The 72,089-nt window shown below is 37.6% G+C and overlaps 2 protein-coding genes across 2 annotated transcripts; one reads left to right on the top strand and one right to left on the bottom strand.

Moving 5' to 3' along the window:
* The first annotated feature begins 1,758 nt into the window (after positions 1 to 1,758).
* ptprb (protein tyrosine phosphatase receptor type b) lies at positions 1,759 to 33,918 on the top strand. The gene is made up of 39 exons (XM_074698386.1): positions 1,759 to 2,234; positions 4,184 to 4,622; positions 8,289 to 8,408; positions 8,549 to 8,689; positions 8,769 to 9,029; positions 9,798 to 10,067; positions 10,150 to 10,266; positions 10,353 to 10,499; positions 10,602 to 10,719; positions 11,481 to 11,626; positions 13,576 to 13,842; positions 13,973 to 14,031; positions 14,118 to 14,322; positions 14,402 to 14,499; positions 14,783 to 14,948; positions 15,030 to 15,142; positions 16,060 to 16,207; positions 16,289 to 16,558; positions 16,650 to 16,825; positions 16,925 to 17,075; positions 17,276 to 17,376; positions 18,695 to 18,860; positions 18,941 to 19,222; positions 21,314 to 21,592; positions 23,006 to 23,155; positions 23,367 to 23,506; positions 24,294 to 24,537; positions 25,094 to 25,199; positions 25,426 to 25,506; positions 25,829 to 25,846; positions 25,991 to 26,072; positions 26,511 to 26,601; positions 30,117 to 30,193; positions 30,304 to 30,438; positions 30,567 to 30,689; positions 30,783 to 30,946; positions 31,055 to 31,190; positions 32,581 to 32,701; positions 33,080 to 33,918. Exons 1-39 carry the CDS (start codon positions 2,169 to 2,171, stop codon positions 33,100 to 33,102), a joined length of 5,997 nt encoding a protein of 1,998 aa, XP_074554487.1. The 5' UTR covers positions 1,759 to 2,168; the 3' UTR covers positions 33,103 to 33,918.
* Positions 33,919 to 45,101: 11,183 nt separating this feature from the next.
* Positions 45,102 to 69,657, bottom strand: LOC141810747 (calcium-activated potassium channel subunit beta-4-like). The gene is made up of 4 exons (XM_074698540.1): positions 69,394 to 69,657; positions 64,376 to 64,546; positions 47,767 to 47,894; positions 45,102 to 47,197 (listed from the first exon to the last, which is right to left on the bottom strand). The coding sequence occupies exons 1-4, from the start codon at positions 69,556 to 69,558 to the stop codon at positions 46,867 to 46,869; spliced, it is 795 nt and encodes a 264-aa protein (XP_074554641.1). The 5' UTR covers positions 69,559 to 69,657; the 3' UTR covers positions 45,102 to 46,866.
* Between the last annotated feature and the right edge of the window lie 2,432 nt (positions 69,658 to 72,089).

The raw sequence follows: 72,089 nt of genomic DNA, 5'->3' as shown, positions 1-72,089 counted from the left end.
GCAAAAGTTGATATAGGTCTTGCAAAAGTTTCTTGGTATCTTGTAAAAGTTTCTCAAAAGGTCTTTTTGGGATCCTACAAAAATTCTCAGGGTTTTAGAAAGGTCTGGAGATTTTGCAACATTTTCACAACATCTTGCAAAAGTTTGTAAGGTCCAGTAATTTTCTCTCCTGATTTTAAAAGAGCATCTTCAAATCTGTCAAAGTGTTATAAGTTCCTTAGGATCTCAGATGATGGAGATTGCAAAAATGTCTGGCTCTTGGCTCATGCACAGGTTTCTATGATCAAGCAAAAGAACATTTTTGCATCTTCCAAAAGTTTCTCAGGAATTTACAAGCATCTAGACCCTGCAGATGTTTATTCAAGGGATCTGGAAAGGATATCTCTAAACCTGCCAAAGTTTTATAGAGATCTCCCAAATCTTGCAAATTTTCTGGGAACAGGTCAAATTTTCCTTGGAACCCCTCAGCTGATTCTTGAGATACTACAAAAGTTTCTCATGGTTTTGCAGATGTTTATCAGGATCTTGCTAAAGTTGCTGGAGATCTGGCAAAAGTCTTTTGGGATCACCCAAAAGTTTTCTGAGATTTTGTACAAACTTTTTGGGATCTTGCAAAAGTTTCTTGGTATCTGGTAAAAGTTGCTTGAATTCTTGAAGATCTTTTTAGGATCCTACAAAAAACTCTCCGTGTTTTAGAAAGGTCTTGAGATTTTGCAACATTTTTTCAACATCTTGCAAAAGTTTGGAATTTTCTCTCTAGATTTTAAAGGAGCATTACAATCTGGAAAAAGGGTTGTAAGCTCAGATGTTAGAGATTTTGCAAACATTTCTAAAGACCTTGCAAAATGTCTCTGGCTTTTGCAAAGGTTTCAATGATCAAGCAAAAGGAATTTTTTGGATCCCCTAAAAATTTCTCGGGAATTTACAAGCATCAAGATCCTGCAAAAGGATATCTCACTACCTGACAAAGTTTTATGTGATCTTCAATGTTCCTTGAGATCTCCCAAATCTTGCAAAATTTTCTTAAGATCTTGCAAAAATTTCTGGGAACAGGTCAAATTTTTCTTGGTACCCCTCAGTTAATTCTTTAGATACTGTAAAAGTTTCCCATTGTTTTTCAGGATCTTGCAAAAGTTGCTGGAGATCTGGCAAAAGTTTATCAGGCTATCTGAAACTTTTCTTTTGTTTTTGCAAATGTTTTATGAAGATCTTACAGAAGTTTTGCATCCTGCTGATCATCTTTGTTGAACAATTTGTCTCAAAAACAAACTAAAAACAAAGTTTTAAAGAGGAGCTTTGATTCAGGTCTTTGTGCAGTTGTGGATCCTTTGTTCAGAATAAAATCTATGTGAAGAGGATTTTCTACAACCTTCAAACATCTGACCGCTCTTTCATTTCCAGTGTGCTCTGCTAATTAACGCAGCTCGTTATGAGCAGCACAGAAACAGAAACAGAAACAGGGGCACAGGAAGAGTGAGGACTAAATTTACTCCTCCAAACTGTGAAACCACAGAATGAAGCACATCAGAGGACGACGCTGTCGAACTTCAAACTCCACGTTCAGTCCCGTCTCTGAGGAATAAATCAACGCCGGTCTCTATTTTTACCATCTACCTGTGATGTCGGAGCAGATAGGTGAGCTCTTATTGTCACTGCAGGTTTATTTATATCCAGCATCCAGCCTGGGTTTGTAGCCGAGCCTTTGCAGTGACTCACAGAGCTGTTGGCTTGATTGAGGAAGTCCGTTAGTGACTCCCAACCTCGACACTATAGACTCGGACCAGCAGACAGACAGGCAGGAAGAGAGACAGACAGGTGGTGAGACAGGGAGGGGAAAGCAGGGAAAGGCTGAGTTAGAAGTCTGAGAGGGTTGAGTTCAAGTCTGACGTGAGACGGAGAACATCGCAGGAGCAGAAGAGGACGTTTCTGGAAGAATTGGAAACTATTTTTGTCAAATCAGGGATTAATTCTCGTTATCAGTCTGGAAAAAGGAACATTCTGCAGGTTTTTCCAGTTTATTTAATCCTTAAACTCCATTTTTCTGTCCTGGAGAACTCAAAGATTGTGGGATATTCTCTGGTCGGCCTGAGTCAGTGAAGGTGAACTCATCTCCAGCCTCAGGATTATGTTGGCGCGTGGTCGCTCTGAGGATCTGAAGGAGGATCAAAATGCTGAAATGTAAAGTTCAGAGTTCTCTCTGCTGCCTGTGGTTCACCTGGCTGCTGCTGCTCCAGGTGAGTCTGCTTCATTGGTTATACATTTAAATCAATCATTTACAAAATCAAATACAAAGATTAGATCTACTGTTTGTAGTTTTTGCACCACAATATTTGATCTTATGTTCTTTAGACTCCTACCTTATCTGAGGGTCACTTCAAAGGATTTCAAGTTATTTTCTAAATGACTTTTATTCATTTCTGTCTTTCAAAGCTGAAAATCTGCCATCCATATGTCAACAAACCACCTTACCAGGAAATTTATTTCTGCAAAGTTAGAGCTTCTACTTTGAAAATCCAACCATTACTTTCAAATATTAAATACTGTCTAATGTAATACCAGCATCTTGTAGAGGTTATGGTACCAGAGCAGTATTTTATATTAAATATCTGGTTGATCTGAAAGTTTGATTATCAACTTTGATTCAGAAATCACTGTAAGTTCTATTAACAGGGATGTGTTACACTCTGTGTCCACAGGGGGCGCCAGAATTTGCACAAAATGATGAATTCTCATAGTTTCTTTGAATCAGAGTTTTTTTGGTATTATTATAACAGCTTTAAATGAGATATTAAAATTCAAAAAAATTTTTATATATTTAATGAATATTTAAATTAAATATCATATAAAAATAATTTAGCAATTTAAAGGAAAATATTGCAAAAAAAGTCTGAAAAATTAATTAATATTGTTAAAAAAATATTTATTTATTTGTTATTTTTATTCAGTTTTGGCCTATTGTTACAAGTTTTTATTTATTTACATCTGGCACTGTATCAGGAGTTTTTCTTAGCATTTAGCTTCTTTGAGTGCTTAGAAAAGCGTTCATAAATAAAATGTGCAATAAATAATACAAAATTATAATTATATTTATTAATAATGTAATAATAATAATATTAAAAAAAATAATAGTAGTAATCATAAAATATTATAGTATATTATTTAATTTATACAATAATATATTAATACAATTATTTTATTATTGTTAAAATAATTATAACAATATATATTTTAAATACTATAATAAATACTTTATTTTGAACTTTTCTTAAATTTATGATTTTAATAATGATAATAATAATATTAATAATAGTAATTTGAATAACAATAATTTATTTTATTTTTATTTCAATAATCATTTAATTTAATTTAATTTTTCTTTATCATATCGACTCATTTATTCACTATTTTTTCTGCTATTTCATTTACAGCATGAGGTCTGATTTTCTTGTGTTTGCTGTTGTTCTCCATTGTTGAAGAACTCCATCACATTAGAATTAAACTCTGACTTTTATAGAGTGATGAAAGTTAGGAAAGAGAAGTTGAGATGATTGTAACTTGCTAATGTCATTGAACACCCTCTCTACTTTATGAGAAGATGAGCAGTGTCCCTTTATCTCCAGTGTTTGTGCTAAGCTAGGCTAAGCTTAACCCAGCATTAGCTCTATCTCTGTGTCCGTGGATGGAAAAATAGGTTTACCCCAGTGTTTTCATTCCGCTTTAAACCAGCAGCACTGGACAGGTTGTGTGCTTGTTTTAGTGATCTCTGTGGGCCGGTGTTGGGTTTAAACGGTGTCAGCAGCATTGTTTGTCTCTGCCCTCGCTGAACCTCATTATCAGTGACAAATACTTTCATGTCCTGTTCTGCTTTCCAGGAGAAAAGGTGAAAGAGTTCAGAATAACTGTCGCCAACTGTATTATCACTTTCTGCACATGCATGAACATAAAAAAGGTCAAAGGTCGGGTGAGCAGTTGAACCCAAGAAGTGATAAAAACTCACAAATAGCTGCAGATGATTAAAAACCGCTCAGTCTGTGCGATGGGTATTTGGCAGAGACACAACAGGGTCATTGTTCATGTTTTTTTTTTAGATTCTTTTTGACACTTGATTTAGAAAGTTTTTAGATTATTAGTATTTTTGTTTATTTCTTCATCTCTCTAACTTTTCTGCCTTTTTTCTCTTCAGGATCAGAGCAGAGCAGCCCCGGCAGAGAGCCAGTCCACCCCATGTAACATCTCTGTGTCTGAACCAGAATCCAACCTGGACTCCATCTCTCTAACCATCAGCACACCTGGACACGACTGCTCCTTCACCGTCACGTCTCCAGACACTGGAGCAGACGGCGCTGCGTGTCAGAAAAGACTGAGGCCGAGTGGAAATGAGGAGGTAGAGACCAATGAGATTAAAGTAAAGGAGCAAACAGAGGAGGAGGAGGAGGAGGTGAAGGAGCAGGAAGGAGGGAACTATCTAGGGACAAACCAGCTAGGAGTTGAGGATGGAGGTAACAAGGAGGCAGGAGGTGTTTTCACATGTGTGCTGGATCACCTGGAGCCAGGAACCGTTTACCTGCTGCAGGTTCAGTCTCAGAAAGACAACGAGACGGCGACAATCACCCTGCACACACGTGAGTCCAAACACTCAATACACCACACAACAACAGGACTCTGTGTTTTATGAGGTATTATGTGTACTTTGTTTTATGGGGAATAAATCCACATTCAGCAGTCACAGTAGTTGAATTAAAGATAAAAACACAAACATTAAATCCTTGAGAATATGCAAAAATATGCTTGAAAGGGAAAAACCCAAGAGAAAAATAAACAATACAACAAGATTTGATATGGTATTCAATATAATGCAGTATGATACAGTACGGTACCTAATAATTTGGTACGGTACGATACTGTATGATACAATATGGTTTAATATGTTATGATCTGATATAACAAGGTTGAATGTGGAACAATACAATATGATACAATGCTATTTGTATACTCCATTACAATATGACATGAAACAATTCAACACATCATACTATAGGATTTGCTATGGCACGGTACACTAAGATAGTATAGATAGTACAGTGCCATACAATACAATGGGACATGACTTAAAACGTTACAATATGATTTTATGCAGTACAATATGGTATGGTATGATAAGATATGATATAATACAGAATGATGTGACCCGGTACGGTACATTACGTATGATAAGATACGTCATGATGTAATACAATATAATTTGATATGGTTTGATACAATGCAATATGGTGGAATACAATATAATATGATTTAATATTATTTGTATACTCCATTACAATATGATATAAAATAAATCAATACATCATACTATAGGATTTGATATGGTACGGTACAATAAGATACAGCACAGTACCATACATTGTGATGTGACATGACTTAAAACGGTACAGCATGGTTCTATATGATAGGGTATGGTATGATAAGATATGATACAATACAGAATGATGTGACACGGTACGGTACATTAGGGTACGATAAGATAGGTTATGATGTAATAAAATATAATTTATTAATAAAATAAAAAAAATAATAATACAATACAACACAATATTATACAATACAATATTATATAGTATGATAGGAAACAGCATGCAATGTGATCTGATACAGTTTTGTTTGGATAAGAGACAATATGATACAGTACGGTACAATACAGTACGGTGCAGCATGATGTGATATGAATTAAAACAATAGGATATGATACAATATGATTTCATACAGTACAAAACAGTAGGATACAACACAATACAGTATGATATGTTACAATTCAGTAAGCTTTGATATGATTCAATTTGGTACGGTACAACATGATACAATAGGAAATGGTCGAAAAATCATACAATTTGATTGGCTTCAATACCATCTGTCACAATACATTTTAATGTGGTACAATATCAAACAGTTTGATGTAATTTGACACAATATGGTGTTAAATGATACAAATAACTCAGTTTGATACAAGACTTGGACATGAAATTAGATTTGATGTAAATTTAACAGGAATTCATATTTTTATTGATGACCTGACTTTATTTAATGCTTACTTACTATTTTGAGTTTAAATGTTTTTAGTTTGACTGAAGGAAATTTACAGACCCACCTCAGTGGAGTATTTTCAGGGTGTTATATCAGTACCTCTACCTTGACTACAGAAGTTTTATATCAACAGACTGGATCAGGATTGTTACATGTACGGGAACTTTTGGGGTGTAAAGGTCTGAGCACAATGTTTAGTCAAATATTCGATTGTTTTCAGTTCTGTTCTATTGTTTCCATCTCCTCTGACCTCTCGTCTTTTGAAGTACAAGAACACGACACGACCTCCATGTTGTGTTGAGTCTTAGTGTGTGTGTGTGTGTGTGTGTGTGTGTGTGTGTCTCAGAGTTAATGTCATGTAGCTTCCCCTCTCTGTAGCTCTGTGATTAGCTACAGGAACCCCAGTCCTGCTGAGCGAGAGTGATAGAGTCGAAACAGTACGTGTGTGTTTGTTAGCGTGTGTGTGTGTGTGTTGTGTCTCCGTGCTGGCGGGTGTCCAGAACAGAAGTTGGACCCTCAGTGTGTATTTCCATCGTGGGTAGAGCTCCGGGTTCAGACATTTCCTGCCTCCATTGTGTCTTTGTTCAGTGGGAAGCAGTGGGAAAGGGTGTGAGGGTGTGTGTGTGTGTGTGTGTGTGTGTATGTGTGTGTGTGTAAGTGTGGGTGACGGGATGAAACAGGGTGTTACTGTGCCCAGTGGAGTCCTGAAGGTAACCTTCCCAGCAAACACTTCTTCTTCTTCTGTGGTGTTTGGTGGATTCTTATCTCTCTGGGCACTTTAACCTGTAAGGGTCACATGACCTCTGAGGATTGTTTTTACCTGTTTTCATTGTTCAGCCATCACAGTTTCTTTAAATATACATTGATTACACTGTAACGACATCCTTTTACAAATTATCCCCTCAAAAAGTTGATATACGACCTCAGATTAAGAAAGTCTCTCCCTATTTTTGCTCCACTTTGGTTGCCTCCACCAACCGAGGAGATAATAGCTTTTGCTAACTGCTGTTAGCTGCAGAACAGAGTGTGTAAAGCTGGGTTAAAAAAGCTAGCTTGATGAAAATAGCTTCCTGTAATACACCCATTTTTTAGGTGAAGGGTTATACTTTCAGAAAAAAAACTCCTGTCAACATTAGCTGTTGTTAAGCTAACTATATTCACATCATATTGTTAGCTTTGTAACTAATTGGTGGCTAAAAATGAAAGCTAACACATTTGCACAGTTGTTTTGATTATGAGACCTAGATCTGTGCTTGTATTTGCCTTGATAGTGCCCAAATTTCTATATCAGGTTTGGTATTAGAACATGTCAACACAAAAGTTAGCATCTCGCGCTAGTTGGAATAAGTTTTCTTGAGTCCGAATTTAGCTATTTTCAACTCAGAATTGTAGCGTTGAGCTATTAGCTTCGTTATATGGATCTGTGATGGCAGTTTTGTAACTTAAGCTAGTAACACAGTTTGCAAACAGTTGTGTAGAGCTCCCCCTAGTGAGTGGCTGTGGTATAGGTCATAAATCCAACCTTTTCCATATAAACAGATGAGACATGGGTCAAACTATTAAACTGCTCATTTTTCTTACACGTTTAGTTTTAATTTGTTATTTGATGCTAATGCAGCAGGAGTGATCAGGGTTGTTTATCTGCAGTTAAGCAGAAATAAATTCACTCAGGTCTTGTAAGTTCAGATTTCTTCCTCTCTTGGTTTCATTTCCGTAAAAACTCAGCGAGCGTCGGAGCTTGTGATCGATAAACATCAGCCGCCACTCTGAGAGCTGAGAGCCTCAGCGTTTTTTTGTTTGTCCCACTTTGGCACTTGGAGCTGAGATGTCGCAGCCTGATAATATTGTTTGACCTCAGTTTGAAGCACCAGTGGCGACAGAGAGGCACTAACACTCAGCGAGGCATTGTGGGAAAATAAACTGAAGAGAAGCAGGGGAGTGGGAGTGTTTTTCAAGCCGGAGTGTGTCAACAGGACTCCCACAGAGCTCCGCGTTTGATGACAAGGCCACAACTCGAGGGATGGTTTTCCTGCTGAAACTTTCCTGCTGCTCACGCTAAAAACAGATAAATCATTTTAAAAGAACAGTTCAAAAACACGGGGAGGGGAGATTTTAACAGCCTTTGTACTCAGTTAGGCTGACATGCATCCTCTTTTCAGAGGTTATTTTAAAACTGGTTTTCTGACAGTTTGTGTGTGATTTATCCACAGGGCCGTCGGCAGTGAGCGGCCTGTCTGTGACCTCCAGGACCAGCAGCAGCCTGGGACTTTCCTGGCAGGCTGGCCCAGGGAGGACGCAGCGCTTCAGGCTGCAGCTTCACGATCACACTGGTATGTCTGGCAAAAAAACGAAAACAACATGATGTGAAGCCAAAATGTTTAGAGCTCCCCCTACTGACCAGCTGCAGTATAGGCGATATGTAAAGAAACTGAGGCTGCTCTGGAGTCATGATCCTGTCTGTTTCTGTCAGGTCTGCTGAGAAACGAGACATTAGAAAGCACAACAACCCAACACACACTCTCAGACCTCACACCTGGGCGACTGTACAACGTCACCATGGTTACAGAGGCGGGGGGACTGCAGAACAGCCTGACGATGGAGGCTCAGACAGGTAAAACAAGGAGAACAGAAGAAGAAGAGGTTAAAATAAAGAATGAATCTAATTTCTTCTGTCTTTCTTTCTATTCTAGTACCTGCTGCGGTCTCAAACCTCATGACCGACTACAGTAACAGCACCAACATGCTGCTGTCATGGCAGAAACCTGACGGCGACCTGGACGAGCTGGTTGTCAGCCTCTCGTCAAACGGCACGAGTCATAAAGAGATGACTCTACCTCTAGACGCCACAGAGGTAGCTTTAGATCAGCTGACCCCAGGCTCGGCCTATCAGGTCATCGTGACAACCAGGAGTGGAAAACTAAAGAACCAATCAGAGCTCAGCGTCAGGACAGGTGAGGCTTTTTTAAAACAATAATAGATTATTATTATAATTTTTTAAAGTTTTCCTTTTGTTTTTTTTTAAGTGTATTTTTTTCTACCTTTTTACATGTTTTACTTTAACTGAAATCTTTGGTTTTCTCTTGCTTCTTTTTTTTCCTTTTTTTGGGTCTTTGTATCGGTTTTTCCTTTTTCCTTTTTTAATGGTCATCATTTCCTCTTTTCTTTTTTTTTAACTAGTTATTTTTTTATTTTCTGTTTTTCTTGACAATGTTACAATTTTTCTTTTTTTATCCCTGGTTTTTTATAACTCTGTCCTCCTCCTTAAACTTTTCAAATATTTCTCCATAATTTTGTTGATATTTTACATATTTTTTTTGCTTTGTCCAATTTTTGATTTTTCTTTTTGATCTTTTTTTTTAAATGCTTGTTTTTTGTTTTTTGTTTTTTCTTTATACAACATATGTTCTTTTTTGTTGATATTTTTTCCTTGTTTTATCTTTAACTCCTTGTTTCTTTTTTGGTTTTCATTTTTACCTTTCTTACATTTTTCTTAGTTAATATTATTCTTTTTATCTTTTTTATCTTTTTTTTTTTTTAATTTGCTTGGACACATTTATTTGTCTGGACTTAGTATTTTATTTATTTTTATATTTCATTGTCTTTTTTTTGTTTCCTTTATCTTTCTTGCCTTTTTTCTTTTCCCCAAGTTTCTTTAGTTATATTTGTTGTTTATGAATTAATCTACTCTTTTTATTTCTTTTTGTCTCTTTTGTCTCCAGCCCCAGCAGCAGCATCCCTCCTCTCCCTGTCCCCTTCCTCCTCCGATGCGGGCCTCCTCCTGTACTGGACGCCCCCTGCAGGCCACTGGGAGAACTACAGGGTGTTTCTGTTTGATGGCTCGCAGCAGTTATTCAGCACCGTCCTGGATCAAGGAGCTGTGACCTTCAGCTTTCCTGGGACGGGGTTAACACCTGGGAAACTTTACAGAGCGGAGCTGAGGGTGGAGAGTGGAGGACTGACGGCGGAGAGCAGCTGTGAAGGAGCGACGGGTACGGATACGACAGAAATACGACCGTGCCTCTGAAGAACGAAACACACACACCACTAAAAGTGTATCCTTTGTCTCTACAGCTCCAGCTCCGGTGTCAGACCTCCACATCCGACATTACGACGAGACCTCTCTCAGCGCCATGTGGAGCCACGCCCCCTCTGGGTCACATGACAACTACTTCCTGACTCTCAGCGACGGTAACCAAAAGAATCATCAAAAACCAAACTAATCTAACTAACTAATTATCTCTCTGAATCATAATGATCCTTCCTGAATCCGACAGGTAACAGCACCGTGGACACCAGAGAGGTGGAGCCAAACATGAGGGAGTGCACCTTTAACGTGCTCACACCTGGGAGGCGCTACAACGTCACTGTGACCACCAGGAGCTGGAAACTCAACAGCTCTGTGTCAGTGGAGGGGAGGACAGGTGTGTTAGAGCTCCTCGAAGGATGGATCTGTCGAAGGATCATAACGTGGAAGACTTTCCTTCTCTCATGTCAGCTGCTCGCTGTGTGTCTGTGTGTTTTAGTTCCCATGGCTCTGCGCAGCCTCGCTCTGAGGAGCTCTGGAGTCGACAGCCTCAAAGCATCATGGGAGAAACCACCAGGAGACGTGGACTCGTATACGCTGACGCTGCTGCAGAACAGGTGAGGTCACAAACCAGAGTCTGAGACTTTTCAGGTAGAAAATAAACACAAGTCAAACCTGAAGCCTAAAAAAAAAAAAGAAGAAAAGACAAAAAATTAAAAAAGAAATAAAAACAGGGGAAAAACAGCAAAAAAAGAAAAATAAGAAAAAAAACAAAAAAAATTAAAAAAGGAAGAAGAAGAGAAAGAAAAACAAAATATATTTTTTTCAGTCTAAAATCCCAAACCATCAATTTATTTAATGTTTTTCTTTTTATTAATTTGAGCTATAAACATGTTTTTCCTTAAATTCTCATTTTCTGCAATGAATGAGTACTAAATGTGTAATAAAGGAAATAATTAAAACACTTTATATATATAAGAATATATAACAATAAAATAAAAATTTGCTGAAGAAACTGGAAAACAAATAAAAATAAAATAAATAAATTTGAATATTTATGAAGAAGAGAAAAACAGTGATAGTTTGCTAAATGTATTTTTCTATTTTCGTGAATTTTCTCACTATCATAACTCGTTTTTTTTTTTTTTCTTTATTTTATATTTTTTGAGCAGATATAACTGTTAAGAATTACTTTTCATATCTAATATTTGAGTCAAAACTCTATAATTTTTATCAATATGTTGGAAATTAAGTATCAATCCATTTATCAAGTATAGTCTAATTGTAAAATAACTTCAATAATTTGTTTGTATTTATTTTTTATCTGTCTTATAGAAAAATGTAAAAATAATCAATTTTTTATTTGTTTCCTCCTCAGTGTCATTGTGAAAAACTTCAGTGTTCCAGTCAGTTCTTCTTCTCTGCTGCTGTCTGGTTTGACTCCAGGCGCCCTCTACAGGCTGCAGGCCGCTACTGTCAGTGGAGGGCTTCAGTCTAAATCCGTCAGCCTGGAGGGACGAACCAGTGAGTTTTCTCAGTAGTTTTTTGAAGTTATAGTTATTAAGTTTTAGTTTTAGTTATATCTAAGTTTATTTCTACAACCTCAACTTTTTTTCAGTGTGTTGGTGTGGGAGTTTAAATAATCTGTGTGAACGTGTGTTTTCATCAGCGCTGTGACTTTAGTTTTGTTTACGTGGTTAAACAAATGTGAACAGTTATGTAACAGGGTCTGATTGTTTAATTCCTGAGACTCTTATTGTGAAGAGACAGTATTCCGGTTTCCCATCAAAAACTCTCAGACGATGTTTACAGGAAGAGCTCAGAGGTCTCTTCTAACAGGAGAGGAGAGTTCACAGAGTAGGGCAGAGATGAGCTGTTAAATCACAGTTTTAATTTTAAAAAAAGTTTATTTTTATCCATTTTTAAGATAAATACAAAATAAATAAAACTACAATTTTTTTCTGAAAATTAACTTTTTTTTTTTTTTTTTTTTATCGTCGTCATCCTTTTAATAACAGATGGTCTATTTGAAAAGGAGCCTCTTTAAAAATCTGAGGACCACAGGTTTAAAGGTCTGGGAGCTAAAATAAGTGTGTGTGAGCTTAAGTATCAGTAAGAGTGTATTATGTGATAACATTTTTTCGAACAATAGCTTAAATACCAAAAAGGAGGTCTGGAATGAAAACACAAAGCCACTCCCAGTGCTCAGCTCAAAGGCTTCCTGTACACACCATCACACACAGACACACACAGAGACACACTTCCTGCTTAAAGCACCTATTGTGTTGCTGAAAAATGTCCCGGTTATTTTCGGAGTACACTGTGTTTATATCTCTGTGTACTGAAACAGCCAATCAGTGCGTAGATATGTTGCTCCAGAGAACAAGCTCCGCCCCCAGCCTCCTTAGATAACCTCTTACTGGACGATAAACAGACAAACTGCTCAGACATTTATGGCTAATGACTTTTTGTTGGCTTAATGTCAGAGTCCTAAACTACCTTCAAAGTTTAAAGACTGAGAGGAACTAAGTAGGGTAGTCAGTAGGGGGAGCTCCAAATATTTTGGCTTTGCTGTTTGGAGGCTGTTAGGTCAACCTTTTTTATTTTTATTGTTTTTTAATTTTATTCTTATATCATTATAAAATATTCTTTTTTATTATTATTTTATATTTGTATAAAATATATATATTTTATATTATTATTATTATTATTATTATTATTATTATTATTATTATTATTATTATTATTATTATTATTATTATATATTTTAATATTTTTATTATTTTTCATAGTTTGAACCCAAGTTTCAGATGGATTGAAATAAAGACACACTGTATCAAATATAAGTGAATTTAATTTCTTTACTGTCTTTGTTTCTACTTCAGCCCCAGCGTCAACCTTTTTTTAATTTTAAGGTTTTTTTTTAATTTAATATATTTATTATTATTTTTATTCTTCTTCTTATTATTATTATTATTGTATACTTTTATTTTAATTATTTTATTATTATATTCTTATTATATATTTTATTATTATTTTTATTTTTGTTCATAGTTTGAATCTGAGTTACAGTTTAAATTAAGACATTCTGTGTAAAATACAAGAGGATTTAATTTCTTTGCCTTCTTTGTTTCCACTTCAGCGCCAGCGTCAGCCTATTTTTATTTTAAATTATTGATTTATTATTAAATTATAATTATTATATATTTTTTTATTATTTTAATTTCTAATTATTATCAAAATATACTTTTATTTTTTATTATTTTATTATTAAATTGTTATTTTATATATTTTTATTTTATTTTTATATTATTATTTTATATGTTATCATTATATAATTATTATTTTATATATAGATTTTTTTTTTTTCTTCATAGTTTGAACCTGAGTTTCAGACGGTTTAAAATTAAGACATACTGTTTAAAATATAAGTGAATTTAATTTTTTTACCTTCTTCTTTGTTCCTACTTCAGCCCCAGCGTCAGTCTCAGATGTCACTGCCTCTAACGGCGGCAGATTGGACGCACTGCATGTGTCGTGGCACCCGGCTCTGGGTCAAGTGGACAGCTACCTGGTCCGCCTTCGGGACGGGAGTGGAATCGTTCACACGCTGGCTGTGTCCCGCTCCTCGCCGCCAGAGTGCTCGTTCAGCTCCCTGGTCGCTGGGAGGCTGTACTCGGTCGTGATCGTAACGAGGAGCGGCAGCCTGGAGAACAGCACAACGGTTCAAGCGCGCACACGTAAGGACGAGTCACGTGACGCTTACGTGCTTTTTTAAAAATATTTTACTACAGTTAAGCGAAGTAATCGAGAAGTTTTTCCCTCTGTTGTGTCTTTGTTGTTTATAGTTTTTTTTTGTTTGTATTGCAGAACCTGCCACAGTCCAAAACCCGACAGCCACCCACTCAGCCAAAGACGGCTTCCTCAAGGTTTGTGTGAACGTTCCTACTTTCAGTCAGTGAAGTTTTATAATCTGTACTCTCAGTTTTGGTGACACGCTCTGTGTTGTGTTCAGGTGTACTGGAGTCGTGCAGCAGGAGATCTGGATCGATACGTGGTTCTGATCAGCTACAACAACAGCGTCCTGCAGAATAAGAGCATCTCTGCCGGTCACAACGAGTGCGTCTTCTCGTCTTTGACACCAGGGAGACTTTACACTGTTACCGTAGAAACCTGGAGCGGGGACTTTGTCAGCAGAGTCTCCACTGATGGACGTACCCGTGAGTAAGAAACCAAGGAAATACAACTTCAATTGTTTGTTTGTTTTTTTTATTACTTACGAGAAATGTTGTCTTTCAGTTCCAGCAGCTGTTACAAACCTGTCACTTAGCGACGCAGGAACAGGTGATCTGACCGTCACCTGGAGCCCCGCCCTTGGGGATGTGGACCACTATGAGGTGCCTGTTTAGACACATTTTTTTAACCCAACATTATTTTTTAAAATCTTCAATTTTTTTAATACTTTTTTTAATTGTAATTCTTCTGGTGTAGTTACTGCCCTCTTGTGGTGCTTGTGTGTAACTACAAAATACAGTTATGGAACATTCACACCTTTAACCACAGTCAAATCAAGAAGAGATGAAAACAAAGAAATTAAGTGTTGAAGTTCAGAAAAAAAATTGACTGTACAAACAAAAAGAATTGACGATGATGATAACTAATACCATCGATGGTCTCCAGGTGACGCTGCTCTTCAACGACACTCGCGTTTTCCCTCCCGTCACCCTAAGCAGCGAGGTGCGACAACATAAGCTCACCTCTCTGAACTCTGGGCGACTTTATAAGATCCTCGTGTCGACGTTCAGCGGACCGTACCAGAGAGTGCAGTTCATCGAAGGACGCACAGGTGAGTCAGACACAACATTTTCTGCTCCTTAACTCAAGACATTTCAGTCCAGTTTTTCTGAGCCCAGGTTTTTTTTTTTAGTCCCCAGTGCAGTCGGAAACTTACGACTGGTTCCTCAGCGAGGCGGGCTGTTTGTCACCTGGACACCTGGAGGAGGAGACCTGGACATGTACGTCGTCACTTTGTCCACAGCGGTGAGTCCAGCTGCAGAAATCTTCCAAAACAAAGAAATAAATCAAATATTTTGGCACAGAACTTTCTTAAAAAGTAAAAGAACTACTTTTAAAAATGTTTTGGAAGATAAAATTTTTTTATAGTTTAACAACTAAGAAAAAATCATTTCCACAACAGAGTCCTAAACTACCCTTAGAGTTTAAAGCCTGAGAGAAACAAAGATTTATGACTTATACTGAAGCCAGTGAGTAGGGGGAGCTCCACATGTTTTGGCTTCACTTTTTTCAAGGCTGTTATGTCAACCTTTTTTTATTCTCATTATTTTTTTATTTCATAATTATATTATTATTTTTACTATATATTCTATTTTCTTTATTTTATCATTGTATTATTATTATATATTTTTATAATTTTACTGTTATTTTGATTATTTTTTCATAGTTTGAACCTGAGTTTCAGGTGGTTTAAAATAAAGAAATACTGTATAAAATATATGTGAATTTAATTTCTTTACCTTCTTTGTTTGTACTACAGCCCGAGCGTCAACAGTTTTTATTTTTTAATTTATTATTATTATTGTTATAATAATAATAATAATAATAATAATAATAATAATTATTATTATTATTATTATTATTATTATTATTATTATTATTATTATTATTGTGATTATTATATGGTTTCTTATTTTATTATTATTATTATCTATTTTATAATTTTATAAATTAATATTATTTTATTATTGTATATTTGATTTTCATTTTTAAAAATGTTTTTCATAGTTTGAACCTGAGTTTCAGACATTGTTTTTGAGATAATTTTGCAAACAATAGTAGACCGAAAAGTGAACCCTGGGGTTCTAAAATTGTCTGATTCATGGGAATTCAAAGGAGTGAGTCAACATATAAATTGATGATGATGTGTTTTCTGTTTCCAGGATGGTGCTGTTGTTGAGAAACGTCCCGTCCCCAAACATGTTTCCACCCTGGACTTCCTGGATCTGATCCCAGGGAGCGCTTACACCATAACCGTCCAATCAGAGAGCGGGAAGCTGACCAACACCAACAAAGCCACTGGGAGAACAGGCAGGACTCCAGATAAAGTGACTAATCAGCTCATGTTCAAGACTCAGTTTTTATATTGACTGTTTTATTTGTGACCTTCAGCTCCAGCCAGTGTCACCGCCCTGCAGGCCGACAACGACCACACCACCCACAGCCTCACCGTCAGCTGGGAGAGGCCGGTAGGCGTGTACGACGGTTACAGTCTACAGTTACTGGACGAGGCCGGGGTCATCCTGGCCAATCGGTCAATCGCTGCGGACGGTCGGAGCGAGCGTCTGGAGGGTCTGACTTCAGGAAAGTGGTACAAAGTGAGGATGGTGACGCTCAGCGGGGGAGTCCAATCAGAGGAGGCCACGGCCGAGGGACAAACACGTGAGTTTGGAGAAATTTATAAACTCTCAAAAATCGTAAACTGTTTTCAGACTCTGTCATTTTTTCATGTAAATTCTCTTCGTGTTTTCAGGTCCGTCTGCTGTCACTAACCTCACCGTCACCTCCCTCAACACCTCCTCCCTCTCCTTCTCCTGGAAGCCCTCCGAGGGCCACGTGGACATCTACGACCTGTCGCTCTTCAGCGTCACAGAAGCGGCAGCCAATCACAAACAGGATGCTGCAGGAAGCAGGAAGGAGCATCAGCAGGTGGGATTTAGACGACAGACACGGAAACAGTGATTAAAGCGCAGAAATACTTCCTCAAACACTTTCTTTAATGAGATATCAACCGTCCGCCTGCTGCAGGTGTTGGGGAAGCTGGTGGACCTGCAGAAAGTGGGTCCAGCTGTTGACAGCTGTGTGTTCTCGGGGCTGAAAGCAGGAAGTCTGTACAGACTGCAGGTGGTGAGCTGGAGCCGAGGGATGAGCAGCGACTCGTCTGTTCTCGGCAGAACAGGTCAGTCTTTATTCCTTTATCTTTATTTGTGCTTAATTTTTCTTTTTTCTTTCATTTTCTTCCCATTCTTCACCTTTTCCTTTACTTAACTTTTTTTTTTTTTAGATTTTTGTCACTGTTTCTTTGCCGTCTTGTGCAACAATTTGACCTTTTTTTTTACGTCTTTCTTCTCTTTTGTCATCATCTTTCCTGCTCTGCAGTCCCGTCCGTGGTCACGTCTCTCAAAGTTCGGAGTTCAGAGCAAACAGACCGACTGACTGTAACCTGGGAGCACGGAGCTGGAAGCCGCAGCAGTTATCAGGTAAATTTTTATTACTTTAAACAAAAAAAAAAAAAGAAAAGAGAAAAAAAAGTCTCATTATGATTAAAGCTCCTGTGAGAAATTTTTACTTGTATTGATTTTGGCACCCCCCTGTGGAGAAAGAGGGCTTTGATCCATCTGCAGTGAGATTTTCTATTTTTTATTTATTTTTTCTCATATTTTATTTGTGTTTTGTCCATCTTTTCTTTTCTTTTCTCTTCTTTTCTTTTCTTATCCTTCTATACCTTTTTTCTTTTTTCTTTTCTTTTCCTTTTTTTAATTTTTCATTTATTATTTATTTATTTATTTTAACAGGGAAGGGGAGCATGATGTGGGTTCAAAAGGAAAACTACAATTTATCTCATCACTGATATTGTATCATGATAGACATTTCTGTTGTCTTGAATTTGTTTTATTGGAAATAAAAATGTTTTCTCCCCGAAAAAAACAAACAAACAACAAACAAAAAAAAAAAGTGAGGGGGAATTTATCACTTTGTCAGAAACCTTCCCCCCACCAAATGTTTACGATGCTAAAAAAATAGAGGAAGAAAAGTCTCACTGTGATTAAAGCTCCTGTGAGGAATTTTTGCTTGTGTTTATTTTGGCGCCCCCTGTGGAGAAAGACGGCTTTGACGCATTTACAGTGAGAGTTTTGCCAAGATAAAGTAATTACATTCATCTTAGACTTGGAAAAGGTGAGGAGGAATTTTTAATTTAATTTAATTTTTTCTCACATTTTATTTGCATTTTGTTCTTCTTTTCTTTTTGTTCCCTTCTCTTTCTTTTTTCTTTTATTTTCCTTTTTATTATTTCTATTTATTTATTTATTTATTTATTTATTTATTTATTTTAGTATCATTATTATATTTTTATTTTATTTATTTTATTTATTTATTTATTTATTTATTTATTTATTTTGGGGGGGGGGGGGGACTGTACAATTCATCTCATCACTGATATTGTATCATGATAGACATTTCTGATGTCTTGTATTTTGTTTTATTGGAAATAAAAATGTTTTCCCTCCCCAAAAAGAAAAAATAAAAGGCTAGGAGGAATGTATCACTTTGTCAGACACCTACCCCCCACCAACTGTTTACGACGCTAAAAATAACAACATAGAAATAATCTTTCACCTTGTTGATGGTCTAATTTTTTTTTTTTTAGCACGTAAGGTAGCATTATTGTGAATTTCAGTCTGTTTCATTACTAGTTTGAAACTCCTGACAGGAGCTTTAATTTTTTTAGAAATTGTTTTTGATGTTTTTTGTCAGGTAGATAAACTTCATCCTGTCTGTGTTTCTTGGTGCTTTAAGGTGATCCTCTACGATGTGTTCAACGCCTCTCTGAGCGTTCAGACGTTGGGGCCGGAGCACACGAGTCACATGTTCTCTGGTCTGACCCCTGGTAAACTGTACCGCGCTGAGGTCATCACACACAGCGGAGAGCTGACCAATAACATCTCAGCTCTGGGACGACCCTGTAAGTGACGTACAAACATCACAAACAGACGTAAACAGAGAAGTGTTTCCTGTGTGTGTTCACTGTTTGTTTCCTCTCAGCGCCCAAACCGCCCACGCACCTGTCCGTCAAACAAGGCCCGACCAATGACAGCGTAGAGCTGTCCTGGTCCGGTCCCTCTTTTGGGGACTTCAGCAGCTTCGGTCTGCAGTGGACTCCTCCAGACCAGCTCTCGGTCACACAGACTCACCTGACCGGGCGGATCGTGGGCGGGATGTTCCCGGGGCGCCAGTACAACTTCACCGTGGAGACCATCAGCGGGGGCGGGGCCAAGGGTTCACCCACAGCGAGGAGTCAGCCAATCCAGAGGAGCGTGAGGACGAGTGAGTGGAATGAAGAAGTTCAAACTGACTCGTTGTACTTCTCCTTTTGACCACTAGATGGCAGCAGAGCAAAGTGAATGTGAAAGTAGAGCAGTCTGCTCTCGTTTGTCTCGTTAGTTTTAATTTTTAATCACACTCTGTTGGTCGGTGAGTTTCTGGCTGCAGGGATCAAATCTGACGGCCTGGAGGACAAAATATGACACAGTTTGATAAATTTAAACAAGTTTAAAAATAAACACAAAGTGACCTGGTTTCATTTTTTCAGCTAAAGAAGAAAGTTTCATCTGAGATGGACGGATAGAAACAATAACAACTTTAATTTTACAGTTTCATCAGGAGAATTTTAAAGAAAATTAAACAGATGAAATAAATGACTGTGGTTAAAATGCTTAAAGAGATCTGTTTCAGTTTAGAGGATTAATCGTGTTGGATCAGAAGAAGACAAACCGCGTCCTCCTTCACCTTTCCTTTAGAGTTCACACACTTAATCATTCCTCCAGGAGACACTTTATCGTCTCATCACAACAAATAAACTTCACCTCTAAGAAGAAGAAGCTCTGCAGACGCTCACTTTTTAGTATCAGCCTTTAAAAAACACAGATAGAGGCGTCAAACTGTGATGTATTTAAAGAGGTCAGAGAAGAAACTCAGCTGATAACTCATCTTTCCTCTTTCTATCACTCCTCTACTTCCTTTTCTCCTTTATGTCCTCCTTCTTTGTCCTCTTTTCTTCTCTTCTATCTCATTCTCTTTGAATTTTCTATTACTTTTTTTATTTCACATTTTTCTTTTACCTTGACTCAACTTTTCTACTCCACTCTGACTTTACTCCTAAAACAATTAAAAATGTATTTCAATTTATCTCTTCAACTTTACTTTCCTTCTTTTCACATTTGAATTCTTTACTTTTATGAAATTTTTATCTCATTCCCTTTTTTAAACCTTCCTTGATTTAATTGGCGTATAACCTTCGAACTTTTCCCTTTCTTTTACTTTTAATATCTCCTAATTTTTTTAAATTAACTTGACTGCTTTTTTACTTAAAATTAACTTTTTTAATGTACTTTTTGTTTTACTTTTTCTTTTCTCTTCTCTTATTTTTTCTTTTATTTTCTTCAATTTTTAATGTATTTTTTGTTCCTTTTTCTTTTCTTTTTTTTCTTTTATTTATTTAATAAACTTTTTGTTTCTTTTTTTTTTTCTTTTATTATTTTAATGTACTTTTTGTTCCTTTTCCCTTTTCCTTTAATTTTATTTGTTCTTTTATTTTTTTCTTTTGTTTTCTTTTATTTTTAATGTACTTTTTGTTCTTTTTTCTTTTCTTTTCTTTCTTTTTCTTTTCTTTTCTTTTCTTTTCTTTTCTTTTCTTTTCTTTTCTTTTCTTTTTTTGATGTACTTTTTTTTCTTTTTTCTTTTCTTTTCTTTCTTTTTCTTTTCTTTTCTTTTCTTTTTTGATGTACTTTTTGTTCCTTTTTCTTTTATTTTTTCTTTTATTTTCTTTTATTTTTTCTTTTGTTTTCTTTTATTTTTAATATACTTTTTGTTCTTTTTTATTTTCTTTTGACTTCATTACTCATTTGTCATTATTTTTACTTTACTTTCACTTAATGCTTCTATTTTTGCTTTTTTTTAAATCACTTTACATCTTTTAATTAACTTAACTTTGATTCTTCGACTTCATATTTTTATGTTTTTACTTTTTTTCCTTCACTTTGAAAACTTTTGTTTTTACTTAACATCTCTCCATTCGCATCTTTTCTTCCCACCTCTACTTTTTTAATTCATCACCTAAAAAAACTTTTTTTTCACCCTCACCTTCCCTGCCCGTTTCTTTTTCCCATCTTCTTTACCTTTCCTTGTTCCTTCCTGTCATCCTATTCTTATATACTTTTTCTTTCCTTTCCCTTTCTTCTCTTTCTTCCTATGTCTGATCTACTCTTCCCTTGTACCCTTGTCTCCTTTTCTTTTTAACCCCCTTCCTCCCTGTCTTTCCTTCTCTTGAATATCACCTTTTTCTCCTCTCCTCTTCATCTCTTCCCTGTGACCCTTCCTCTGCCCTCCATCCTCGTCTCCTCCCCTCCTCTCCTTCAGGTCCGTCTCCTCTCAGGTCCATCCACTGCTTCCCTCTCTCCTCCTCCTCCCTCTCCTGCTCCTGGTCGCCTCCTTCCTCCGACTTCGACTCCTATGAGGTGGAGTGCCGGCGCCACGAAGACGGGGAGCTGACCTCTGCTCTGAAGCTGGCCGGCGGCGTCACGGCGGTGAGGCTGGACCACCTGGAGGCGTACAGGAAGTACTCGGTGACGGTCAGGGTGTCGTCAGCCGGGCAGACGAGTCCACCTGCGACACACACGACCGTCACTATGATAGACCGTGAGTTTACACAGACACACACTCTGAAGCACACACTCACACACTCCCTCAGGTGCTGTAGTCGAGTCTGGTGGTTAAATAAATAGGACGACTCACGGGGGAGCGACACGGAGCCACAGAGGGAGCAGAGAAGGAGATAATGGAGTTTATTCCTCCTTTGATTAATTCAGACATTTATTTTCTTCCATTAAATGCAACAACACAAAGACACAGCCAGTTTCTGTATCTGAAATTTCACAGTGAGACAGCTCAGAGCCTGATGAACAGGAAGTTATGCGCAGAAGAGATCGGACAGGGTGAGCAGACGATCTGCTGATTCTCACACCTGTCCCAGGTGACCTGAGCGCGGCGTTTCAGAGTCTGTTCCCTGTCAGACAGGACGCCGTGCGCACTGTGAGATGACTCGCATCAAATCCAGGTCACGTCTGAATTCAAGATGAGCAGGTGTGACGGACCCCCGCTGCTGAAAATAACCACCAAGAAAAAAAACGTCGACACAAAAACGCCTGAAATAACCGACAAACACGCTCCTTTTGTGTCGATCCACTCTGATTCTCCCTTCAGAAAGTTAGCGTGACCCAAAACAGTTTAAACTTCTCCTCCTCACAGCCCCCCCGCTTCCTTCCTGCCTCCGCCTGTGTCGCATTATAAATCATCCTGACACAACTAGACTGTGAGACTGAACCAGAGGAGACCGAGGGGAAAGAAAAAGCCATCAACGGCAAGAAGGAGAAAAAATAATGAAAAATAATTATCTGAAAAGTTTTTTAGACAGTGAAGGGGGAAAAATAAAAAAAAGACAAAAAACAGGGAAAGGAAAATTCAAATAAAAAATCCAAGTATTATAAAAAAAAATGGAAACTGGAAATGGACATTTTAAGTTAAGCTTTTTTTTATATTTACAACTAACCATTTATTTAAATCAGATAATAAATACATTATTTTAAGAAGGTGGAATTAAAAACTAATTTTTTATGTTATTTTAAGTTTTTCACCAGAATGAAAAAAGGCCCAAAAAATAAAAAAATAAGGATTAAAAAAATTAAAGAAATAAAATAAAGAAAGGAAAAATAAAATTTCAAAAGTAAGAGAAATAATTTTTTTAAAAAGGAAGAAATGAATTTTAAAAAAGGAGAAATAAAAATTAAAAAAGAGAAATAAAATGTAAAAAAATGGTAGAAATAAAATTAAAAAATAGGGGAAATAAAATCTTAAAAAAAAGGAAAAATAAAAATAAAAAAAGAAGAAATAAAATCTCAAAAATAGGAGAAATAAAAATAAAAAGATTTGGAGAAATAAAATCTAAAAAATAGGAGAAATTTAATTAAAAAATAGGAGAAAGAAAATTCAAAAACACATGAGTGATTTTTATTATTTTTTTAGGACTTGTCTGACCGGTCTCTCTCCTTTCAGGCCCTCCAGTCCCGCCCTCCACTGTACGTGTCAGCGAGAAGTCCTCAAAGGTCACGCCGTCCTCCATCTTGTTCCGCTTCAACTGCTCCTGGTTCAGCGACGCCAACGGAGCCGTCAAATACTTCGCTGTGATCGTGGCCGAGTCTGACAGTAAGAGGAAATCTTTAAAAATGCTTTAACCTGGAAACACTTTTACTCTTTGTACGAAAAAATAAATAAATAATAGAAAAAAAGCTTTTTTAAAAGTAAAAACTGTAAACTTTACTGAAACTTCCTGAACAGAATCGACCCTTCACTGTTCGTCTGTTTAAAGTCTTTGTGTCACTGAAGCTGTCCATACTGTTCGTCTCTCTTTCGACAGCCAATGAGATGCTTCAGCCAGACCAGCGCCACCCTCTGCCTTCGTACCGTGACTACATCAGTAACTCCTCCGTCAGAGTGTATCAGACCGCCTACTTCTCCAGCCGCTGCCCACCGGACACTGAGGCCTCACCTGCACAGGTAATAAAGCACAAGGTAGCTTTATTATCAAATGTTTTTTAAGTTCAGAATTGCTGTTGGTATACATTTATAAAAAAAATAAATAAATGTATAAATTGTGAATCAATCAAACTTTATTTATCCATGGAGCATTATCCATTTTAAGAATAAAAAATAAATTAAAAATTGCATTTGGAAGTAGTAATAGAATAAAACAGGCAAGTCATAGTTATATCAAGAAAAATTAAAGATAAAGGAAAAATAACCCAATAATTTCAATAAATCACTAACATGATAATAGTTAAAAAAATAATTTAAAAGAATTTTAAAAATCTTAAAAATTCTTCAAAAATTATCAAAGCAAAATTATTTTATTCCAAAATAAATAAATTACATAAATAATACAAATTGAAGTTTAAATGTCACTCATAAAAAAAATTGGAATTGGACTTACAATGAAAAAAATAAAATAGATAAAAAATAAAAAAGGGAAATAAACAGATTTTTGTTGTTACTCAACAATGAGTCAAGATGATTTAAAAGTACATTTCATACAAAAAAGAAAAATTGAAAACTTGAAAAAACGTCCCAGCAACTTTTTTGTCGCTGGTTATATAACCTTTAGATTCATTAAACTTAAAGAAAAAAAACTCTTACTGAACACAAATGGAAACAGTGATGATGAAGAAGACATGACCTGAAAACTTAAATACATATATTTAGATTATAAAAAATACTGACACAGTCTAAGAAATGAAGGGATCTGTTTTTTATGACTGATGTTATTGAACGTGAGTTTCCTCCTCAGGTGATCGAGGTGAACCTTGGAGCAGGCGGGGATCGTCTCGGAGGAACCTGCGATCATTACCATGACGACGACCTCTACCTCAGCGACAGTTACGGCGGCTTCTGCGATGGGCCACTGAAACCCAAAACCTCGTACAGGCTGAGCGTCCGAGCGTTCACCAGACTCTTTGACCAAAACCATCGAGAGCTTCCTGAGCCGCTGTTCTCCGACACTTACCTGTCTGCTCCGCTCAGGACGCACGCAGGTGAGTCAGAAACAGACACGTCGAGATTTACACAGATTCATTTTCTAATGACTTAAATCATAAAGTAAAACTGGGACATTTATGTGCTTAAATCTAATGTGGGTTTGGCGTCAAGTAAAAACAGGAAGTGACAGGTGTGATTAAAAACGTCTGATAAACATAAATTTCCTGTTTTGTTGAATCAAACAAGCTAAAAAATTAACATTTAAATCATATAAAACTTTCACAGCATTCAAGAATTATTATTATTTTTTAATTGGATTAGTCCTTAAAAATGTTCAATTTCAGGCTCACTGTAATTTGCAGTTACACACAAGTGCCACAAGATGGCAGCAGTTACATTTGAATTCCTGTGCTAAATTATACAAAATATTTACATGGACATTTTTCAGAATAAAAGCCTCATTAGGAAATGTTAGAAGGCTTTTATTTTGAAACAGTCACAGGAAGTGATGTTTGGATGTGCTAACCGCTAAACACGAAATCAAAATGATGTGACGACGTGGGTTTGTCCCAACTTTTAACTTTTTTCAACCTGTGTGTTATTGTTTACCAGAGCCTCTAGGGGGTGTCGTTGAGGGTCTGAGTGCCGGGATGTTCCTGATCGGTATGATGGTGGCTGTTGTTTCTCTGCTGGTCTACAGACAGCGACTACGGAAAGTGTGAGTGGACAAAAACACACATAAAATCCTGTCAACTTAATCAGAAAAATTTGAAACTGACATTTTTTACAGTTACTTTTTCCCAATAAAAACAAACTTGAAGCTGTTTCGTGCCGTTTGTTTTGAAATCACATTTTCTCATGCAGTAATTAATGTGTGTGTGTGTGTGCATGTGTGTGTGTGTGTGTGTGTGTGTGTGTTTGTGTGTGTGTGTTTGTGTGTGCAGGGCTGTCCAGGAAAACCCGGTGGTGCGGATGAGTATGTGGAAGGAGGTTCCATCTTCAGGGCTGTATGTGGGCGTGAGGAGGTAAGACCGTGCATGTGTGTGCGTGTGTGTGTGTGTGTGTGTGTGTGTGTGTGTGTGTAATTATTTATCTTCAGTATGCAACAGAGAGAGAAATTAGTTTCCAATACCTCCTCCGTCCAATATGTGAGAGCATGAAGTATCAGTTTCCAATAAAGCTCTCCCTCTTTCTCTGATTACCACATCGCTCACCCACCACACTTAGAATCTGTTAATTACTGTGTGTGTTCATGTGTGTGTGTGTGTGCTGTAAGGGATTAGTGTACCACGATCAGTTGGTGTGCACAGAAAATGATCAACTTTTACTGTTTTTCTTTCTTTGCAGCAACCGTCGGGTCACCAGGTGAGAATTGTTTCTTATAATATAGACTTTAATGTATTTTTAATCAAATCCAGCAAAAATCATTGTGAAAGAAGTAAAATATATACCAATATTTCTGATACTTTGTTAAAGTTATACCTAATGTCTCTGTCTTTGCCTCCTCAGTCCGATCAAAGCGTGCCACTTCGAGTCCCACCTGAACAAACTCCAGGCCGACTCCAACTACTTGCTGTCTGAGGAGTTTGAGGTAAAGATGACGGCAGTGATGCTGTGTTTGTGCAACACTTTGAAACTCAGTAACAGTTTTGTCTCACTCTGAAAACTGGGAATAGATTGTGTGAAAAAAGGCACCAACACCAACGACCGTATTTCTGCCGTAAAATCATGAAGGCTGAGCTGCCAACCAAGAAACTTATGATCTGTTTTAACCAGAAATTGAACAAAATGATTGTACTTTTTGATTATTGTGTAATCCTGGATTAATTCTCTGACATTTTTTAGCATTTATGTAAATTTCTAAACTAAACTGTATTGTGTAGTAACATGCGAGTACCACAAGGTGGCAGCACTCATAGTTCAATTGCTGACACTTTGAAGCACTTCAAGGCTTGAACTTGAATTTTGATGCTCATGAATTAGAAAAAATATCTAGGAAGGGAAGTTCATGGTCTTGTTTTTGTTCCAGGATCTGAAAGATGTTGGCCGTAACCAGACGATGGACGTCGCTCGTGTGCCGGAGAATCGAGGGAAGAACCGATATAACAACATCCTCCCCTGTGAGTCCAGAACTCAGCGTTAAACAATAATCTGATTGGGTTTAGATGTTTGATTTGAATTAAATCTTGAAATTAGTTTATAAGACAGAAAAGAGAAGTTTAGATAAAGATATTTATCTTGATTAAACCCATGAGGCGTGTGTTATTGACTTAAGGCTGGTTTATGTTTGATGCGTCGTGCTTCGTGCGTACGGATGACGACATTTTGACACCTACACCCCCTCACACAGTCTCTTTCACATGGAAAGTTTCCCCACCCTGCACACTCGCAAATTTCTGACCCGCCGGACAGAGAAATGCTGACAAGATGGCAGAAGAACAGGATCTCCTAGTGGTCCAAGTGCAGAAATACAGGCATCTGCATGACTCTTTACACAGAGATCGCCATAGTAACCGAGCGGTGAATAATTCATGGTGTGAAATTGCGTTCCCAGAGAAGAGAAATTGGTTCAAAGAACCTGGAAAAATCTCAGGTACAGATATGTCATGTTGTAAACAAATACAAACTTCTTCGACTCTCTTTTTTAGTTCTTTTAGTATTCTTGTAGACGTACACTTGTGGGGTAGCGCCCCCTGCAGTTTGGGAATGGACACCAATGGACGCTGCGCGGGGTGTTAAAAAGCATAAATGCCTTACACGTTCCCTCACACAGATCTCGCGTGTCTCATTTCCACGCATCACGTTCAAGCAGACAGCGTAACACATCCTTTAGTCTGTATAATATTCGGATGTGGTGTCGATGACATCATCCATTTGGTTCTGATGCAAAGTTTTGATCCCATTGTTTGCAGGAGGCTATATCAGAAATTCTGTACTCAAGCTAGCTTTGTTTAAGTTTGGATAAAGTAAAGAAGCAGGTCTTTAGCTTCTCTGTCAGCCATGCCCTTATATGGGCAAAACTCGTTAATTTATAAACATTTAAAATAAAGAGTTATAAAAAAAATGCTGCCTCCATAAAGTGTGTGAGAAAAAGAGCTATTCACACCCAAACCATCTTTTTAACCATGTGCTTAATATTTTCATTAATGTTGTACAAATCATCTTTTTGATTGTTGTGTATGTGGTTGTTGTTGTTTCTGCAGCCAGCCTCTAGTGGACACTCAAAGAACTGCAGTTTTAACATTTCTGCATCGGTTACTGATCATTTTTGGACTGAAAATCTTCAGTTTGTGTGGATTTTGGCGCCCCCTGTGGACAAAATATGTGGTACAGAGTCTAGTTTAGAGAGGGATCCCTGCTACTGTGTTTCTTAATCCAGTTGTGGGTAAAGGATGAGCTGGATTATCTGATCCTGGACGCCATTTTTAACTTCCAGGCTTTGCTGTGTGAGTGTTTAGTGAAGTTCCTCGACATAAATCAAAGGAAAATAAAAAAACAAGGATGGAAAAAGAAAGAAAGTTGAATGTGTAAAAGCCTGCAGCTGTCGAGTTCTTTAGTGGGAGAAATAAACAGATCAATGTGAAAATCATTATCATGACGACATCGTTAACAACTTTAATTAACGAGGCAGCTCTTGTTCTCATGGCGACAGTGATGTACCAGTGCCAGGGTCGAACCTGGAGGCAATAAAAACATTAATAAGCGGCGGAGTTAACATGCAGAGGACGGTGTGAGCTGCAGCAGAAAAACCTGAGCTGTGACTCGAAGTCTCGTTTCTAAAAACCTCGTCTTTCTTTCTGACACTAAAAACTGATCACACACATCTGACGTGTTTAAGGTTTAAGATCTGCTTCATTAGCTTAATGAGCTAAAACAAGACACGGCTATTCTTCTCTTCTTATTGACTTCATTAGTTCACAATGTCAGATTAATTACACTCCATGATCATAACACACACAGTGACTGAGAGTGTGTTGTAAAATCATACCATGTGTGTGTGTTATTGTTGATTACGTGTCAGATTCAGAGATCAAACAACATCATTAAGGTTCAGCCGAGTGTACGAGCAGCCGAGCAGAGAAGATGATTGGTGATTGGAGGTGATGTGTTTACAACAGCAGCTCAGTAATTACACACTCGTAGTAAAATGAATCATTCTCCAGTTTTAATGTGAAAGAGTTCAGCCGTGACTCACAGACCGGAGTCATCGAACATTGTCACTAAAATCCTCAGTCAGTGAAATCAACGCTGGAGGAGGCCGGGGCTGTTTAATGAAAAATAACAAAAAGCTGTGTTTTTTTTTAGCTACTTTCAGATATTAGAGGTTTATTACTACAGCTGGAATACGTTTATTTTAAATTATTTGTAAAGGTCTCATCTTCTGCTCCTTTCCTGCAGTTTAATCTGGATCATTGATGTCTTCATGAAATGGTAGTAACATGTTTTGGTCCAAAAAGCCAATAAATCAAGCACAGCAGCATTGTTTCCAGGCTCTCATAGCCCCTCTGTTCAGAACGCTCTGATTAAGGGGGCGTGGCCTTCATATGTAAATGAGCCACCGCTGATACCGCCCCGCTCTTCCACGTCACTGAGAGTGGCGCCACGAGCTCCGAGTGCACAATGTTTAGAAAACAGAAGCTCGTTTACCGTAACATTACACGCTAAAACAACAGGCTAACTGCAGCTAAAGTTAGCATCCTGAAGCTAACACAGAGACAGGGGGGACACTGAGGATAATCTCTTCCATCTGCTCCACAGCACACAGCATTTAAAATACTCACATTTCCAGGGTCCCAGGTTTGTTGGAGGATGGTTGGTAATGGCCCTGGATTCAGGACCAGTCTATTGGCTAGCCCTCTGTTCGACTGTCCAAAGCTGGAAAAGCAGTTGGCCGTGAAGTGACTAGCACACACATGCACAGTTTTACTGAGTGTAGCTGGAACATTTCCCTCATAAATGAACTCTAGACACTTAGTCTGTCTTCTTCTGAGATGGGAAGCTTGAGCATGGAACTATGTGGCTGTTTACAGCCAAAAACAGAGCAGTGATGGCTCTACAACTTTGGCATTCTCCTCCCCGCTGCTGGAGAGAGGTCTCTCCAGCAGTGGGGAGGGGGTTTGGGGGTATCTGCTCCGGTGGACCAATCAGGTCAGACTTGCTCCTGATTGGTTAAAAAAGGGAATCGCTGACGTCAGCAAATCCCCAAATTCCAAACAGCTCGTTTTAGGTCAGGATTTTACATTCACAATGTAAAATTCACACACATTCACACTACGAAGTTCAGGTCTGGTCATTAAATATCACATTTTGTGGGCTGGGAGGAAAGACAAAGACCCACAAATTTCACTAAAAGACTTAATAAAGTGATTTTTGCAGAATATGGAACCTGATTTTTTGATTCTGATCTGATTTTTCAGATGTTGGATTTGGGAGATGGTGGAGACCAAAAACAGAGAGAAAAATCACTGGGCTGATTGTGTTCCTGTCTCAAAATTTTTGGCATTTTTGTCTCGACCTAAATTATTTCGCTGAAAATTTTCAATAACAGCCGCTCCTTTTGATAAAAGTCGGATAAATACCAGAAAAGACTGATTTTTAATACAAATGTGGATCATGATTGTTGTTTTTCTCGTAGACGATTCGACCAGATTGAAGCTGTCGTACCTGGAAGACGACCCCTGCTCTGACTACATCAACGCCAGCTACATGCCTGTGCGTTCCCACACACACATGCACACACGCTGTCTTACATATTAAGACACACACCTCCACAAACACACACTGGTATCTTCCTCTGAGTGTGTGTGTGTGTGTTTGCACAGGGTAATAACTATCGCAGGGAGTACATCGCCACTCAGGGCCCACTGCCTGGAACCAAAGACGATTTCTGGCGGATGGTGTGGGAACACGGCGTCCACAACGTTGTCATGGTTACGCAGTGTGTGGAGAAGGGACGGGTAAGCCAGGGGTGTTTGAGTTGGAGTTTTCTCCAGCATGTTCAGAGGATGAAGATTTCATCAACGTGTGTGTGTGTGTGTGTGTGTGTGTGTGTGTGTGTGTGTGTGCGTGTGCGTGTGTCCCTCAGGTGAAGTGTGACCAGTACTGGCCTGCTGACAGGGAGCCTCTGTACTACGGGGACCTGGTCATTCAGATGCTGTCAGAGTCTGTCCTGCCAGAGTGGACCATCAGGGAGTTCAAGATCACCTCGGTACCTGCTCCTCACCCTCACAGAAGATGAAGATCGTTGATGAAAAGTTGAAAAACTCTGATTTAACGGTTTTTAATGAATGAATCTTCACAGGAGAGCAGCTGCAGTTACCCTCGGGTGCTGCGTCACTTCCACTACACCGTGTGGCCCGACCACGGGGTCCCAGAGAGCACCCAGTCTCTGATCCAGTTTGTGAGGACTGTTAGGGACTATGTGGACCGATCCCCGAGCACCGGAGCCACCGTGGTCCACTGCAGGTACGGCTGAGGCTGGAGGACTCAGAAACAAACTTTTTGATGTTGAATGAAGTTTTCTCACTTTTGAAGTTTCCCTGCTTTAATCTCGTCTCTGTGGTGGTTTTCCAGCGCTGGTGTCGGGCGTACGGGGACGTTCATCGCCTTGGATCGGGTTCTGCAGCAGCTGGACTCTAAAGGAACCATCGACCTGTACAGCTGTGTGTTTGACCTCCGCCTGCACCGTCAGCACATGGTCCAGACCGAGGTACGCATCGCTCAGAGGGTGGACTCTGGTTTTCTAATTACACGACCACCAAAAGGTTTAAAAAATATCACTGAAGAGTTGATGAACCAAAAAAATTTGCATATTGTCCAGCTGTTTTGGTGAGCTTGTTTGCAAAGTAAGAGAGCATTTAAAGAGGTTTACATTGACAGCCGTTAAGAGTCCAATTTTCTGTTCAAAGGAAAAATGTTGCTGCTTATAAATTGGACTTGATTGCAGCTGTCATTGAAAATAAAAATGTTTAAAGATTGCTCAAAAACTCAGAAGGAAAATTGGAAACTAAAACTGTAGGAACAGCACTTTAAAAACCTTGAAATATAAGAAACAGTAAATGCTACAAGACCAGTTTATAAACAACAGAGCTAAAACCTTGGTCCACTCAGTACAGGATGCTCAGAGACCTGTGAAATGGATCCAAGTTGGGCTAAATACTAAAAAATCAGTCACTTAACTAATGCCGGGAGACTGTAAAACGTAACGCAGGAAAAGAGACAAAAGGAGATTAAAATACCTCAAAATGTCAGTTAAAAGACGAGTAAGCAAGGGAAAAAAACAAAACCTACAGACCTTTAGATGAGAGGTCAAAGTAAGGCTGATGTCTCAAGAAAAAATGAATCAAAATAAGAAACAAAAACTGAGTATTTGACTGAAAAAGTGGTAGAAAACGACCAAATATGAGACAAATGTGGCTTAAAAACCAATGATTACAAGTCAAAAATTGTAGGAATGCTGTGACCAGTAAATAATGGACAAAACCAGAACCAAAAGACCCTTTAAAGGCCAAACTAGACTTGAACCGAAGACCAAAAGCCTCATGACGAAACACCAACAAACAAACGTAGGACAGAGACTCAACTCGAGTTGAGACAAGCTAAGTCGGACGACTCGTAGCGTGTTCACCACGCTATCGCGCTACACTTCATCACTCTTTGTAACGAACATCCAGTCTTCCCACGGTAAACCTTAATTCCTTCTCATTTAGCCTCTTAATAACTTTTCCTCTTGCTATAGTTTCATTTAGTCCACTCTGTTATTCTTCAGGAAGCTAAATTAGTGCCTGGTGATAAACGACGTATTAAAATATAATTATACCTCTCCATTATAAGATTAGAATATATGGTTTATTCCATGCAGAACTGCAGACTAATCTAATGGTATTTTTTGACATTTACTTAAGGAAGATAAGGTTTCTCTCTTCGAGGTATAAACCTGAGATATAACCTGTGACTTGACTTGACCACAACAGAAAAACTTGAGACTTGAACTGAATGACTTGCTACTCGCTTGGGACTCGGATCGGAGGGACTTGTACTTGTGCTAAACACTAATCTTCTAATCAGAGGGTTAAAAGTATTAATTTTTGTGTCTTCAGTGTCAGTACGCCTTCCTGCACCAGTGTGTGCGGGACGTCCTGAGAGCCAGGAAGCATCGCAGCGAGCAGGAGAATCCTCTTTACCCCATCTACGAGAACTTCAACCCCGAGTACTGCCGTGGTGAGATTTCTACGATAAACTATCTTTTTGGAGTGGTCCAGATATTTTTTTGTATTGTTATTATTATTTCTTCTTCTTCTTCTTCTTCTTCTTCTTCTTCTAATTATAATGATTATTATTATTTTTTTTTTTTTCAAATGTGTAACTCTTGCTTTTAACAATAATAATTATTTATTGATTTATTTTTATTTCTATTTTTATTATTATTATTACTATCATTATTATTATTATTATTATTGTTGCTATTTATATTTTATTTTGTTTTTTCAAATGTTTAACTCTTGCTTTTAACAAATTCTGTAAAGGTTTTCAAATTTGATTTTTTTTTTTTTTTAAGTGTGAATAAGAAATCAAAGTTTTCTGTTTTTGTTTCCTCAGATTTCATCTACACCGGGCGCTAAATCGTGATGATATTCATCTGACCAAGAGAGACGACATATTTCTGCGTTAGCTTAATGTGAGAGGAAGAAATGAGAGAATGTTAGCAACACACGAAGCAAAACAGAAAATCTCTAAAAGTGAATAAAATTTTAAAAATGTATAAAGGATTAATTTTTAAAGGTTAATTTCAGTATTTTCGGATAATGTTCAAAACTATTGACATGAAAAATTAAAATATTTGTACTATAAAGATATTAAAATTTACTGTTTCAGATCGAGTCCAACAAAGCAAATGTTTAACCTTTGTGTGTTGAGGGTTTTCTCAGGAGACTTAACGGGTTGACCTCAGGTTGTTGGTGATGAAGAAAACAGAGTTCAGATCTGACATTAGCTAACGATGGTAGCATACCGCTAACCTCATTCTAACAGAATAGTTACAGGGAGGAACAGAGCCATCTATTTTTACTGTATGATTTCCCTCACTGCTCCGTATAAGCTGTTTATTTAAAACCTTACACATATTGCTGTATGTAAATATTGGTGTAATACTCCTTTTTTTAAAAAAAACATGATAATGCAATTATATGTTCTCTTAAGGTTTTTTTGTATAATGGACATTTTTTGTCAAGTAGCTGCGACAACGCTGTATTCAGACATCACGTGTAACCTGCTTTAAGAATGTATATTTAGATTTACGTATGATCTAAAACTTTTTTTAACATCAAGTTGTTCATAAATCGTCCAAAAAGCTGTGGAGATAAACTTCCTTTTGCTTCTGTTTGAAATATTTTGTTTATTTGTTCAAATTTGCAACGTGTAGAATGTGTTCCTACGTGACTAACTTTCATTAACGTTCATTAATTTATATAAAATATAAAATCAATAAAATACGATTAAAAGAATATTATTGATACCTGCAGTTAATAATTCAGCTCCTGATTTTTCTGATTCACTCAAATGTGGATTTTTTTTTTTCCTGACAAGATTTGTTTCATGAATTTATGTGACAATAAAATGTTTGTTTATAAAATAAAAATTTAGGCTGAAAAAAGTAAATATTGAGCAATTTAGAATTATACTGTTATATGAAATGATAACAGTACACTCCCAATTTGGAGGTTTTATTCAACATAAATTTGTGAAAAAAAAGATATTTGTGTCTAATTCTATTTAATTGATATTATTGAATAAAAAGGCCAAAGAATGTAAATCTGTTTTGATATTTTGCTGTCATACCAATGTAAACTGGCTGATAAATTAAAAAAATCACTCAAAAATTGTGTCATTCCTTCATACATTACACTGTACATACATATTATACATCTGCAGGTATATATTCACTTACCTACTTATGTAACATACATAATCAGACAACTACTTACATACATTTGTTCAGATACAAACATTTTTTTAAATAAAAAAAAAAAAATCACAATTCTTTTTTAAAAACATTCACATACAGATTTGAAAGCGCATACATACACAAAAATACATAATAAATAAAGAAATAAATTTTAAAAATGATTTACACCTATGTTCATGAATGCAGACATTTTTTATTACATGGCTAAAAAAAAAGAAAAAAAAATCTCATACATTGATATATAATTACACATAATAAGTTACAAACATACTTAATTTTAAAATATAAAAATATATATACATCCTTTCATTCTTATAAAATACATCCATACAGTTGGAAAAGACACAAACATGCACACCAGATGCGTATTTTTTGCACATTTTTTTTTTCGAACCTTCTGTTTTTCAATGCAAGCTTTCACACTAGCAATGCTCTTTCTCCTGGCAAAATTGCAGCTTTTTTTTCTGACCCAGGTCGTTTTTTCCAAAGTTTCACTTTCTATCAATCAAAACACTCATTGTTGACAAGTCTCCAGACCCCAACACAGTCTCCTCAGATGTCTGTCTAACATGAGTCTGGTTCTGTCCGAGGTTTCTGCCTGTTAAAGGGAAGTAGTTCCTCTTCATTGTAACTTGCTAAATGCTGCAAAGTCCTGTACTCGTGGTGGGTTAGGATGAGATCAGACTCCTTATCTTGTCTTGATGTTGGGTTTTCTGTTGATAAAAGTTTATTAACATTAACGAGTCTAGACCTGCTAACGTTTTTGGAAAGTGTCTTGAGATAACGTTTGTTGTGATTTGACGCTATAAAAAAACACTGGTTGATTGATTGAAGTCACATATCAAAGCTTTCAACATTGGTTGTGTTTGTGTCCCAGCACCTGGGTCCTTACGAAGGTTGCAGAGGTTGAAGTTGACGCCTCCAAATTTTTTGCAATTTCGTGCGGCTTATTTGCGTCGCCGTTGGTGCGCAAAGGCTTTAACTTTTAACCTAACCAATCACAGTTTTCTGGCCAATCACCGATCTTTAGAAAGCCTGACCTGCTGAAACAGATTTGGGATGATACCAATTTTTATTTTTAATGTTTTATAACTGACAGCATATACCTTCAATGTTCCAATCTTATTTTATTGAAAATCATTGAACAATACTTGTGAAACAATAAAATATTTATGTTTTAACTTAAACAACCAATGAAGAGTCCTGAGTTTTAGGTCTCAGAGCAAAAAGCAACAATGGCTGGCTGTCAGACCTTCCTGCAGGGATACAAGATCAGTTTTATATGTAAGGATGGGCCGATTGCTGACCCCCCAAAATTAAGGAAATTGGCACCGATCGATCGGATCATCCATACAAACACACATACACAGAAAAAAAAAGCCATGAGACACGTAATAAATGTTGTTGTTCCTCCACTTGCTCAAACTTTGGATCAGATTTTGTAAACTTTTGATTTCCATATTGATCTGGGTCACTCTGAGGCCAGAGTAGAACTGGGTTACCCAGATCCAGCAGCTCTGAGGGGCTTAGAGGAGTCCCTGTCAGAGAGGCTGAACTGAAACTAAAGTCCTGGAGGACTCTCCGTCCTGGCAGAGCTTCACTCTGAAGCAAACTCTGAAATCTGTGGACGTCCCTGGAGCTTCCTGTCTGTCCTGACAGGAATCAAAGTGAGATAACTCCTGGATAACAGCGAGCAGAGGAAGTTCACAAACAACACAACCTGAGCCAGAGATAAAACCGTGCTGTACAGTCACAGATAATTAGACTCCAAACCCAAACTCTTATCAGCTCATCAGCTGAAACTAATCCTTTAACCTGGCTATGAACCTGTGTTTTTTTAACAGTAGGCTCTTTCTCTTTCTCATTAGCGCCGCTCTGAAACAAATTATCACCTTGAGATGCTGCACAGGTCCCGGCTGTCTGCTTCACTTTTAATGGTGGTGGAGAAAATCTCTGAGCTGACCTTTTAAAACCTCGGCTATCAGAGAGGCTGACATTTCACATTTCTTCGTTTTGTACTTTTTGAACACGCACAGTACACCAGAGACAGTAAAACAGCCCATTAGGCTCAGAAGACAAAGAAAGAGATCAAGAAGAGGAGAGAAAACCTGTCTCCAGAGGACGTCTCTGTCAAAAATGAGACTTTTAATAACCAGGAAGAAGTGAAGGTGTGATAAAAACAACTCCTCTAAGATGAACACCGGCGGTGGCATCAGAGCGCTGTAATTGGGACTTATTGATCGTGAATACAAACCTCTCGTGTTAATGAATCGCTGCAAAGTTGTGTTTCAGTGTGTCAGGTTCAAACTGTTTTATTGATTCAGAAGAGCTCCCGTGATTTATCATCGTCCTGCTTCACACAAAGTTTGGAGCAAAATGGTACAAACAACAGTCGATGTTTATAATTTATGCCTCAAACTCTTCACAGAGTCTAAAGTAGGGATGCAGCAAAGCTGAAGCAGAAACTTTGATCATGGATTAGCAGCTAAACAATTCAATTTCAGTTATCATCAGTAACCTGTTGCAGAATTAATCACAAAATTTCCAACACTCAGTGGTACGGATGGTACCTTTCACATTTGAAACGGTACGGTACAGATGCCCTGTACCTTGCAATCGGTAACAGTACATAACGGTACCAATCTTAGGTACTTTTTTGTGTGTTTATGTGGTAATAAATATTAACAAAATTTCTGTTTAACTCCTGATTTCAGCAAAAAAATAGTGTGAGCCTTACAAAAAGTATGAACAATTTTCTAGACGACATCTGTGTCTTGAATGAGGTGAATTCTAGTTGTCGATGCTAGTTCACACGGTTAAAAATTATTTTTAAAATTTCAATCAGGGGACTGATGTTTTCACAACTTTTACTATCACCCACCTCTAAAACATTGTATTTATTGTATAAGCTCATATTGTATTTTTTTTTTCTTTTACTCTGATACACGATTAAGAGAAACTTCAAATTCTTCAGTTTAAGGAGCTAAAACCAGGAAATGTTTAAAATTGTTGCTATCCCAGGATGTCCAGTTAAAACAATAGTTAAAAACCTATTTAAAAAGGAAAAAATGTCAGTTACATTATTAGTTATCATTAGTAACCTGTTGCAGATTTAATCACTAAATTTCCAACACTTGGTGGTAGGGATGGATACCTTTCATATCCAAAACGGTACGGTACAGATGCCTTGTACCAGGCAATCGATTACGGTACTCAGTGGCACCAATTTTCAGTACTTTTTTGTGTGTTTATGTGGTAATAAATATTAATTTATTAGAAAATAAATTGCCAAAATATTCCAATGACATATTCATTTCTCATTATATAACCTTGCAATGCTGCGTTCAAGTCCAGCATGGATGTTTTTGCTACTCTTCCACTCCCCCGAGTGTCCTTGAAATCTGCTGTAAATACTTCTCCGATTGAAAATAATTTTAAAAAGAAATTAATTTGTAAATATTGTAGAAATTTAAGAGACAAATGTTTGATTTGGGAGATGGTAGAGACCAAAAACAGAGATAAAAATTTGGGATAAATCAATGAGCTGATTGTGTTCCCCTCTCAAAACTCTGGGCTTTGTTTTTGGGGTCGTTTTTTTCACAAAAATTTTGACATTTTTGTTTCAGACCTGAATTATTTTGCTAAAAACTTTCAATGACAACCCTTCCTCCGAGAAAAGTTGGATAAATTCCAGAAAAGACCGATTTTTAAAGCCGTGTGGATCATTAATGTTGTTTTCGCGGTCACAGGGATGTGTTTAGGTACCAAAACATGGTACAGCTAATATTTAAGTGAATCTGTTATTCAGTACAACAGACAGAATTCAGTCCCTACCTATAAAAGTACCTACTTCAGTACCCATCCCTACATAATGGAGCTTTTGAGCCTTTTTAATCAGCTTGTTGTGGCTATGAGGGTCATTTTCTGTCTCTTTAAGTCTCAAAGTTTTTTCCCAAAATCTGCTGTACACACTGCTCCAGTTAAATCTAATTGAAAAAGACATTAATTTGCAACGAAAATAGAAATTTAAGGGGCAGATGTTTAATTTGGGAGATGGTGGAGACCAAAAACAGAGAAAAATTGGGATAATCAATGACCTGATCGTGTTCCTATCTCAAAACAAACTCTTCACGGTGTCTAAAGTAGGGATGCAGCACAGATTATAGCAGGTATCATGCTTTATTTACCCTCTTCCTCTGTTTTCAGCCTTGTGACCTCTCAAATCAACCCAGCGACTCTTCACAGGGTCCAGCTCCCCAGCTTTAGACCCAGAGCTGAACGCAGCACATCTTTAACAGACAGTTGGAGGTCGTTCCAGGTCTGTGTTTTCACTTTGATTGTCAGCACTGAAGGGAGCCGTTGATGTACCGCTCTCATTAGGTGCTGCTTGTGCTGATGGTGGTGTTGTTAATATTTATTGGGGGTGTGTGAAGTGTTGTCTGAACAGTTGAGGTGTTAAATGGCCACAGAGGATCGTGAGTCTGCAGGTTTCTGATCCGGCTGAGGAATAAAAAACAGCTGCTTTCACTCGTGACTCTGCAGCCGTTTGATAAAGTCCAGAGGAGGAAGCTGATGGAGGAGGAAAGAAAATTTATGTAAAAGTAAATTTGGACTGATTCTCATTCCAGGTTGATTTAAAGTGGAGGGCTGTTTCATCTTTAACTGAAGAATCACTGGGATGAAGAAAAACAAAAACACTTGAAAAGTGTAAACACTGAAAGTCAGGAAGCCAGAGATGCTAACTGAGCTAACTTTCTGGAACAAATAAAAGCTCAAACTCATCAGGTAACCTGACCTCCTCCTTCACTTTCCTCCAAGCTAGCTCCTCTTATTTCCTCTTTCAAAACAAAACCAATCAAACAGGCATTGATGCAAAGTTTGAGGTTGAAGATCAGATTTTTTAACCAATGATATCAAGTAGAGCGTTGAATATCTAGGAAACCGTTTGAGCTAATATCATCTTACAAACTATGAACGTTGTAGCGTAGGTGGTGAAAGTGTAGCGAGCTAGCAGTCTTTGCGGTTAGCAATCATCCCAAGATAGAAGCGGACAATGCTATATTCACTTTTCCTACATAAGAGGTAAAACATGGCAACAGGAAGTCTTTGAGGATAACAACCAAGTGGTATCCTATGCAGCCCAAGTGCTAAAAACTGCAGTTCTTCAAGTGTCTACTTGAGGTTAGCTAAAAAAACCCCTCTTCAATCTAAATAGCTAATTTCTGGATGCAGAACTTAAACTAACGAGTTTTGACCATATAAGGGCGTAGCTGACCTGACTGACAGGTGGGCACCCTGTTGCTGTCGGCAATGACGCCAAAGCCCCGCCTCCTAACCTCATCCAAACTCAAATAGAGCTAGGTTGAGATCAACATTTTCAATGTAGCTCCTGCAAATGATAAGCTTAGAAGTTTGCATTGGAAACAAATGGCTGACATCACAGAGACTGTGTCCCTATTTATACAGTATGTGGTAACAACTTGTGTGTATTATAAACCAAAACAGAAAAGTGGCACCACCATGTGGCATCATTTGGTACTGCAATAGTATTGCTTTTAACTAGCATCCTTCTTGTCACCCGCTAACTTGGGAGCCTGTGCAGTAGAGACAGTGAGGGATTCTGGGAGAATCTGAGTGGAGCCAGGTGACAAAAATAGTAATAACTTTTTTTTCTTTCAAGAGTCTTGTCACTTCTTGACTCTACCTCCCCACATATTTTACAATCCCCGAAAAAAATACAAGAACTGCAGCTGTCAAACATTGTTAAATGTGACGTAAAACCTTGTTTTTTACCTCTAATAACTAATGAAAACAAAACTTTTCAGAAAAAAGAGGACTTGAATACAAGACAGCCAAATGATATCTTCAAATCACCACAACAATCAGACGTGAGAAACATTTCTACCAGGTGTATTAATTTTTTAAAGTATGACCGCAGCCCATCTGGAATGACTGGGGAGATGGATTTTTTAACCTATAAAGCAGCCAGCCACCAGGGGGAGCAGTTTTTGTGGCGACCTCACTTCAAGCTGAGCAAGATGACGTCCATTTTTTTTTTTTTTACAGTCCATTGTCTTAACATTAACCTCAGATGCATTTCATAAATACAACAAATAGATGGGATTAAGTACATAAAGATGACTAGAAGCGTAAAAAACTGCGAAGGACTCAATCTGAAGTCAAAATGTGTCTCTTTATTTAAATATCTCTATCAGGCACTATAGTCATCATTTTCGTTAAAACACGAGCAAAGCGGCTACCTGGGTCACATGACACACAGCTGAGGTTCAGAGGAGATGAAGGACGACGACATACCTGCAGACCGCACAGGGCAGAGTACGAAGACTGAAGGAAAATGGAGATAACAGAAAAAATAATACAGTACAAGAAGAACAACATGTAAATATTTTCCTGTGTGTTACAGAGAGGATTAATTCAAAGGGAAGATTTATAAAAACTTCATCGATTGGTTAACATAATGAAACACCTCTGATTTCTGTGGTAACAGACGTAAATACATTTTCAATGCTACCTCAGTTCACAGCTTAGCTTATGGCTTCAGACAGAAAATCTATCGGACAGAAAGACGAGCACAGACCAGGAAGTCTCGTAGAGATACACCAAAATGCTACAGAGGGGCTACGGTTTCTTTGGAGAGAACAAATGACTCAGGATAAATCCAGAAAACGACAGAAAACATTGAGGATTTTACTTGTTCTGAACTTAACATTTAGAAAAGCAGCTTCAGTTTTCTCTTTTTGTGTCACTGAGTTCAAAAAGTTTGTGTTTTTCAAGGAAACTTCAGACTTTAAAAGGTTTAAACAAGAGGACGCAACATTTAGTTTTGTACAAAAAACTTTTAGCTACATTATGATGCTACATCGTTATCCCGTCTTGTTTCTTGACATTCATATAATCTGCACTCTGTCAGGATCTGTAAAGTGCCGTCTTGGTGCTACTTATCACACATCTTGCTTTAAAGTCAGACAAAATGTGCGGCTAAATGAGCTGTTTGGGGAACACTGGTTCAACACAGATCAAGATTTCCTCGAGGGGGAAAAATACAGATCATCAAAGACGGTGTGTTGATCTTGACGGATCATTAACAGCCTCTGCTCGTGGCAGGAACATTTTCTGAGTGGCTTTAATTAAACTTTATGGCTAACACGCTAAAGCTATGACTAATTAAGAGTCTGCGCCAGATAGCTTTAACATGATGGCTTCTTCCAATGTGTGAAGATATTTTCAACAGATTGTTTCTCAGCTTTGTTTGCGTCAGATAGCCTCCTTATATGACAGGATAGTCGTTCAAATTCAACCATATCTGCCTTTTTTTCTTTTTCAACTGTGCGCCAGATACTTTTCATATGTAAAGATTCAGGCCGTGTGCAAGAAAGTTAATTGAGAGAGCAAGAAAGGGTAATAGAAGTGCTTTTTTGTTTGTTCAAGAAATTTTTCAAGTGCGCCAGATACTTTTACACATGCCACTTTGTTGAATCAAGATAGTTTCTTATGTGGATTGTTAAGTTTTTGCGCCAGATACTTTTCATGTGCACCAGATTTATCAATATTTGTTTAGTGGAGCGCGCTGAATAGTTCCTGATAAATGCAAGATTTTTTTCTTCTTTAATTCTTTTATGCGCCAGATACTTCCAAATGTGCACACATTTCTACACATGCAACTTTGTTTGCTCAAGATAGTTTCTTACATGGATCGTAAAATGTTTGCGCCAGATACTTTTCATGTGCACCAGATTAATCAATATTTGTTTAGTGGAGCGCGCCGAATAGTTTCTGATGAGCGCAAGATTTTTTTCTTCTTTAATTCTTTTATGCGCCAGATACTTCCAAATGTGCACACATTTCTACACATGCAACTTTGTTGGCTCAAGATAGTTTCTTACATGGATTGTAAAATTTTTGCGCCAGATACTTTTCATGTGCACCGGAATTATCGATATTCGTTTGGAGAAGCGCGACCATTAGTTTCTGATGAGCGCCAGATTTTTTTCTTCTTCAGTTATTTTTGTGCGCCAGATACTTCTAAATGTGTATGTTTCTACACATGCAACTTTGTTTGCCCAAGATAGTTTCTTACATGGATTGTAAAATTTTTGCGCCAGATACTTTTCATGTGCACCAGATTTATCAATATTTGTTTGGAGAAGCACGCTGAATAGTTTCTGATGAGCGCAAGATTTTTTTCTTCTTTAATTCTTTTATGCGCCAGATACTTCCAAATGTGCACGTTTCTATGTGGGTTACACCCCATTTGTCAAGCCAAGAGTTGTTTATTAAGGTGCGCCAGATGTAGTCTCATGCACTGTTTATGCGCCAGATTGTCAGATACAGTTGATGATGCACAGTAAGTATCTTGCGCTCTCAATAGGTTCTTGTTGCACAGTTATTTCATCCAACCAATTTTTTCTTGTGTGTGTCATTTTGTTTTTGTTTTCTTTTTACTATGCATTTGAGACCCTTATGTGCGCAAGATACTTTTTTACTTTGTAATTTGTGCGCCACACTGTTACCCTTATATTTTCTTATAAATTTTAATGTACACCAAATTGTTTTCAGTTGTTTGATTGTTTTTATTTTCTCACTTTTTGGTTTCTCATGTGCGCCAGATACATTTTTCAGAGAGCAAGATAGTTTTAACTTTTTACCCCCTTTAGTTTCATGCAGACATAGCTCTTAGTTTTTAGTAATTTGATCCGTATGTGTGAATTAAAGTGCAGGAAATACTTTTAGAAAAACTCTAGATACACAGACTACAAATGTTGACTCTTGAAATCTTGTTTCTGTACATTTTGGGGAAAACGACAAATGTTTGACATTCATTCTCTTTGTAAACTCCGGTCTATCAAAGGTTTAGAAAAGTCTCAGTGTACCTCCTGCTCAGGTCACGTGATCACTTCACAAACTAACGACACAAAGAACATTTAACACTGTAAACTTTGAGGAGCTGCTTTAAAAAATGTGCTACAGCAGCTGACGGCAACATTCATGTTTACCACGACACACGGTGATCAAAATGATTTCTAACAGCTGAACCTGAGGAGGAAAAGATGTATTTACACCAACAGTCAGATCACAGAGAGAACAGGAGCAGCCGACTCCCAAGTTTGGCTGTTTTTTCGCTTCTCATTTGGCAGCGACGTGGCTCGGCCCTGTGGCTGTTTCTAAGCAACGTGTAGGTAATTTTTAGACTGCTGGAACGACGGTGGCAAGAATTTGGAGACCACACTTGGTGAAAAACAGACTCCATCCAAGATGAATCATGTTTGGTGATATTGTTAACTCTGCTGTATGGAGGAAAAGTTACCCAGGTTTAGAAATTTAGAGCTCTGGAGCCAGAAAATCCAGTTTTCTCATGTTCGCCTGCGATGCAACATGTCAGAAAATGACAAATTAATGCAGAGAAGCAGGAAAATGAACTGGATTCTCAGCCAAACTTTGCCCACTCGTTTCCGTCTATTTTAATCTCCACAGCACAGCGTCACCAAAACTGAAAAAAAAACCTGGTAGATTATGTAAATGTCAGGCTTTCTGCTCTATAGATTCAGAACAAAAGGAGGTTTTTATCCTGGATTTACAAATACGAAGAGGCTGAGAGTAAATGAGGTCAAAAGCAGATCCTACTTTATTCACATGGTCTAGATTTTGTCCTCTTTAGCGCTGAAGGCGACGCTTGAAAGGCCTCAGGGCATCGGCCATGTGTCGGTTTTATCTCAGAGCAGCAGAGCGACTGTGTTACTTTAAAGATCAGGAGAATCTCACTAAACTCTTTAACTTTCGTCCAAACCACGTTCACATGACTCTGCTCCAGGAAAGTTTTTTTTTCTGGTGCTTTATTTTGAAATTCAAGTTTTGAAATAATGAACAGAGTCCAGTCTTCAGCTGCTGTTCATGGAAAGCATCCTGAGGTTACTTTTCTGGGATTGGGGGCTGCATTTATACAAATCTATAGACTAAATCATGGATAGACTGACTTTCCTGTTCTTTAACTTTTTTTTATACGGGGCCAAATTGAAAAGAGTGAAGAGCTGAGAGGCTGGAGGAATTAAATCACATGTACAAAAATTGTTCAGCTAGAAGTTTAGATGAGAAATTATGTATCTGTGTTTTTGTGTGAAAGGTAAAGTTTTAGTGTTTGAAATTATAAATTATGTATCAATGTTTTTTAAGTAAAGATGGCGTACTGGTGTTTTTGCATTTTGTGAGTGTTTTTGTGTTATAGATTGGGTTGTGGTAATTCTGCTTTTATATGTTTTTAGATTGCGTACCAGTTCTTTTCTATTGTAGATCATGTTCATTTATTTATTTATCTATTTATTTATTTTACTTTTATTTATCCTGGTTAAATAAAGATAAAAAAACTATTCAAGACTATTTATCAATTTAATATATATATATATATATATATATATATATATATATATATATATATATATATATATATATATATTTTAATTTATTCAACACAATTTATTTATTTATTTTTTAATTTACTTTTATTTATTTAACACAATTTATTTATCTATTGATTTATCTTTTTGTTTATTTTACCTTTATCAATTCAACTTTATTTACTTAATTATTATTATTTTTTCATTTATTATTATTTTTTTATTGTTATAGATCATGTATCTGTGCTTATGTGATCAAGACTATGTATCAGAGTTTTTGGGGTATAGTTTGTGTAACATTTTTTGTTATAGATTGTGTAAATCAATATTTTCATTCTATTCTCGGATTCGATTCTGTTACGATTTTTGGGGTGCTGATTTGATTTAAATAGCGATTCTTGGACATTTACAATTTTTAGTTTTCTTTTTTATCACCAGACCATGTGAAAAAGTTAAATAATGATGATAAAGTCAATAAACTAAATCAGGAGCCATATTTTCCCATAAAAATCACATCTCGTGAGTCAGAGAGAAACATTTCGCCCTCTGCTGGAGAAAAGTGGAACTTTTTTCCAATCTAGTTTATAAACAAAGACTGAAATGAAGAATCTGAATTTGAAAACGAAACAAAAAAAAAATCCTGATATATCATGCAACAATTTTTTCTTCCACTCCTATGAATAATTTTGTGTCAAAGACTGAATTTCAGTTTTTTGTGTTTATAGATTGTGTTTATGTTTTTTCTTATACATGAGTAATCTTTAAAAAATAAAGCTGAACCGACTAAAAGGAGTTGAATCCACATCTGTTTTTGACTCCTTCACTCTCAGATATTCATAGATTTATTATCATCTTAAAACCATCATTCAAAACCTATTAATGTTTTATTTTCTTACTGAAATGTGCATTTAAAATCTGTTTTATTGAAAGTGTGTGAATTGCACTGATCTTATGATTTGACCTCTGACCCTTTTCAGTTTGAAGTTTGGGGTCACGAATCTGTCTTAAAAGTTAAAAAATCACCGCTGTAGTTGTTGAAGTTTCTTGTAGGTTAAAACCTTTAAAGCGTTGCTATGTGGGAGCATTCGTAGGATTCATTTCAAACTGTGGAAAGTCTAAATATTAATTAGTATTTTTACAGTTTAAACTCAGTCATTAGTTCCCGCTGTCTGCAAACACCTCAGCGCTTCAAAGAGCTCCTCATCAGGAGGCGGTTTGGACTCCCAGAAGCAACAGGAGCCGCTAATGGAGCCTCTGATGACTCCACCGTCTATTTAACTACATCAATAAATGATCACCTATGATAAATATAAAGATAAACGCCTCTTCTTCTCACTCAGGAAGGATTGTGTGTTTGTGTTATCCATGAGAAAGATAAAAGATAGATAAAAAGATAAAACCCTGACGCTGGAAGATGACGAGTGTAGAGGTAAGAACTGGAGGTTTGAAGAACGTCAGATTTCTTTTTTAACAGTAAACAACCTTCTGTTTGGCTTTTTAAAACTTACTCAGGGTTCATTAAACTGCACAAACTTCGTCTGCGTTAGGACATGTAACCCAAAGAGAGCAGGCTTTTCCTTTTTTCAGACCCTCGTGGAGTAAATCTGGAGAAACAGCCTGAGGACGTTTCTGCGCTTTGGCTGAAAGTTCATTTACAGTTATGGCTACTGGGACTCGCAGGGAAAGGAAACAATATTCATAGAAGAGCTACGGTTTGGAGAAGTCGTCCGTCACATAATTCTCTGTACCATCCATCACAGCCCGTTGTCGTAATAATGACCCTTCATAACGAGTCCAGCTGAGCGTAATGAGGAGATCCATCATCTGGGGTGGCGTTAATCCGGTTTGTTGAGTTAAATCAGAGGAAATGTTTCTCTACATCAACAGGTTGGATTTCCTCTCATCCTGTTTCTCGTCTCTGGTCATTAAACTCTCTGCAGGACAGCAGCAGGTCAGCAGTCATTTGACTCCGCCCACCAGCAAATCTATCACCTGAAAGACGACTTTTTGTTTCAGTGTTCCCGATCGCGGCGGCGTATCGGCACCGCAAACAGCGGCAAGGTCCGTGTTGGCGACGACAGCTCGGGCTCGGGGTCAGAGTTCGTCGTCAGGAGGTCATCGGCGACTTTGGCGTCCAGGCGCTCGGATGGAAGAGACAGATCCTGACAGACCTCGTAGGAGCACTTCCTCTTCTGGAGAGCCTCCGCTCGAACAGCCAGGGAGCGCGCGCAGACCGTCAGGAGCACAATGAGCGTGCCCAGAAGGAGCGACACCATCGGCCAGAGGACGCAGTGCAGGAGGACGGTGGTGTCGTGGGAGCGGTGCCACAGCACGTCGTCTGGTCTGAAAAACAAACAATAAACAACACAAATAAAAAGTTCAAACAGCACGAGTGAAAACGCCGCCTCCTCTCCTCCTCTTTATAAAACCCAGGGCTCCAGTTCTTTTCTGTAAAACACAAAAGCTGAAGTGTAACATCCTGGAGCTCCCACAGGGCGCTCGTTTATGAAGCAGAGTTTTCTCTTTGTGATCCCTCGGCTGTAGAGATAAAAATAAAAGCAGCCAAGGTCACAGGTAAGCATGGCTGGTAAATAACAGGAGGATTACGCTGACACACTAAAGGAGACACACTCTTTCTCTGTCTCATCAGTTTTCAGGCACAGGATGAAAAGAGGAGGCCGCAAACTTCTGAACGACAACTTTATCTGAATAAAAAAGAAAAGAAAAGCTCCTTCAATAAAACAAATCCTTTTTGTTTTTTCATGTCAGGGTTTGAGAAGTAACTACACACCGCTGAGGAAAAAAAAACACAGCATCACATCTTCAGCTACCTGCAACCTGTGTCACACCTGATAATAAGCCACACTGTGTGTGAGTGTGTGTGTGTGTGTGTGTGTGTGTGTGTGTCTCACCTCCTCTGCTGGTTGAAGAAACAGGTGAAAGACTGGCCGCTGACCTCCTTGGTGAAGTAGTCTTCCCACAACAGGACGTTGTCTTTGTTCTTCTGGTTGTCTCTCTCGCAGAGAGGAACGAACGAACACTGAAGGACAGAAAGCACATGGATATATATCAGAAATAAACTATATATTCCAATATATATAACTTTAACACGGTGTGCGATGAGATGAAGTGATATTATGTTGACCTAAAGGTGATCCATCAGCAGGAATACAACAATTTTTTTACTTTATACATTGTGTATCAAGGATTTTAAGTTATAGATTGTATGTCATTTATTTTTTATTCAGTGTTTTTGTGTTATACATTGAGTATCTGTGATTTTAGAATGTGTATATGTGTATTTTGTGTTTTAGATTGTCTACCAGAGTTTTTATGGTATGAAAAGTGTCTTTGGTTTAAAGGATGTGTATCAGTATTTTTGTGTTATAGAGTGTGTATCTTTTTTTGCCTATTGATCATATAACAGTGTTTTTGCATTTTAGATAATGTTTAAGTGGGGGTAAAGTATATGAAAAAAATGTTATAAGATGTATAAACACAAGAAAACATAGATACACAATCTATAAACACCAACACCAAATCTTTCACACAAAATCAATTACAGACAAGATATAAAAAATAAAAAAACAACACACACACACACACACACACACACACATATATATATATATATATATATATATATATATATATATATATATATATATATAAACACACACACACACACACACACACACAATCTATACCCCAAAAGTACTGATACATAATCTATAACAGAAAAAAACAATAATGAATGAGACACAATCTACAGCAGGAAAAAACAACAACATTAAACTCAGTCTATGGACTGAGTATCAATTATTAATGTTTTTCTTCTGTTATAGATTGTGTATATACGTTTTTTTTCATCATTTATACCTTGTGTATAATCGTTTTTGTGTCAAAGATTTGGTGCCAGTGTTTTTGTGTTTATAGATACGTGTTTTCTTTCACATACTAATCTTGTCATATGGTCCTTGTGTTATAGATTGTGTACCAGAGTTTTTATGGCATGGATAGTGTCTCTTTTTTGTTTATAGAATGTGTATCAGTGTTTTTGTGTTATAGATTGTGTATATTGTTTTGGTTATTGATTTTGTATCAGAGTTTTTGCGTTACAGGTGACGTATAAGTGAATTGTGTTATAGATTGTGCATATCATCTTTCTTTTGTTTATAGATTGTGTTTGCTTTTTTCTATAGATGGTGTACCAGTGCCCTTTTACACAATCTTTAACACAAAAACCATATTACAAGATGTATATACACAAGAAAACACATATACACAATCTATAAACACTAAAACCAAATCTTTGACACAAAAACAGTTATATACAAGATACAAATGATGACAAACAACATATATACACAATCTATAACAAAGAAAAATAAAAAAAACAAAAGTACAAAATCTATACCACAAAAACAACGATACACAATCTGAAACAGAAAAGAAACAACAACCAGAAACTCAGTCTGTTCTGTTATAGATTGTGTATATATATATTTTTCATTGTTTATCTCTTGTGTATAGTCTTTTTTGTTTGGCTTTGGTGTTTTGTGTTTATAGATATGTGTTCTGCTGTATAAAGATGTTGTAATATGGTTATTGTGTTATAGATTGTGTAATAGGATTTTGTGCTATAGACTGTGTTTCAGTTTGTTTGTAAATGTCTGTTTATAGATGCTTTGCTGCTCCTGCTCTGACATTTCCCATCAGAGGCGACACTTCTTATCACCTCCTCTTTCCAATCTGATAAAATATTTCTTATCATGTTAAGCTGCAGAGCAGTTTAGGTGGCAGTCACCCCCTCCACCCCCCCACCCTGTGTACCAATCACATCATCGTCATAGCAACCGGTTAATCCACAGTCAGCAGCGCGGCGCCAATCAGCCTCCTACAACGAGAACCTGTGTGTATGCTCAGGAGCTGAAACTAAACTAAAGAGGAAACGCACGGCGAAGACCCCCTCTGAGCCAATCAGGATTAAAGCCGTCACCTTGTTGTGACCTTATTACAGCGCCCCCTGCTGGGAGATCACGTAATCTTTACAGAGATGAAACGAAACTTCAAGGCCTGTCTGAGGACTCAAAGCACTGAGAGGAAAATGTTTTATGTGCGATAATGTGATATTTAGAAAGCTGTTATTCAGCTTATTCATTGGAGGTGTCTTAAGTTTCGCTTTCGTTTTTTCAATAGCCTGCACTGTAGAGTTTAAAATGCATTTAACCTATCACTTACTGGAAAACTTTAAGTCTGTTTCAAGGTGCCCTTAAGAGCAATTGTCTTATCCTTCAGGTCTGTTTCAAGGAACCCTTCAAAGACAGATGAAAACTCTTATTCTGTGGTTCATTGGGTAGTATTTAGCTTCTATTTACCAGAATCCTTTGTTTCTAGGTGCTCGTCAGTGTCTGTGTCAAGGTGCCCCATGTATTTTTTAAAGGTACATAATATTTATAGTTTCAAGGTAATTGTTCCATCTCAGAGCACATCCAAAGTTTAAGACAGTATCTTTTCGAGGTACTTAACTCTGTTTATTTTGGGTCACCGCAAGATGTTGTTTTGAGGTACCCATATCTGTTATAATGCTATGTTTAATTTTTATTTGCTAGTGCTAACTCCTGTAGCTGTGTTTTGGGTAGGGTAGTCTTATCCAATCTGTATGACGGTACCCTTTGGCCTGTTCTGTGGTACCCTTAGATTTGTCTCTGTAGTTTCTAGGTATCCTGTAACTTCTTAAGGGTGCTCAACATCTGTTTTCAGCATCTTTCTGTTATATTTTGTTCAAGTAGCTAAACACTACTTTTTGGTTCCTTTAAGAGACAGACATATATGGGTTTTTCTGGGCCAATACCGATTATTTGTAGTCAAGGAGGCCGATAACCGATATTTGAAGCTGATATTAATTTTCAGTCAAAGTGAAAATATTGGTGTCAAAATTTTGATCAATACAAACTCCAACACTTAACTTCATCCAATCCCTTTAAGCATGAGTTTATTAAACAGCGTCCAGGCTTAGCAGCATGTTTTATAAAGTTAAATTAAAACTTTTAAAAATAAATAGCTAAAGTTTTCTACAGTAAATAAAGTTTTCCAAAATTTCTATGTAACTGCAATAACTGTAATAACTGCACTGCTGATTGGCTGTTACCCGAGCCATGGCTCTGCTTGTAACCAATCAGATGATACTGTGGGGAGCCGCAACAACACAGTTTTAAATTTGTTTCTTATCGGCGTCGGATTAAAAAAAAGGCAAATGCCGATATGCTTCAAAATGCCAAATATCGTCCCGGCCGATGATCGGTCTACCCCTGGTTCCCTCAAATGCTAGGGGATACCTAGAAACAGACAGTTTGGGGGAAGTATTTTAAAACAAGCAATAAAAAGTGCCTAAAAAGTCGGATGATAAAGAATACCTGAAAAAATGCAGAAAATAAAGGCCACCCTAATACAGACCTTAAAAGTCCCCAGATACGAAACCCTAAAAGTGACTTTAATGAGACTCAAAGGGTACCTGAAATTGAAACAGAAGCTTAAGAGCAACGTAGATCTATTATTAACACAGGTGTATGGGGGTACCATGACTTGGTTGTAAAGGTGTAAAGGCTGAAAACTTAAGACTGACTCCAGTTTGGACCAAAGTTTAAAAATAAAAGCACCTCATGAACTCCTTTCTCAGTCCAGACAGGTTGCAGTGACATTAAGTCGCAGTTTGAGGATTTAATTCATCCACAGGTGTCTCCATGAAGACAGAAATGTGACCGTAAATCTGTTTCCTCCCCTTACACATCAGGACATGTTTTCTTTCCCCCACACTCACAAAGATAAATGTGACACCTTAAGTGCTGAACAGACATTGTTGATTTCCACTCGTCTGTAAACGATGCTATGAGCTCACGTCAGATCACATCTTCACCGGGTTTTTCTTTTTCTGTCTGACTGAAGCTCGTCCAGATCAGTGCAGGTACAGCAAGCGTCACCCTCTCACCCCTCTGCCTCTCCTTCTCCGGCCAAACTAAGCATCCATTCATCCCTCAAACCCATTCATCATCCAGCCAATCACAAACGCCTCGCCCTGTGACATTGATGAGTGCGGTTTCTATGCCAACAAGTCGAGGTTACAATTATGCGCATGTATATGCTGCTGTGTGTGTTTGTGTCGACGTGTGTGTCCCTTTTGATCCCTAATAAATGTCCTAAATGAGATCAATGAGGAGTGTGTGTTGACATGGAGAGTCTGAACATGCTGCAGGAGAAAGAAAACTGATTTAGATTCTGCTCTCAGGTGTTTCTGTCACTTCAGGTAGTTGATATTCAGAGCAGAGAGGCACCGATGGATCTCCAGTGATTTAGATTTGTTTTACAACACTGCTGCTCCTCTAACACTTGGATAAAGTCGGAAAGAAGGAGACAGTTATTGTTCAACACAACAGAGTCCCTTCAATAAATCGATTTGATGTTGAAACTGTCAGTGAAAACTCAAAAAGCTGCCGTCCCACATGACAACAGTCCCTCAACAACAAAACACACAGGCACAGAAAACAATTAACTGTAAGTGTCTGAACATCAATCACACCCGGACACATTGACAGCACAGAGGCAACTCGTCCTGACGGATCAGTGAAGAGAGAAATGAAGACGTGAACTTTGTGCGGCTGAAAGTTCAAAAATCAGCAGAGAGAGAAAAGAATGGAGTCATAAAATAATGAAAATCACTGAGACGTGTGAACACTACTGTATACAGGAAGCAAACGGCTAACATGCTAGTAGGCTAACAAGATTCTAAGACAAGTTTTTAGGGCACCATTCATAAACAAAGCAATTTAAAGTAAAAAACAGCATAAAAATAATAAAAATAAATAAATAAAAATGAATAAATACAAAATTAAAAAAGTAGTTTAAATATTTTAAAGAATAATTTAGTTTTTGCGTTGTAGAAAAAATAGCATATATCAATATAAAAATATAAATTATGTTAAAATAAAACATCAATTACAAGAAAATGAGCTGTGATTTAATTTAACACAACTGCTAAAAGTGGTACAATCAACACACCATATTGAAACAGGGAGCTTACTGCTAACACAAAGCTAACACAAAGGAGAGCAACTCAAGCACACTAGTTAGCTAACGCCAATACCAGCTAGCATAGACAGATAATACACATTAATACGCATGAGGGTTGGGAGCTTCATATACCTAAGGCTGGGAAGCTAACCGCTACTACCCTAACTGGCTAACATGTTGAGCTAACACCATACTGAGCTAGCATTGTAGCCACCTGGCGCTGTAATAATGGTATATAAAAAAATAGTTGTCATTTCGGTACACCTAAACTTCGAAACTAACTACTACTGTAATAGCTAGCATGTTTAAATATTTAACATGTTTAGCTAGCAGAAGAAGAAAGTATTAAAGGCTAACTAACTTAATGCCATGGAGCTAACAATTTACAATCAAACTTTCCCTACTTTAGCTAGCATACAACAGAGGTGTCATTGGTTAAAAACACCTGAGGCTAGGTTGCTTAAAGCTATCATGGTTGTTGCCATCTGATGATGTAATAACGGTATATAGAAAAAGAGGTGTTCTGGTACACCTAAACTTAGAAGCTAACCGCTTCTACAATAGCTAGCATGTTTGAATATTTAATATGTTTAGCTAGCAGAAGAAGAAAGTGTTAAAGGCTAACTAACTTAATGCCACGGAGCTAACAATTTACAATCAAGCCCTTCCTACTTTAGCTAGCATAAAACAGATATGTCATTAGTTAAATACACCCGAAGCTAGGTTGCCTTGTTGCTACCCGACGGTGTAATAATGGAATAAAAAAAAAATCAGCATTTTGGCACGCTTAAACTTAGAAGCTAACTGCTACTTCAATAGCTTGCATGTTTAAATATTTAACATGTTTAGCTAGCTTAATGCCATGGTGTTAACAATTTACAATCAAACTTTTTTCACCTTTTCTAGCATAGAACAGAGATATCTCTTGCTGAACATCTTTGAAAGCTTAAACCTTGCTATTCTTTGATAATATTAAAGACACATTGGCATCTAAATGCTTAGGCTACAGTTCCAACCCGTGACTCTTGAAAGCTAACGACATTCTTGGCTATATAGGATAAAAGTATACAATACCAGGTTAGCACACTCAAGGATGGAGAGCTTATGACTATCATGGTAGCCATCTAACATGTAATGATGGTATTAAACAGTTTTATCATCAGTTTTGTATATCTAAGGCTAGGGAGCTAATTGCTACTTCACTAGCTTGCTAACAGGATGTTTAGCTAGCAGAGAAATACAGTTAAATAAGCTAAAATTTAATACTAGGGGGTTCCAATATACTAGCAAACATGCTTAGGTAGCATACAGCTAACGTCATTGGCACAGAATTGGCAAAACATACTTAATGTTGAGCGCTAAAGGCTAACACACAAGCTAGCTACCACAATGCTTCTAATATGTACAGAATGTGTATTTTGTTTCTTCCGTACAAACATGCAAAAAATATTCTTAACAAACTTTTTACAAGCTCAACTTCCCATTGACTTTTTAACGAAATTGAAAAACCACAAAAAAATTTCCAAGCTTTTATTTCAGTGAACACTTTGAATATTTCTAACACCAAAACAAAACCAACAAAAGTCCCGATTTGGAAACTTAGACTTAGTTTTTATACTGGAAGATGTCACAGGTCTTAATTAAGAGAGGGGGCTGACGCAGGGGGACAAAGAGGCTCCTGGCTGGGCAGAGAGTCTCTAACGGCCCCCCTGACGTCCTGGAGCTCCAGAAGCCCTGCCTCATTATGGTTAATTGGTTTAAGATATCCGCACACACACACACACTCACATGGATATTACTGTCGTCAGTCCTCTCTGATTATATTAGGAGTTTTCCCCCCAAGCTTTCATAAATTAATCGCTCTTTCCTCTGACCCTTTCAGCTTATTTACTGCTGTATGTTTTTGCTAACGAGCTCTAAATGTTCCCTTAAAGTATTAACAGAGATTATAAAAACCCTCTTTCAGGGCGAGGACATTTTTAATAACTGCTCTGATTTACTTTCGATGATAAAGCGGTGAAGGAACTTTGGAGGAAGCTGGCCTCAGCCACACAGCAGCATTGCCCCGTGGTTACCCGCCGCTCATGTCATTTATATTTATAATATAATTAAGTCATAAATGAGGAAATTACTCGGCGAGTAATTGGCTGAGTGAAGCCACCCACCTGCCTTCATCTCCTCCTTTCCTTCCTCTGACTCTGCCTGTGTCTTTTCAGACGCCGAGCATCATTTCACAGCTGAAAACACACGATTTAGAGCTTCAAACGAAGGATGTGGACGGGAAAACTTGGATTAATGTGCTTTACTGTCTGGAAATGTTAGATTTCTCCACCTGCAGAGCTCCATGAGAAAATACTTTCAATTAAGCATTTTGTCCTTTAAAAAGCTGCTCACATTCAGGTTTTTTTTTATGTGAATGTGAAGCTTTTCTTTACCTCATGTAGTTGCAAACTGAACATTTCTGCATCTTGGAGCTCTAATGTATGATTTCTTGACCCAAAGTTTAATCATTTAATGGAAAATGTAGAAAAAAAATGAAGTAATGAATCATTAGTGGCAGCTGTAAATGGGGGAATTTGCGTATCTTGCAAAGCAGGTCAGGAAAAATCATTTATCCAGGACAGAAATGCAGAGAGCTTCTCCAGGGACATGGAGGGAAAAATTAATTTGCCTAATCCTCAGCTGTTACGGGTAATTTGCAAAAATCTCGCCGTAGCTTTTCATTAAAGTGGCTTTTACTTTCAATCACAGGCTGATTTAAGGATAGCAACAAACGGCACAGTGAGGAGCTCATGTGTTGATTCTGGTGACCCCTGTGGACGGAATTGGTACTGCTTTGTTTTGTATAAAGACCCCATTTCCCATGAGCACCGTCACCCACAAGAGATAGAAATGTGACCTATGTTCAAGACGACTTACAGCAAAACCTCTGCAGCTCAACTACCAAACATCACAGCTCTGACATCACAGGAAGTAATCCACATCATAACCATAACATCTGGAGAGCTGTGTGTGTGTGTGTGCATATGTGTGTGTGTGTGTGTGTGTGACCAGAGATATTACTTTTAAAGCCAAAGCAGCTTTAGTATTGTTGGGAGTTCAGCACTCATGAAATCACACTTGCACACGCCTCAGGAGGCCATTATTAGGTACAGGCAGAACAGCATTCTGGGAAAAACAGTGTGAGCTGATTTGTTTGTGTAAAGATGTGTATGTGTTTGTGTGTGTGTGGTTAAGTAAACTACACACGCACTTACTGACTCACTGTTCAATCCATTTCAAGTTTAATGGAGTCTGCCTGGTGGAGCTGGGCTGGCTACATTAGTAGTGTGTGTGTGTGTGTGTGTGTGTGTGTGTGTGTGTGTGTGTGTGTGTGTGTGTGTGTGTGTGTGTGTGCGTGTGACAGAAAGCCAAAGGATCATTATGAACTCAGAGTGATAAATTGTAAACACACTCACACAAAATACAGTACAGAAACATTTTCCCCTGAAGATAAAAATGAACGATTTGTTGTTTTTTATACGTAGTAAATATAAATAATAAACACTGAGAGTCCATCTGTTTGGTGACTTCAGAAATCTGAGTAGAATAAAATAATAAAAAAAGGTTTTTTGTCTGTTTGTTTTCATCAATAAGTTGGTTGCAAAACTGTCAAATCATTCAAGTTACAAAATGTAAAGTTATGAAGTTCAAAGGAACAAAATAGAAGGTAATGAAATGTTAAGTAAAAAGTGTAAAGTAACAAACTTAAAAGTAAAATGTAAAGCTACAAAACGTATAGCAACATAGTGTAAAGTAATTTAAAGTTGAAGTAATTTAAGAAGCGTAATGATGTGTTGAGCAAAAAAAATTAAGTGAAGAAATTTCAAGTAACAAAATGTAAAGTTGCAAAGTGTAAAGTATTAGGTTGTTAAAATACAAAATTTAACATAATTAAATGTAAAGTAATAGAATGTTAAGTGACTTAGTGTAATGTAACAAAACACATTAAAATGTAAAAGATTGTAATTTACAGTTAAAAGGCCTCAAGTTGCAACTCCAAGTAACAAAATGTAAAATCCCAAAGTATAAAGTATCAATATTTTACATGAATTGTGAAATTATGAATTGTAAAGTATTGAAACGTGAAGTTACACAAAGCAAGGGTAATGTAAAGAATGAAGTTCAAAGTAACAAAACAGACAGTAATTAAGTGTTAAGTAAAAAGCTTAAGGTAACAGAATTAAAAGTAAAATGTAAAGCTATAAAATGTATAGCAACATAGTATAAAGTCATTGAAAAAATTAAAGTAAATAAAGAGGAGTAATTAAAGTTCAGTGAAGAAATTTCAAGTAATGAATGTAGTTAAGTGATAAAATGTTAAGTAACTTGGTGTAATGTAACAAAATGCAAGTAAAGCGTAAAGGGGTGTAATGTAAAGTTAAAAAGTATCAAGTGTAAAAGTATTAAGTCTCCAATTTAAGTAACAAGAATGTAAAGTCCTGTAAAGTTCTGAGTGTAAAATCCTAAAGTGTAAAGTATCAAAATATAAAATAAAATGAAAAATAACAAAATGTTAAGTACGGAAATATAAAGTTACATAAAGCAAGGGAAATGTAGAGTAAGGAAATGAATAGTCACAAAGTGTAAAGTAACTCAAAATGAAATTAAAAAATGTTAAGTAACCAAGTATAAAATAACAAAATTAGAAGTAAAATGTTTAGTAAGAAATGTAAGGTAGTAAATGTAAAGCAAAAAAAAAATATAGAAACAAAATGCAAGGTCTCAAAATTTAAAGAAATAACATGAAATGTGAGGAATCTTTATGTAACTTAGTGTAAAGTAACCAAATGTCAAGTAATAAACTGTTAAGTTCCAAACAAAAATTGCTGTAACTTGAAGTAGTAAAAAATTCTGTGTCAAAATGTCGTAAAATTTCAAATTTCAAAGTGTCAGAAATTGAACTTTCAGTAATAAAATGCACAAACACAATGTGTTAAGAAATGTCATGCTAGAAAATCTAAAGAACTGGCTTTGGCAACATGTTTTAAAAAAACTCCATGCCAATAAAGCTTACTTAAATTTGAATCTAAAGTAACAAAATATAAAAGTAAATATAAAAGTTACATAATGGTTAATAATAAAATGTTGTTAAAGGTAAAAAATAAGAAAAAAAAAATCTAAAAATAAAATAGTAGTGATAGTAGAAGTAGTGAAACGTACCAAAATATAACCTAAATACACAGCAGGGAGCACAGAAAGTGTAAAGTTACAGTTACAAGTGGTCATGGGAGCTGGTCCCTGACCTTCCTGAGCTCAACCTTTATGATGAAGTTACTGGAGAAAACTCCTGAAATCAGACTCAGTGTTTTACAGACCACCTTCTGTTGTCGCTGTGACACTGAAAACACTTCAGGGCTTTGTATCGAGTAACGTCGACGCTTAGCGCGGTGTCAAAATGTCACCTTCAAAGATTTAAACGAGACAAAAGACAAACAGAAAACATGTTCAGTCAGACGCTCTCCTATTTGTTTTCACACCCAATGAATCTGCAAACGCTCTGCTACATTTACACACACACACACACACAGACACACACACATGAACCACTGTACACTATCTGCTCACCATGTTTGTTGAATGTTAATTAAAGCTGCAAGTCAGAGTTTCTATCTGATTCAGCGGCTCATTCTTTTCTTTTCAGAGACTAGCAGAGTGTGAGGAAGCACACACACACACACACACACCTACACAACAACACACATACACACACAACCAACAAACTCTCGGTCCACTTACTCCTCTCTTCTAGCTATTTTCTCTCCTCTCAGCTTCGGGGTTTTTCTCACTAAAAAATGAAATGAACTCCTGACCTCAATAAACCGAAGAGACTCGGAGGTGTGTGTTGTTGTGTGTGTGTAATACTGTGTGTGTCCTTTACAATAAGGTTTTGTCAATATGACGTGTCTATGCTGCTTCTCTGCTATGATCCAGTCCTTTGTTATTTTCTAAATAAGTTTTACCACATGGTCTCTGAGTTTTTCTGTCTCATCTGTAAAAAAATTTAGCTAAAATTAGCAGAATTACAGCCACATTATAACAAACTTGACATATGATTCACCATTGGGACTTATGAATCTATGGTGTGTGAGTGTGTGTGTGTGTGTGTGTGTGTGTGTGTGTGTTAATGTCATGTCAGTCACTGGGTCCACAGGCGCTCCATTAACTAATCGCCCCCTATAGACACAACTCCAATTAACTTCCTGTCTGCAGCCAGCTGTTATAGAGAGACCACGGATACTTCAGATACAGCTGCAATTAACTCTCACTGTGTGTGTGAGGGTGTGTGTGTGTGTGTGTGTTTCTCCTATCATGTTGTACTCGAAGGTCACAGGGGTTTTAAGAGAAGACATATTTTCATTATTTTTACTGGTTCTGTTAATCCTTTAGTATCAGGAAAGATCAATTTTAATCAATGACGGATTTGGTGGAGACGTTGGAAGTTCTCACATCTATACTGTAACTAAAAACGGAAGTATAACATAAAAACAGACCCAAACCCTAGAACATTGACATAAGAAAAGAGCGCCCGTTCATCTAGTTCATCTATTTCACAGGGGTTAACTTTCGTCATGTAAATGTAAAAAGTGAACAAGAAAAAGTTTTTGTGTATTAGTTTAGGGATGGGAATCAAAAACCGGTTTCTGTTGAGAATCGATCCATCTATATTGTTAACCTTTGTGCTTAACGATTCCCTTGTCAATTCTTTACATTGTGCCGGAGCCGCCAGGCCTTATGTCGACTAGTCTGCTGCAGCTATCTTAGCTTAGCAGTTAGCTAACGTTTCCCAAGAAAACTCTGATTCAGGATTTTCAGCTTGAAGTTTTACTGAAGAACTGACTTCATAAAGAAATGTACATCACTCTCTCTCAGGAGATTCATATTCAGTACATTCAAAATGGTATAAATCACCTTATTTACCAAAATAACAAAATAGCGCAAGCTTGATGCTAACGTTTATGGGAAACTGCATTGATATGCTAGCAGTTAGCATACATTAGTTTCATCACAGGAACATATCACATCAACTCTTTGTAAAAAATACTAAGAATTTCAAGTGATAAAAGCTAACAGGCTAATGAAAGGCTCATGGCTGACTTCATAACTACAGAAAGGTTCCAAACAACTTAAACTATTGCTATAACCACTTTGAGACACTAGATGGCCTACTTGAATTATTCATATATTACAACACAGTACATCAACGTCACATTGTGTGAATTTTTTACCTGTTTGTGTTTAATTATGCCCAGAAATATCCAGACTCAGGGACCAATTACATTTCATTCACTTACAGTATAAACTCAATTAAATGTTGTTGACACGGAAAACCTGTAAAGCTACTTTATGTTCCAAGAAAATTCACAACAGGAATTGATAAGGGAATTGATAAAGAATCAGATCGATAAGCAGAATCGAGAAGGGCATCAGTATCGAAAAAATCTTATCAATTCCCATCCCTAGTTCTGCCTGCTTTTGCTCTCCATACAGTCTATTTTCCTGAATACACCAAAACCTACTGACACAATTAATCAAAACCACTACAAAACTTCTTCTACTTGGACCCAGACTCCACCCTGACCCTTTGAGTATGTTTTAATCCAAGCGTCCTGACAGAAAACTGGACTCCTGCTCCTCTTCCTGGTTATTTTTAAAAGCTTATATTTCTGTTTCTTCCGGAAAGGGCAGACACAGGCTCCAAGATTAAAACACTTTTATTACACGACCCCCTGAGAGAGCATTGCATCACATTTTATTGCACTCTGAACCTCTGTAAAGGACACTGGATCATGTTTTATTTTTAGGGGCCAACCAGGAGGAGACATTTTGGTTTATTTTTGCTCTTTTCGTCCCTCAGTGCATTTTGGGAGCAACAGTGTGACACTTCGGACCAGCAGAGGCCAGGGTTTGACCTTTTAGCAGCATGCTAATGATGTTTCCATTCTGAAAAATCCAGATAGTAGAGTGGGCGGGGCTTTAAATACCCTCTGTGTGATGCATATGTACCCACTCGCTCCCTAATTAGCTGTATTTAAAGGTCACAGCGCTCATGGGAGACACGCTGTACATCAAACCTCTCTGTGTTTGGGCGTTTAAGGATTTCTGAATGAAGCGTGACTCCCCGCTCCCTCGCTCCGTCTCTACACATCAGCTCAGTGGCAGTTGCCATGGTAACCGAGGGGCATGGATGACGCGCTGTCTCTCCCCTCTATATTTACTCTGTTGCTGTAGAAACGACCCAGACGTGCACTGAAGACGGGGAAGATTAGAGAAGGGAGACGTCCCACAAACGGACGCATGGATGGACAGTGACTCTAATGTAGTGTGGCTGTAAGTATGTGGACAACAACACATGACATGAGAGGAACATGTGACTGTAACGGGCTTGATAAAGAGTGTCAGGGATGTTTTTCTTATCCATATTTCTTTATCTTTCCTCTATATAAAAATATCTTGGGATTGGTTTCATAGCAGAAAATAAGTGATGGGAAAAGTGGTATGGAAGAGTCACTGGGTTGTCCTATGTTATTGAACGCATCGTTCCTTGAGCGGGAGCTAGGTTACCTTTGAAATGATACTCCGGGATGGAACAAGTTGGGTCCTATCATAAGGTTTAGGGCAGAAATTACCCCTACAGCAGTGTTTTTGTGCAGCAGAAGCCCAGAGCGCTCACACCAAACACCCCCTCCCTGCTCCTCTGCAGGTTTCCTCTGCACTCAGACGGGGCCATATTTTACTTGACCAAAAACACAAATAAACGGACTCCCACCAAAAAACTCTGATATGGGTCTTCATTCACGCTTTATTTAGAGAATTTTCAGCGCGTTACTTTCACACAAAAACACCGCTAAATAAGGCTCTAGTTCTCATAGTGTCGTAAAACGGCGCTACCTCTGCTGCAGAGCCACAGCTGGCTACAAGGCGCTCGCCGCTTAGTGTATCAGTCCGCGCGCGGTGTGCCAGATATATACAAACTTAGGTAGTCTGCCAGGACGAATTATGCAATAACAACGTAAAGATGAGTGATTATGAGAGCGAGGACGACCTGCCGTTCACTTTGAATAAAGTGTGAATGCAGACTGATATCAGATTTTTTCAGTGGGAGTCCGTTTATTTGTGTTTTTGGTCAAGTAAAATATGGCCCCGTCTGAGTGCAGAGGAAACCTGCAGAGGAGCAGGGAGGGGATGTTTGGTGTGAGCGCTCTGGGCTTCTGCTGCACAAAAACACTGCTGTAGGGGTAATTTCTGCCCTAAACCTTGTGATAGGACCCAACTTGTTCCATCCTGGAGTATCACTTTAAGGCCCCGTTTACACGACAACCTTTCATCTGGAAACGCTATACCACAGTAAAAGCGCAGTGTAAACGGCCCCTGAGACATCATTGTTATCTTGAAAGAGACACCAGCTGTGGAGCAAGGTGGGAATCGACACGCTGGACCTGCTAGAAGACCAAGACCCTGCAGACAACTCTTACCTTGGACTACTGATCTGAAACCAGTGATCATTCTTTTGTTTAAACTGAATTTTTAAAAACTTTATAAACTTTGATGACGGCGCTATGGCTGGCCAGTCCTCAGTCTCTTTCTTTTCTTTTGTTTAGTTTCCACAAGGGTTAGCTTCCTGGGTTTTATGTTTTCCCCTGACCTTATCTAACCTGTAACTATAGACAAAACCCTCAGGGGGTCACTGTATGAGGCACAATTAAGATGTTAAAACTTCTGAAAGTTCCCAACAGCAGCTGTTTTACTTTAATTTGTTCCTATAAGCTTGAAATAATGGCCTCTAACTGTAGGAAAATAGTGCTTATACATTTCTCTATAAGCCCTGATTACAATTAATTTTCAGTGCATCACTCTGCACATGACTCAGCAACTACTAAAAATTACTTGTCAGGATGTGGAAATGTGCAAATGACACAGAAAGTTTCCATAATCTAAACTGCTATGTTGCAAACTGAATCAGCGTTTTTATTCTGCAGCCCGGCCCCAAACACCAGGAGATGTGGTAATCATGACACAGCGTTTTTTTTTTTCTCATGATATTTATGAGCAACTTCGGGTAACCTCCATCCATCACCTGAAAGATGATCCGGACTGATAACCAGACCTCACCAGACCTCACATCAGCGCTGATTTCATTACCCAGCAGCCCCTGTGCCATGTTTACCAAAAGAGACAAACACAACATGTTAGAAACGTCCTCCAGTATCAGCAAAGGAGAGAAATCCAAGCTGGGAAACAGACCTGACCGATGAGTCTGTGTTGATAGTTGTGGTTTTGCAGCAGCTGGGATGACACACACACACACATACACACACTCTCATGGCGTCAGCTGTAGTGTGTTTACTGTCAGCTGTTTGTTAATGGTGCTTTAAGTCCCTCATTCACACACTCGGTCTTGTTTTGTCTCATCGTTCTATTTCTGTTCAGGCAGCTGAGAAAGAGAAAAGCATCAGACTGAAACTCTGCTGACGCTCGTTCATTAAGAACAACAACATTTGATTCACCGCATCCAGGCCGCGCTCACATTTCACTCTGCTGGCTCCCATCATGACACACTCAGGCTTGATCCTGGTGTTTTCTGTTTTTAGAATCAACTCGACCCTCGAGAACGGAGACTTATCAGTCCAACGGATTAAACCACGTTAAAGGTCTTCATGGATGTAAATCCTTTAGGTTCTTTTTTCTGTGTCTACTCAGGAAATTCATTAACTTGACTCTGATAATCTGCCTTTTTCTCTGTTATCATTTCAATTTTTCAATTAATCTAACAAGCTCCAGGTCATTTATTTCTCTGTCTGATTAATAATAATCAGATTAGATTAATAATCTAATTAATAAGCAACAAGTCAAATTTTAACAGCAAGTGCATGATTTTCACGAGCAGAAATCTTTCGAGAACAAGAGTAGGGATGTCCCAAAGTAGCTAATTTTCAGGTTTGTACATGGGGCGCCCTCCCAAACCGCTATGTCAACTTAATCTTGACTAATAAACAAGCCTAAAGGTGAGAAAACGGACAACAGTAGAAATGACACAAAGTCTGCAATTAAACAACAGGAGAACTGAATGTGGCTAAAGTTAGCAGAGCTAGCATCACTAGCATTCACACCACTTTATAGGTTGTGCTGGTGTCACATGGTTAAAGCTAGACCCAACATACAAACAAATTAATCTTCTGTACAGAAAAATTGACAAACAACACAGCGCTATCTGTGCTTGTTTACATCTGGGTAGTAAAGCATCACAGCATTATGACCATAGCTATTAGCTGGCGTAAATTTGGCATCACTCTGTGTTAAAACCTGATTACATCTGTAAATCATTCCCATTAGGAAAAGTAACGTTCATGCTAACATGATGCGACTCATACGTTGTCACACGTCACGCTAATAAATTAAGATGTGTCGTCGTACCTTTGGGTTGAGGACCAGCTGTTGTTCGTCAAAGTGTAGCAGAGCGACTGAGTTTGACTCCGAGTTGTTCACGAAGATCTGAAGACAGGGATAAAGAGACGTCCCCTTACAGTCTGTGCCGCACGTAAACACGCACTCAAACATTTCCTCTGGACGTAGCACCGACACCACCTACAGGAAATGAAAAGATTACAAATTCAAGTAAAATATTTTCAGAGAAAAATATTATTTTTACAAATCACTTTTTAGATTTTTGTGGATCTATCACTCGCTAACCTTCCAAATCGAATGGTGGTTTAGCAACAATTAGCAGTATTGGCTAGATAGCATCATCAGAACTGTATACAACATTTTTAATTCAACATAACTTGGTACCTTATTATGTTAAACATTATACTTACTCTTGAAAAAATTACATTTGTTCATGTTTATGACATAAAACTGATAACATTGATAATTTTTAAACTCACATGGCAAAGGCAAATGTCTAACCTTAGCTTAGCAACCATTAGCAAGTCCAAGAGAGTGTGTCAAAGGAAGGCAATAAGACAGAAAAATACTTATTGTTGATTTTTTTCAGCAAGCTAGCTTGAAAACAAATTTATTTTTGTGGAAAATTATTCTTAACTAGCTAACTCAATTAGTTTACGTAGTTACAGTCATTTATCTTTCTTTTATTTCCCCCCTATAAAGTGTTCATTTAATAAAATAAGTTGGTGAGAGATGTGTTTTCAATCAAAATTTGTAGCTAAAATTAGCCCAACAAGCAAGCTAGCTGGCTAGTTAAAGGTTCCATACTGCTGTTAGCTTAAAAACGGTTACCTATTTGTTTGAAATGAAGAAGCCATTAAAATTATTCAATACCGGTTGATTTAACCTCCCTATTTAGTTTGTTAAAGGTAATATTACTTTAAACAAATGCACCAAAAGAAGAACCTGTTGTTTTAATAAGCTAAAAGCTAAATGCTAAAAAAAGTTGTTAGCAAGAACGACTTCTTATGATGATGTTATGAAAGTGTTCATTCTAGTTTTCATTTAATACAATAAGTTGGTGAGAGATGTGTTTTCAATCAAAATTTGTAGCTAAAATTAGCCTAACAAGCAAGCTAGCTGGCTAGTGAAAGGTTCCATACTGCTGTTAGCTTAAAAACGGTTACCTCTTTGTTTGAAATGAAGAAGCCATTAAAATTATTTAACATGATGTTGATTTAACCTCCTTTTTAGTTTGTTACAGGTAATATTACTTTAAACAAATGCACCAAAAGAAGGACCTGTTGATTTGTTTTAATAAGCTAAAAGCTAAAATTGAAGCTGCTAGCAAGAACAACTTCTACTTTGTTATGAAATCAAAACATTGCAAAAACAAAATGACGGTGCTTGATATCTGAAAAAGGCAGGTAAATTGAAAAATGAACCATGTTACCATGTTTGTAACATTGATCTGAGTCATTTTTTTCCCCCTAATGGAAATAAAGATGCATTTCTTCCCATCGCTCATCAAAGGACTGAAATGTGCTGCAGGCATGAACATAAATACCAACACGCACCAATAAACCATAAATCAATGCAGATTTGATAAAAGTGGGACATTTCTTCATCACTCAGGAGGTCAGACAGATGCAATAACGTCCTAATATTGTGATTTATGTTACATTAAGCTGTGGATTAGTGAATGACGGAGTGGACTCTCAAACCACCACACGAGTGCGGATGATTTAAAGTCAAAACAACTGAAGGCGTCCACTCTCTGTAATGCACAGACATTATTCTGGGACGATGCAATAAGCTAACAGCCGAATAAATCAGGCTGGTAGGAATTCATCATCGGAGGTAAGGAGTGAGCTGCAGACCCCACAGCTGCCTGTAATTTATGCCGTGAAAACACTTGATGGATCCAAACCACGGTGCAGACGGTTTTAATAATCCACAGAGGGAAGTGATGCAGACGGAGGGAATCAAATGTCCTGCAGGTGGACAAACCTGCTTTGTATTGACAACGGGGAAGAGTTAAATAAATAATTCAATTAATAAAAGCCTGAAGCTTTTAACTTCCTGTCTGTGCTAATGGTCTGGGCTTTGTACAGCCCCATGAGAGGAGACAGGAAAAGTTATTACACTGCAGAACAATACTTTTAAACTTAAAACGAAACAATGTAGGCTTCAGCATAAATTCACCAGCGCGTTAAATGGAAATCAAGGGGGAAACATTACATTTTAAATCTATGAGGTCGATCTACTTTAGGTTTTATGATTGAGGATGAATTGGCTTTTGGAAATGGTTTGAAAAGATCCAATGAAATGGTTTTAAATTAAACCATAAGTCAACAGAAACCTCATCCACACTTGTCAGTTTTCTATTACTGAATTTCTGATTGGATTGTGTTTTTATTTCCAGCTGGAGAAACAGAACAGACGTAATGAATCACTAAATAAAATCAAAAGCCTGTGCAACAAATCAGATGCTTTTAGAGCCATTCAACAAGTTAAATCTTTAAATAGAAAAAGTCTACCCAGACTACAAACAACCAGATCATTCCTCAGACTTAAGTGGCTGGATTCAGTAAGTCCATGAAAGTCTGAACAAAGTTTCCAAACAATATGAAATATCTCTACTTCAATTTCAGTAAATCAGCAGGACATAAAGAGCGCTGACACTTCACGAACCAAAAAACAGCAGCGATGTCCGGTTTCTCCAACAGTTTGACGGATGATTGATGGCTGAGTGTGAGCAGTCCTGTCAGATCAAACAGACTAATCACCTTCCCTGTCTGTCACTGATACACTGATGTGAGTCAGTGAGTGTCTCATTTATCACCCTAATCTGGGTAAAAGGCTTCAGGAGATTAAAACGGATTATCACCAGTTTTAATTCATTTCTCAGTTTCTCATAACTTGAACCGCCAGAGTTGCAAAAACACAAACAAACAGAAATTTATCATAATCTAAACAATAAGAGTGACACTATTTTCTGGGGATGTTAAACAAGGAAACAGCTTGTTTTTTATTCCCGTAAAGAAAACCAAATGACCTTGAAACAACAACCCAAAAAAAATTGGTATCTAGAGAAAAAAAAAGGTATCAGTCACAGATAGTAAAATGGATGTGTGTCCGTTTTGGACCTCTGTGTTTCCACTTAGGGCTTCCGTACAATACAGGGCTGACTACTTTCCTTAATATTTCCACAAAAAATGACTATAACTTCAAAAATAATCCAATATACAAACAAAAACTTTGTAGAAAGTAATATATCACACCTTTTTTTTTTTTAAGTACATAACCTACTCAGTTAGAACAGACACAAAGTGCCTGTTGACAACGACCGTTACATTTCAAAAATATCACCACAACTTAAAATAACCGTCCAAAAATTCACGGCCAACTTCAGCTAGAGCAGTAAAATTTTTTGGTCCAATAAGTCTAATTTATTATTGATTTTTCTGTGAAACTAAATGCTACGGAAGCGTATTGCAATCACTTGAAAAAAAAAAACAACTCAGGTTTTTCAGAGTAATTTATTCTTCGATTTGTTTTTTCTGGTAATTAATTTTGTTTTTCTAATTAATATTTTTTATTGGTTTAATTTTTGGTTATCATTATTATACTGGTTTGTTTTTTGTTTTAATTATTTCTGTTTTTATGAGTATTTTTTTGTGGTAATTAATTTTGTTTTTCTGATTAATATTTTTTTATTGGTTTGTTTTTTGTTATTATTATTTCTGTTTTTATGAGTATTTTTTTTTCTGTTTTCAGATTACTTTTTTCCTGTTTTTCTGAGTAATTTTTTCCTGAAGAATGGAGATACTTAGAAATCCCGCGAGAACCTCAACCTGCTGTTTTTTGTGGTAATTTTTTCCTCCTGTTTTTAGGAGTAATAAAGGTAAGGTATTAGCCACACACAGGGTTTGATACCCTTGTTATGTTTTCGACTCTATCCTTATATTTCATAGAAGTCTATTGTTCAATGTAATACTTAAGGAATAGACGTACATGTGGCATTAAAAAATGCATTGCTTATACATTGGAAAGCTGGTAGAAAGTTAAGGATAAGGCATGTATGTGCTGGACAGGATCTCTGATCCGTGCGGGACACAGGAGCCACCACACATCCACGGGAGTTGTCTGCAGGTTGGAGGTTCTCACGGGATTTTAATGTAGCTCGATACTTCAGGAAAAAAAAATTACTCCTAAAAACAGGAGGAAAAAATTACCACGAAAAACAGCAGGTTAGAGGTTCTTGCAGGATTTCTAAGTATCTCAATACTGCAGGAACAAATTACTCATAAAAACAGGAAAAAAGTAATCTGAAAACAGAAAAAAATTAGTCATAAAAACAGAAATAATTATAACAAAAAACAAACCAATATAAAAAATATTAATCAGAAAAACAAAATTAATTACCAAAAAAAAAAATTTGTCATAAAAACCAAAATAATTAAAACAAAAACAAACCAATATAATAATTATAACAAAAACAAACCAATAAAAAAATATTAATTAGATAAACAAAATTAATTACCACAAAAATAAAATCTGAAGAATAAATTACTCTGAAAAACCTGAGTTGTTTTTTTCTTCAAGTGAATGCAGCTAAAGTAATAGGCTACAAAAATATACTAAACATATCCAGCATACGCTAACAGCTAAGCTAGCTTACTTAAAGTAATAGCACGAGCAACGGTTGCTTTTAATGATAGAACCCGTAAAATACATCCGTAAATACGTACGTACGTGTTCATTTTTAAGTAAAATAATTTTATTTCTGAATGTAGGAGAAACTCTACTTTAATTTTTATTTTGCTTTACTGTTGCACTCACATTAAAAAGTTAAGTCAAAATTGTCAAGTTGCTTAAGAAAGTCGACTGAAACTTGCTCTTTTCAGTATTACAACCGCTATTTGTACTGATAATCCGTCAAACTGCCACACTTTGTAAGCAAAAGCCCGTAACACGAAGTACAACCACCAGCCCCAGAGCTCCAGCAGCCAGCGGTGCCGCTCCGAGCTCGTGGCCGGGCTCACCGTGCAGTTCGCGGGCTTGCTCTGCAGGCTCTGCAGCGTTGGGCTGAGCCAGCAGAAGCCGAGGATGAAGAGGCTGAGGATCCCGCACGCGATCAGGAACAAGCCCAGCCGGATGCTCTTGTCCTCGGCCTCGGAGTACTCGTACGACACCCGGATCTTTGCCATGGCAGCCCCGAGGAGACCTCCGCCGGCATGGAGAGGAAGAGGAGGATGGATGGATGATGGAGGAGGAGGCGCTGTTCGCTCCTGCTGAGGAACTGTTGAGTTGAAACACCGGCTGCTTTCTGACTCCAAATCTGTTTCATCTCACTCCTCCTCTTCCTCCCTCCCTCCCTCATCTCCCTCATTTTCTCTCTGTGTTTAATACTCTGCTGACTCCATTCATCCTGTTTGCTCTCATTATTTCTCACTCTCTGTACAATTTAATCATCTGCTTCTAGAGAAAGGAGGATACTTAGACTACCCAGCTCAGAGTGACTCTACCACATCATCAGTGGGCCACTTTTACTAGTAAATCAGTTTGAAAACAGTGTGTTTGAAACATTTTTATCTACTTTATAGCAGGTAAAATGTCCACTTGCTGAATGAGGGACATATTTTTTGCTATGTGTCCCCTGCAATCATTAACAAAGTAATCACAAAGACTCAAAACTATAGTTTGACACCATAAAGTCATTCGGAAAACATTAATTGAGAGAATAAATTAACCATCTTTCCATATACTTTCTTAAAATCTGACTATTTGAGCCACCCCCTGCTGGACATTTGAGGTAATGCAGATTTCTTCGACATTTTGCGATAAAGTGCGTCTCTCCCTCCACTCGCTCCGGTGGCCTCCTGACTCCATCCAGATTTGTGTTTTATTTCAGCCGGTTGTTCTCTGTCCGTTACACGCTGCATGAGATAATCCTCTTAACTCCCACTCCCTGTCAGGGACAGACATCCTCTGATTCTCAGGATAAAAATATCACAGTTTGTATCAGAAACAGTGTCCGTATCAAACACTCAGTGATTAACTAAGAAGAGCAGGTAATCTTTCACAACACTGGCTCTGTTTGTGTCACTGTGGCTTTCTATTTGGCCACATGGTCTCTATTAGCAAAGTGTTCAGAGTCATACACGTAGACGTCAAAATTCATGTTTTGGTCACCAATACCACAAACTACATCCCCTTCTATCATCCACTCAGAGGATTTTGTCTTCTTACGCAAGCCATGCAATCACGTCGTTATCTAGTGATTCCAAAACTGAGAGTGTGACCTCTGGGAGGGGCAGGTCAGGGTTAAATAAGCAGTACACAGCTGAATCTCTCGCTTGATGTGCACCTCCTCAAAAAGTAGCTAAGTAGCAAAAAAATGCAGCTACATCGAAAAACAAAGTAACAAAGTGAGTAAATGTTTATCAGCTCCAACATAAAAGAAGGATCTCGTTTATAAACAAACAGAAAAAGTAGCTAAAATGGGAACTTGCGCCATGATTAATGTAGTCTCGAAATCACACTGCCATCTAGTGTTCAAGCAGAGTACTGCAGACAAGCGACAAACTCAGATCTTAAATCTAGTGTCCACTAGAGGCTTGGTCCAGAAGTACTTGAAACTTCATACACACCAATTCTAAAAAAGATGTTTTGAAAGGCTAATTTCGCTAACAGCACACACTGTATGGCAGGGGTGTGTTTTGTTTTTTGTTTTTTTAAAAAAAGATATTCAGAACATGAGTTCACCCAATCAGAGGCACAGCTCAGCTCACATGACTGACTGGTGACCTATTGCTGTAGTGTAGAGACACAAAGCCAGCCCCACTTTCAATATGGCTGCATCGGCCGATCTGCTTCAAAAATCTGTTTCAGAAACAGACCGGTAACGTCATGGTGACTACGCCCATTGATTATATAGAGGTTGAGTTTTGTTGTGTTTACAACAGCAAACCCTACTAAGAAGCAGCCATGACGTAGAGTCAACACCAAGGAGCAACATCAGGTTAGGGAAATAAAGCCTATGCAGAAGTGCTAAAAGTTGCTGTGGGCTGGCTGCAGAAAGACCTGAAGTCATGGACACACCCAGCCATAAAAAAAAACAGACTTTCACTGCATTAAAAAACATTTTTACAGCCTGGTAGAAAATACTTTATTTATCCCCGAGAGGAAATTCAGGAGGAGTCACAGTAGAAATCAAGAAAAACAAAAGTAAGAAAGTGTATAGAAAGTGCAAAAAGCTCCATAAGAAAATAGATGCTGACAGCTTGTCCATCATTGTCCAGTCAGCCAGCCTCCACCTCCACAGGGTCCAGGACTGAGCTTCTTCAGCAGTCTGTTCAGTCTCTGTCTCCTGGATCCTGTCTGCTCACAGCAGGTGAAGCTCTTCCAATGTGGCCTTGGTGTCTGGTGTTAGCTCTGTTAGCCATGTCTGTTAATAGCATGATGCTACTCTGCCTTCTGGTATTCCCTCTGTTAATGGGTTAGCACAGCTAGCTCGTCCATCTCATTGGAGATAGATTTTACGTTCCCAATAACGATGGATGGAAGGACAGGTCCATGTCGTCACTTCTTAGCTCACACCTGAGAACCAGCACGTCGTCCTCACCTCCTTGGTAAACATCCGGCCTTGCACCGGTTAGCATTGACATGCTACAGGCTGCTAACAGGTGATTTCACATGTAAACAATGCAGCCATGGTTACATGTAGGATCTCCAGACA

This window comes from Halichoeres trimaculatus, unplaced genomic scaffold (assembly GCF_033239565.1).
Source record: "Halichoeres trimaculatus isolate MK-OKI-2021-1 unplaced genomic scaffold, fHalTri1.1 fHalTri1_scaffold_21, whole genome shotgun sequence".
NCBI classification, from domain to species: Eukaryota; Metazoa; Chordata; class Actinopteri; order Labriformes; family Labridae; genus Halichoeres; species Halichoeres trimaculatus.
Note: the sequence above shows the minus strand (reverse complement) of the source record. Positions and strands in the feature narration are given on the sequence as shown.

Coding starts and splice junctions, on each gene's coding strand:
- ptprb (XM_074698386.1), top strand. CDS start 2,169: ATGCTGAAATGTAAAGTTCAGAGTTCTCTCTGCTGCCTGTGGTTCACC. Junction 8,409..8,548: donor GCAGCTTCACGATCACACTG/GTATGTCTGGCA, acceptor TGTTTCTGTCAG/GTCTGCTGAGAAACGAGACA. Junction 17,377..18,694: donor GAAGCCGCAGCAGTTATCAG/GTAAATTTTTAT, acceptor TGGTGCTTTAAG/GTGATCCTCTACGATGTGTT.
- LOC141810747 (XM_074698540.1), bottom strand. CDS start 69,558: ATGGCAAAGATCCGGGTGTCGTACGAGTACTCCGAGGCCGAGGACAAG. Junction 64,547..69,393: donor GCAAGCCCGCGAACTGCACG/GTGAGCCCGGCC, acceptor CATTTCCTGTAG/GTGGTGTCGGTGCTACGTCC. Junction 47,895..64,375: donor AGCTGGTCCTCAACCCAAAG/GTACGACGACAC, acceptor TCTGTCCTTCAG/TGTTCGTTCGTTCCTCTCTG.